Source organism: Glycine soja, chromosome 15 (assembly GCF_004193775.1).
Source record: "Glycine soja cultivar W05 chromosome 15, ASM419377v2, whole genome shotgun sequence".
Lineage (NCBI taxonomy): Eukaryota > Viridiplantae > Streptophyta > Magnoliopsida > Fabales > Fabaceae > Glycine > Glycine soja.
In genome coordinates, this window is record NC_041016.1 from 39,882,852 (window position 1) to 39,954,940 (window position 72,089).

Here is a 72,089-nt window from a genome sequence, read left to right on the forward strand (position 1 = left end):
ATTTTAATTGTTTTAAAAAAATTGACAATACTAAGATGATTCTTTCAAAAACCATCTTAAATTGTCAATTTTTTTAATCTTTTCATTAAAAAATACATTTTAAGACGGTTTTAGAATGTCTTATTAAAAAAATACATTCTATGATCACATTCTAAGACAATTATTTTTTTAAAAATCGTCTTAGAATTATAGATTTTCTAAGATGGTTTTGTCAAAACCATCATGGAAAATCTTGACATTCCACGATGTAAGCTTCAAAAATGGTTCAAAATCGTTTTTGTATGGTCCTAAAAAGCGTCATTGAATCCAATTTTTTTTAGTAGTGCATGGTTTTCCATTGCATACCCAAATCAAAATTTGATATGATCTCGTTGTTGTTCCTATAATTATAATTTTTTTCTTATAATTATTTGATATAATTATTTTCTATATATAAATATATATATATATATATATATATATATATATAATTATATACTTCAAAGTTTAAAGTAAAAGAAAAAAATAACAACCTCAATAATAGATTGGAAGAGTTGTTTAAGAATTATAGTTAAAAAATTTCTTCTAAATTAAAAAATTGTTTCCTTGTCGCATGTGGATTATTTTGAGATTTTGTAAAAGGAAATAAAATTTCTTCTAAATTATAACATGTTTAATGTAATTTGAGGACACTTTTCCTTTTCCCCTTTGTATCGTGATCACGACATTCATTGTTGGAGAATGTTAATGAGCACATCACAAGTATGAATGTCTTTTATACTTTTGTTAGACAACTTTTTCTTATAAATCATGTTTTACCTTGTTTTATGTGATTAATGACTATTGCTTTATATATAATTAATGTTCATTATGTGATTAATCATGTTTTACCTTGTTTTATGTGATTAATGAAAAATTTTATTTTCTTAAATTTAATGAAATTTTAGTATAGTGCATTTCACTTTGTTCTTCGATTGCATACTTGATTTTAGTGGAACTCACGTCACCACTTTCATGTCGTATACTTAGAGATCAATGTAAAATGCTATTGAAATTTTGTCAAATCAAAGAAAAGAAAGTTAACCTTTACGTATGAATCTACTATAAAAAAATGTCTTCCTAAATGGGATAGAGCCCCACCTTTAATGAAAAAAGTGAGGTTTTCATGCATTGAATCACTAGCTTTGTGAGTATCACAAAGTTATTAATTAGATGGATTGAAGCTAGATGAATGCAAGTCGCATTAGTCATGCATATAAGGAAGGTGTTGAATAGTTCTTACAATTTGCTTCCGAAAGAAGTCAACCGAATCAGGATGAAAAATATTTGTGTCCTTGTATAAACATTTGAATGGGAGATGATAAGTATTCGATGAAATATGGCAACATCTTTTGTATGATGGGATTAAGAAGAATTATAAAACATGGATATGGCATGGTGAATTGACATACATGCATATGTGAAAGCAATGCTTTCCAAGATTATTTTGATGAGGCCAAAGACTCAAGTCAAGAATCAAGAGTCAAGAAAGTTTCAAGAATGAAAAAGTCATTCAATCAAAGCAAGTGTCAAGAATCAAGAGTCAAGCAAGTTTCAAGAATCAAGATCAAGATTCAAGATTCAAGTAAAGAATCAAGACTCAAGATTCAAGAATCAAGAGAAGACTCAATCAAGATAAGTAGTAAAAGAGTTTTTCAAAAACTATTGAATAGCACAATTTTGTTCAAAAGAAAAATTTTACCAAGAGTTTTACTCTTTGGTAATTGCTTACCAGAAGGCAGTAATCGATTACCAGTAGCCAACATTCTTTTCAAACTGATTTACAAAGTTGTAATCGATTACCAATATTTTAAAACGTTAGATTTTAAATTTCAAGAGTCACAACTTGTCATAAAACATTTTCAAATCATTTCAAACTTGTGTAATCGATTACACAATACTTGTAATCGATTACCTGTGTTTCTAAACGTTTAGATTTTCAAATTTAAACATGAAGAGTCACATCTGTTGATGTGTAATCGATTACACTATGATGGTAATCGATTACCAGTGACTTATTTTGAAAAATAAATTACCAAAAGTCACAATTCTTAAAGTGACTTATTTTCTGAAGATTTTTTCAAAAGTCACAACTTTTAAAGTGACTAATTTTCAAAAAGAGTCACAACTTTTAAAGTGATTAGTTTTCAAAAGAGTCACAACTTTTAAAAGTGACTAGTTTTGAAAAAAATTGCCAAGAGTCATAAACTTTTAACTTGAGTCATCAAATGACTATAAATATGTGACCATGGCACGAATTAAAAAAAAAACAATTTTCATGTTTCTTTCATTCATTCAAAGCATTCTTCTAAGACTTTTTGCTCAAAAATTTTTTTATTCAAGAAAAATTCATTGTCCAAAAACTTGTGTTATTCTTCTTCTTCATTCCTTCTCTCTCTTGCCAGAAGAATTCAAAGGACTAACCGCCTGAGAATTCTTTTGATTCTTTTCTTCTCCCTCTTGACAAAAGATTTCAAAGGACTAACTGCCTGAGATATCTTTTTCCCTTTCCCTTTAAACAAAAGATTTCAAAGGACTAACCGCCTGAGATATCTTTTGTTTCCCCTTACAAAGATTCAAGGGACTAACCGCCTAAGAATTCTTTGTCTTAACACATTGGAGGGTACATCCTTTGTGGTATGAGTTCCTCTACTCCCATTGAAAATGTGTTACTTGTAGAAGGTTTAAAGCATAGCCTATTAAGTGTTAGTCAATTATGTGATAGAGGATATAAAGTATCTTTTGATTCTGAAAAATGTGTTATCAAGCATGAGCATGACAAAGATATTGAGCATATAGGTTTCAGAGAAAATAATGTTTACATGATTCATTTGAAACAAAAATCTGAAAATAATAAATGCTTTCTAAGTAAAGATAGTGATCCTTGGTTATGACATAAGAGAATTGCTCACATTAACATGGATAATCTAAATAGATTAATCTCAAAAGACCTAGTTGTTGGTTTACCAAAATTAAAGTTTGATAAAGATAAATTATGTGATGCATGCTAAAAAGGTAAACAAACAAGAGCATCTTTTAAATCTAAAAATATTGTCTCTACCACTCAACCATTACAATTACTACACATGGATTTGTTTGGACCCTCTAGAGTCATGAGTTTTGGTAGTAGTTACTATGCATTAGTAATTGTTGATGATTATTCTAGGTATACTTGGACTTTATTTCTTACTCACAAAAATGATGCATTTGATGCATTTATGAGACTTGCCAAAGTCATCCAAAACAAGAAAAGTCTCAAAATCATCTCCATTAGAAGTGATCATGGAGGTGAATTTGAAAACAAGAATTTTGAAATGTTTTGCGATGAACATGGCATAGAACACAACTTTTCTGCACCTAGGACACCCCAACAAAACGGTGTAGTAGAAAGGAAAAATAGATCTTTAGAAGAAATAGCTAGAACTCTCTTAAATGACACTCCATTTCCAAAATATTTTTGGGCTGAAGCTGTCAACATTGCATGTTATATTATGAATAGAGCCTTAATAAGACCCATTCTTAAGAAAACCCCATATGAACTGTTTAACAATAGAAAACCAAACATTGCTCATTTACATGTTTTTGGATGTAAATGTTTTGTCCTAAACAATGGTAAAGAAAGCCTAGGTAAATTTGATGCTAAGGCGGATGAGGGCTTCTTCCTTGGTTATTCCCTACATAGCAAAGCCTTTAGGATATACAACAAAAGAACCATGACAATTGGGGAATTAATACATGTTTCTTTTGATGAAACTAATATTACCTCTCTGAGAAAGGAGTTTCTTGATGATATTGCAGATTCTTTGGAAGATATGCACAATCAAGAAAGGAATCTAAAAAGGAAGAGAAATGAAGAGAACAAGGATGTTCAAGATGACATAGCCCAAGAAAATGATGATCTTCCCAAAGAATGGAAAACCTCAAGAAATCATTCTCTTGACAATATCATCGGAGATATCTCAAAAGGGGTAACAACTAGATACTCTCTCAAAGATTTATGCAATAACATGACATTTGTTTCTATGATAGAACCTAAAAACTTTAAAGAAGCCATAATAGATGATCAATGGATAGTTGCTATGCAAGAAGAGTTAAATCAATTTGAGAGAAATAATGTTTGGGAACTAGTTGAGAAACCACATAACTACCCCATTATAGGAACAAAATGGGTATTTAGAAATAAACTAGATGAAAATGGTATAGTAATTAGAAATAAAGCTAGACTAATTGCAAAAAGGTACAACCAAGAAGAATGGATAGACTATAAAGAAACCTTTGCACACGTAGCTAGATTAGAAGCCATTAGGATGCTTTTAGCTTATGCATCTATTATGAACTTTAAAATATATCAAATGGATGTCAAGAGTGCCTTCCTAAATGGTCTAATCCAAGAGGAGGTATATGTAGAACGACCTCCCGGGTTTGAAGACTCACAAAAATTGGATCATGTCTATACATTAAAGAAAGCACTCTATGGGTTAAAACAAGCACCTAGGGCTTGGTATGAAAGATTAAGTAAATTCCTATTAGAAAAGAATTTCATTCGAGGAAAGGTAGATACCACCTTATTCATAAAGAAGAAGAATAATGATATCTTATTGGTACAAATTTATGTTGATGATATAATCTTTGGATCTACTAATGAATCTTTGTGCAAGGAGTTTTCTATTGACATGCAAAGTGATTTTGAGATGTCCATGATGGGTGAGTTAAATTAATTTCTTGGACTACAAATCAAACAAACAAATGATGGGATCTTTGTCAACCAAGCAAAATATTGCAAGGAACTCATCAAGAGATTCGGAATGGAGAACACAAAACACTTGGCTACTTCTATGAGCACTGGTTGCTACCTTGACAAAGATGAGTCCGGTTAACCCGTTGATGAAAAACAATATAGAGGTATGATTGGATCTCTACTTTACTTATCTGCAAGTAGGCCAGATATTATGTTTAGTGTGTGCATGTGTGCAAGATTTCAATCAAATCCAAAGTTTTCACATCTAACTGCAGTAAAAAGAATCATAAGATATCTCTTAGGAACACTTAACTTAGGATTATGGTACCCTAAAAATTCTTTATGCAATTTAATAGGATACTCAAATTCAAATTTTGCCGGATCTAAAACAGATAGGAAGACCACTAGTGGCACATATCAGTTCATAGGGTCTGCTCTTGTCTCTTTGCACAACAAGAAGCAAAATAGTGTAGCATTATCCACAGCCAAAGCAGAATACATCTCTGCTGGTAGTTGTTGTGCACAAATCCTGTGGAAGAAACAACAACTATCTGATTATGGGATAGTATTAGACCATATTCCCATAAAATGTGACAACACAGGTGCCATAAATATATCTAAGAACCCAGTCCTGCACTCTAGAACCAAGCACATAGAAATTAGGCATCATTTTCTTAGAGATCATGTCCTAAAAGGTGACTGTGTTCTAAAATTTGTAGATACCAAAAACCAACTCGTAGACATCTTCTCAAAACCACTACCCAAAGATTCTTTCTACACCATTAGAAGAGAATTAGGACTTCTAGATGTTAGTGACTTAGACAAATGATTTGTTTTATGTTATGATGTCTTATGACTTATTTGATACATATGCTTTTATTATGATTTATGGATAATTTATTATCTTGTTTGATTTTTTATAAGTTTCTCCTTTTTCTTGTATGAATACATTTCTTGTATGTTTATCCATTTGTGTATGATTTTATGTTACAATGTACTTTGGCTTTTTGATGTTTCCAAAGGGGGAGAGAAAATGGGTATTTTAGAAATCAAGATATTATATTTTCAAAGCTTTAAAATTAAGCATAAATTCAAAAAGAAAGGGGGAGAAAGAGATGAGTGAATGATAGAACAAAACTTGCATGTATTCTCTTGATTTCAGGATTGTCATCATCAAAAAAGGGGAGATTGTGGAAGCAATGCTTTCCAAGATTATTTTGATGATGCCAAAGACTCAAGTCAAGAATCAAGAGTCAAGCAAGTTTCAAGAAACAAAGAGTCGTTCAATCAAAGCAAGTGTCAAGAATCAAGAGTCAAGCAAGTTTCAAGAATCAAGATCAAGATTAAGGATTTAAGTAAAGAATCAAGACTCAAGATTTAAAAATTAAGAGAAGACTCAATCAAGATAAGTATTAAAAGAGTTTTTCAAAAACTATTGAATAGCACAATTTTGTTCAAAAGAATTTTTCAAAAGAAAATTTTTACCAAGAGTTTTACTCTCTGGTAATTGATTACTAGAAGGCAACAATCGATTACTAGTAGCCAACATTCTTTTCAAACTGATTTACAAAGTTGTAATCGGTTACCAATATTTTAAAACGTTAGATTTCAAATTTCAAGAGTCACAACTTGTGATAAAACATTTTCAAATTATTTCAAACTTGTGTAATCGATTACACAATACTTGTAATCAATTACTAATGTTTCTAAACGTTTAGATTTTCAAATTTAAACATGAAGAGTCACATCTGTTGATGTGTAATCGATTACACTATGATGGTAATCGATTACCAGTGACTTATTTTGAAAAATAGATTACCAAAATTCACAATTCTTAAAGTGACTTTTTTTATGAAGATTTTTTCAAAAGTCACAACTTTTAAAGTGACTAGTTTTCAAAAAGAGTCACAACTTTTAAAGTGATTAGTTTTCAAAAAGAGTCACAACTTTTAAAGTGACTAGTTTTCAAAAGAGTCACAACTTTTAAAAGTGACTAGTTTTGAAAAAAATTGCCAAGAGTCATAAACTTTTAACTTAAGTCATCAAATGACTATAAATATGTGACCATGGCACAATTTTTTTTAAAAAAACAACTTTTGGATTTCATTCATTCAAAGCATTCTTCTAAGAGTCTTTGTTCAATACTTTTTTTATTCAAGAAAAGTTCATTGTCCAAAAAATTTGCTATTCTTCTTCTTCATTCCTTCTCTCTCTTGCCAGAAGAATTCAAAGGACTAACCGCCTGAGAATTCTTTTGATTCTTTCTTTCTCCCCCCTGACAAAAGATTTTAGAGGACTAACCGCCAGAGATATCTTCTGTTTCTTACAAAAGATTTCAAAGGACTAACCGCCTGAGATATCTTTTTCCCCTTCCCTTTAAACAAAAGATTTCAAAGGACTGATCGCCTGAGATATCTTTTGTTTCCCCTTACAAAGATTCAATGGACTAACCGCCTAAGAATTCTTTGTCTTAACACATTGGAGGGTACATCCTTTGTGGTACAAGTAGAGAGTACATCTACTTGGGTTGTAATACTGAGAACAAGAGAGGGTACATCTCTTGTGGATCAGTTCAAGTGGAGGGTACATCCACTTGGTTGTTCAAAGAGAACAAGGGAGGGTACATCCCTTGTGGATCTTTGCTTGTAAATGATTTTACAAGGTTATTGGAAATCTCAAGAACCGGTGGTTGCTTGGGGACTGGACGTAGGCACGAGTTGTGGCCGAACCAGTATAAATCTTGTGTTTGTCTTCTTCCCTACACTCTTTACTTTTCCGCTGTGTACTTTTATTTCTGCTTTACTTTTGTCTAAGTTATTGTTTTTTGTTCTTTACTTCCTCATAACTTAGTAGTAAAGCCTAATTGAATCTAGTAACATTAAGAAGGATAATTTTTTAATTAGTCAAGACACGTTCATAATTAATTCAACCCGCCCTTCTTAATTATTCCGAGGCCACTTGATCCAACAGCATAGGGGGTCCCAATTTGAATCGGTTGATTTAGAAATGGGATATCGCCTTGAGGAAATGATTAGTGATGTTGGACAAGAGTCTTTTCAGCAAGCACATGCCCCTGTGTATGATATAGTGGAAAGTGATTCCAAGAAGCCTTGGTGTCCAAGGTGCAAGAAGTCATTGACATTGTTGTCAATAGTGTTAAGTTTGGTTAATGCGAAAGCCAGATATGGGTGGAGTGACAAAAGCTTCACTTCACAACTTTAGGTAGTACAAGATATGCTTTTAGAGGAAAACATGATGCCAAAAAGTTACTATCAGGCGAAAAAGATATTGTGTTTGATGGGTACAAAGTATTAGAAAATACATGCATACCCTAATGATTGCATATTGTAAAAATAAAAAAGAGTATGGAGAAATGCAAAAATGCCCCATGTGTAGGGCATCATGGTACAAAGTGAAGGATGATGACGAGTGTAGCAATGATGAAAGCATAAAGAAAGGCCTCCCAATGAAGGTGTTATGGTATCTTTCGATCCTTCCAAAGTTCAAGTGAATGTTTTCTAACGCAGATGATGCAAAAGACCTTACTGGCATACAGATGAGAGAAATTGTGATGAGGACATGACCAAGAGCAAGGGCAAGGATCCACTTGGAGGACTTGGAGGACCCGTGACAAGGGCAAGAGCAAGGACAACAAAGGAAGCTCTTCAACAAGTGCTGTCCATACTATTTGAATACAAGCCCAAGTTTCAAGGAGAAAAGTCCAAGGTTGTGAGTTGTATCATGGCCCAAATGGAGGAGGACTAAATGGCGCCACTTCGTCTCAATTTTAGAGTGTTTAGTTTTTATAAATAATGGCCCAATCCATGTAAAGTTGTCTGACCAAAAATATGTTTTGGGTTAATCAACTAAAGGGGCTTTAGTTTGGTTTAGTTCAAGTTGTAATAAGGGCCCAATTGGCAGCTTAGGCATCAGTCTTTGGGAGACCAATTAGTGATTGGCTCGATGGCTTTTGGGGTGACTTTTGGTTGCCACAATTTCAGTTACACTCTGCCATTAAGTTCTTTTAATTGCCTAGGTTAGTGGATCGTTACTAAATTTAAGTGGATTGTAATTTCCTTTAATGAAGCATATGTAAAATCTAATGGTAAAGCTTCTTTATAAGCTGAATCATTTTATCAATAAACACAAGTTGAGTTTATTCAGAAAAATTAGAGTTTATCTCTTTTATCTTAGTGAGAGTGATTCTCCTAAGTTCTTGAGTGATTCAAGAACACCCTGGCTATATCAAAGGTCTTTCAGATCCTTTGTGTGTTGCCTTCGCCGGAAAGAGTGATTTTTTCCTTCCACCATTTCATCTTCAACCTTGTTCTTTCAAACCACAATTCCAGAAAATCCAATTCTGCCCATAATTATCTTGTGACCATAACTCTTGTTTTACTCGTTCAAATTAAGTGATTCTTGAGCCTAAATTGAAATTCAAAACGAGATCTTTCACCTCATTTTGGAATCACTTCATTTGGAGCCCTGTAGCGTGAGTTATAACCATTTCTTTCTGTTCAACCACCACTTAACCTATGTTTTTACCATCCGATTCATCCATTTTATACCAAGATCCACCTTAATAAGACCCAAAAAATTAGCCACTGCCCAACCCTTCAATCTTGCCAATTTCCCATCCTTTTCTTACTCAATTTTTGAATTTTCCATCAACGTTTAATCCTAGACGATCTTAGGTCAGCCCTTGTGCAATGAAGGTTCATATCAAATTGGGATGAAATGCTTTGTCATCCTATGATGGAAGCTTGCTTGTGAAGCTTCTATGGAGGCTTCTATGAAGCTTCAATGGTAATTTGCCACCAAGGAGATGCAGTGGAAGATAAAGGAGAAGAGGTGAGAAGAGGCGCCATCCACTAGGGAATAAGCCATGGAAGAAGGAGCTTCACCACCAAGAGAGTGCCTTGGATAAGAAACTTAGAAAGGAAACTTCAATGGAGAAAAATAAAGAGAGAGAGAAAGAGAAGGGGGGAGCATGAAATTGAAGGAGGAAAAGAGAGAGAAAAGTTGAACTTTGAAGTGTGTCTCACAAGACTCTCATTCATCAAAGTTATAACAAGTGTTACACATGTTTCTATTTATAGCCTAGGTAGTTTCCTTGAGAAACTTCCTTAAGAAGCTTCCTTGAGAAACTTCCTTGAAAAGCTTCTTTAAGAAACTTCCTTGAGAAGTTAGAGCTTAGCTACACACACCCCTCTAATAACTAAACTCACATTCTTGAGAAGTTTCCTTGAGAAGCTTCCTTGAGATGCTTCCTTTGGAAGATTCCTAGAGAAGCTGGAGCTTAGCTACACACCCCTCTAATAGCTAAGGTCACCTCTTTGAGATAAAAAGCTATAGTTTAACTACACACACCCCCTATAATAGCTAAGCTCACCCCCATGTCAAAATACATGAAAATACAAAAAAGTTCCTACTACAAAGACTACTCAAAATGCCTTGAAATACAAGGCTAAAACCTTATACTACTAGAATGGCCAAAATACAATGCCCAAAAGAAGGAAAAACCTATTCAAATATTTACAAAGAAGAGTGGACCCAACCTTGGCCCATGGGCTCAGAAATCTATCTTGAGGTTCATGAGAACCCTAGGGCCTTTTTTAGCAGCTCTAGCCCAATCCTCTTGGAGTCTTCTATCCAATGCCCTTGGGGGGTAGGCTTGCATCATCCCCTCTCCCTTGGAAATTATTTTGTGGAAGCAATGCCTTCCAAGGTTATTTTGATGATGCCAAAGAATCAAGAGTTAAGCAAATTCCAAAGATTCAAGAATCAAGTTTCAAGTTTCAAGATTCAAGAATCAAGTTTCAAGAATCAAGATTCAAGAATCAAGTTTCAAGAATCAAGATTCAAGAATAATCAAGATCAAGATTCAAGACTCAAGACTCAATATTCAAGAATCAAGAGAAGACTCAATCAAGATAAGTACTAAAAAAGTTTTTCAAAACATTGAGTAGCACAATAAGTTTTCACAAAATCATTACCAAAGAGTTTTACTCTCTGGTAATCGATTACTAGTAGCCATCATTGTTTTCAAAATTGATTTACAAAGTTGTAATCGATTACCAATGTTTTAAAACGTTAGATTTTAAATTTCAAGAGTCACAACTAGTGATAAAACATTTTCAAATCATTTTAAACTTGTGTAATTGATTACACAATACTTGTAATCGATTACCAGTGTTTCTAAACGTTTTAATTTTCAAATTTAAATATGAAGAGTCACATTTGTTGATGTGTAATCAATTACACCTTGATGGTAATTGATTACCAGTGATTGATTTCGAAAAATAAATTTCCAAAAGTCACAATTCTTCAAGTGACTTGATTCTGAAGATTTTTTCAAAAGTCACAACTTTTTAAGTGGCTAGTTTTCAAAAGAATTACAATTTTTAAAGGGTGACTAGTTTTAAAGAAATTACCAAGAGTCACAAACTTTAACTTGAGTCATCAAGAGATTATAAATATGTGACCATGGCATGAATTTCATATCATCCTTCAACAATCTTTCAACACTTTCTACAGAACTTTCTAATTCATTTCTCTTCATCTTTCTAAAAGTTTTTGTTCAACACCTTCTCTTCCAAGAAAAGTTCATTGTTCAAAAACTTGTGTTATTCATCTTTTTCATTATCTTCTCCCTTTGCCAAAAGAATAGAAGGACTAACCGCATGAATTCTTTTGTGTCTCTCTTCTCTCTTTCCAAGAGAATTCAAAGGACTAACCGCCTAAGAATTATTTTTGATTTTTCCCTTCCCCTTAAACAAAAGATCTCAAAGGACTAACCGCCTGAGATATCTTTTGTTTCCCCTTACAAAGATTCAAAGGACTAACCGCTTGAGAATTCTTTGTCCCAACACATTGGAGGGTACATCCTTTGTGGTACAAGTAGAGGGCACATCTACTTGGGGGTTGTTATTCTGAGAACAAGAGAGGGTACATCTCTTGTGGATCAGTTCAAGTGGAGGGTACATCTATTTGGTTATTCAAAGAGAACAAGGGAGGGTACATCTCTTGTGGATCTTTGGCTTATAAAGGATTTTACCAGGTTGAAAGAAATCTCAAGAACCACAGGTTGCTTGGGGACTGGATGTAGGCACAGTTTGTGGCCAAACCAGTATAAATCTTGTGTTTGTTTTCTTCTTCCCTTCGCTCTTTAATTTCCGCTGTGTTCTTTTAATTTCCGCTTTCATTTTTGACTAAGTTATTGTTGTTGTTCTTTATTTTCTAATAACTTAGTAGTAAAGCCTAATTGAATCTAGTAACATTAAGAAGGATAAGTTTTTTAATTAGTCAAGGCTCATTAATAATTAATTCAACCCCCCCTTCTTAATTATTCCGAGGCCACTTGATCCAACATATTTGACCTTAAATCCCGGGGTTCTTGATACTCTGGGATCCTTCTCTCGACACCTGTAAAAAGAATAAAAACATATATATTAATGGTGTTGGGTTTGCTAAAGTAGGGTAAGGTCTGAAAACCTTTTTCTTGGGCATCTTTCCATGAGGGAACATGGTTCCTCACCAACTCAATGAGTGTTCTACAAGTAGAGAAAAATATGGGACAAATTTTTGTAAAAGTTTGTTAAGTCATTGCAGCCCCAAATTTCCCTTATACTTGGCGGAGTGGGCCAATTAGGAATGACCTTTATTCTCTTAGGATCCATGAGAATCCGTTGATCACTATTTATAAAATTAAGGAAAGTAATGCAATAAAACGTACTTTTTTTTTTGTATTTTCATATTGATTATTCCTACAAAAAAGTACGACAAACCTAAGGTGTCTCATATGAGCACCTAGGTTTGTATTAAAACCAAAAATAAGAACAAACCTACCTAATGAGTCCCTATTGATGTAAGCTCCATTGGAGCTTGTAGGCCTAGGATCTTCTTCATCAATGGATTCCTTTGCTTCTTGGAAGATGAATGGCAGCGGAATGGAGAAGGAAGAGAGAAAGGAGATGCCACTTCAAGGAGAAGACGAGTCTAGAAGAAGCTCACCACCATAAGAGGCCATGGATAAGAGCTTGGAGGAAGAAGGAGATGAATGACGGGAGAGGAAGAGAAGAGCACGAAATTTTGTTCTCTAAAAGAGCTCTAAAATCTGAAGTTAAATTTTCAATAGATCAAAGTTGGAAAAATGCACACACATAGCCTCTATTTATAGCCTAAGTGTCACACAAAATTGGAGGAAAATTTGAATTTCTATTCAAATTTCACTTGAATTTGAAATTGAATTTGTGGAGCCAAATTTTCACTAATTATGATTAGTGAATTTCAGATATGGTTCAGCCCACTAATCCAAGATCAAGTCCAAGATTCTCCACTAAGTGTGCCTAGGTGTCATGAGGCACCTAAAGTATGAAGGACATGCGCAAAATGTGACTATATGATGTGGCAATGGGGTGTAGCAAGCAAATTCTCACCTCCCCCTCTAAAATTTTAATTGGATTGGACTTCTCCCAATTCAATTAAATTTATTTCTCAACACACACATCAAATATTCACTAAATGCACGTGAAATTACAAAGCTACCCCTAATACAAAAACTAGTCTAAGTGCCCTAAAATACAAGGGCTGGAAAATCCTACATTTCTAGGGTACCCTACCTACATTATGGAGCCCTAAATACAAGGCCCAAAATTAATGAAACCTTAATCTAATATGTACAAAGATAAGTGGGCTCATACTTAGCCCATGGGCCCGAAATCTACCCTAAGGCTCATGAGAACCCTAGGGCCTTTTCTTGCATCTTTGGCTCAATCTTCTTGGAGTCTTCTATCCAATTCGCTTGGTGGGTAGGATTGCATCATTCCCTCCCCCTTGAAAAGGATTTGACCACAAATCCATAAGTTCTTGAAACTCAAGGATTCTTTCCTCAACACTTGTAAAAGAATAAAAACATATGTATTAGTGATGTTGGGTATGTTAGAGTAGGGTAAGGAATGAAAACCCTTTTCCTGACCATCTTCCCATGAAAGAACATAGTTCCTCACCAACTCAATGAGTTGTGCTACAAGTATAGAAAAATATGGGACAAACCTTTTGTAAAAGTTTGTTAAGTCATCGAAGCCCCAAATTTCCTTTATACATGGTGGAGTAGGCCACTCAAGAATGATCTTTATTCTCTTAGGTTCCATGGGAAGCCCTTGATCACTATTTAAAAAGTTAAGGAAAGTAATGGAATAAAATATACCTTTTTCTTTATTTTCATGTTGATTATTCCTACAAAAAATTATGACAAACCTAAGGTGTCCCATATGAGCACATAAGTTTGTATTGAAACAAAAAGTAAGAACAAACCTACCTAATGAGTTCCTATGTACACAAATCATGAAGATGTTGGGTGTATGAGTGATTTTACAAAAGAGGGTTGCACCACGCAACACATTCATCATACCACCTATCATAGGGATTTGGTGCCTCATAATAGTTATTTAGGGCACCAACAAAGCACAAGGATTTATGCTCTTACGAACCAAACCTTCATCCAACAACTCCTTTACTTAAGGAATAACCTCAAGCTCAAGAGGTATGGTGGTGCTAAAGGATGTTTCCCTTGATAGTTGAAGGTAGAAAGATTGTTTAATAAGGAGTGCTCTTTTAATATCACCTTTTGTTGCAAAATGATTTTCCTTCTTAACAATCTTCTTGGAGGAATCCTTATCCTCATTTTCCTTCCCCTTGGCCTTTGAAGACAAGGCCTTACTATCCTTCTTTTTCTTTTGTTTTTCTAGTTTTTCTTCCTCATCCCTCTTATCTTTCATAGTTAGTTGATCTTTGCCCACCTGTGAAGGTGTTTGAGGATGCAACACAAATTTAGTGCCAAGATGGGTGATGGTAATTTCATTAGTTAGGTCATTGTAAATGATCTTCCTATCAAATTTCCATGGCCTTCCTAAAAGAATATGTCCTGCCTCTATGGGAACTATATCACAATTAACTTCATCCTTATATGTCCCAATGGAGAAAGGTACCTTCACTTGTTGGTTAGCTATCATTTCCCCTAGCTCATTGAGCCATTGAAGTTTATAAGGTTTTGGGTAGGGAATGATAGTGAGGTTCAACTTGGAAACTAATCTTGTGCTACAACAATTGCAACAAGATCCACTATCCATAATGAGAGAACAAGTTTTATCTAAAATTTTTCATCTTGTATGAAAGATGTTCTCTCTTTGGGATTGAGATAGATCACAAGATTGACCTCCAAGTAGCCTTCTAACCATTAAGAGGTCACTTTCTTCATCGGGGTAGACTTCCTCACTAGACTCTTCACCTCTTACTTCATCTTCACTTCCACTAGAGGAAGGGCAAGAAGTAGTCTCCTCTTGACTACTATAAATATCTTGACCCCTCATGATCATGGTTTTCTTTGTGGAGCATTGAGAGGCAATGTGACCTCTCCTAAGACATTTGAAGCACTTAATGTTGCTAGTCCTTTCTTAGGAACTAGTCTTAAGGGTGTATTTCTCTATGGTCTTACCCTTATCTTCCTTGGGTTTTGAAGGTCCAGCCCCCAAAATTCCATGGGCTTGGTCCTTCCATGGATAAGAGTGAGAGCCATAAGATTTTGAAGAAGGCTTTCTTTTAAGTTGTTGTTCCACTCTTATACAAAGTTGGACTAGCTCATCTAGGTCCCTATATGGAAGGAGTTCAACCTTGTCCCTCACTTCCATATTAAGCCCTCTAAGGAACCTAGCTATGCTTGTTCTTTCCTCCTCCCTAAGTCCAACTCTTAAAAGGAGTAGTTCCATTTGTTGTCTATATTCTTCAACACTCATACTCCTTTGTCTAAGCCTTTGGAGCTTGTCCATAAGCTCCATTTCATAGTAGGAGGGAATGTGCCTCTTCCTAAGGGCACTCTTAATATCATTCCAATACTCTACTAGAGGATTCCCATGGATCCTTCGTTCCCTAACAAGGGAATTCCACCAATAGAGGGCATACCCTTGAAAGCTAAGGGTAGCCAATGAAACTTTTCTCTCTTCGCTAATATGATGGAAAGCAAATAGTTGTTCAATCTTCATTTCCCAATCTAAGTAGGCCTCAACATTATCTTTTTCCATGGAAATATGGGAGGCTAATGTTAACCTCTTGAGGCCTTCTATCCTTTTCTCTTCTTTGGGAATGATGTTTAGTATGTGAACTATAGCGCCCTCTATAATAGTCGCTAAGTTCTTCACTTAAACTCTTGCAAGAGTCATGACTACTATAGGAGGCATGTTTTTCTCTTTTCATTTCTTTCATTATTTTTCTTCTTTCTTCCTCTCTTATTTTCTCTCTTTCATCTTGACTTATTTCTTCCACTCTTTTTTTAACTTTTTCTTTTCTCTCTTGTTTTTCTTTCCACAACTTAAGGGATCTCAACTCATCTAATATATTATACAAGGGGTCCTTAGGAGTAGAACCCTCACCATTAACACTAGATGAAGAATGAAGACTCATGTTGGTTCCTAAGTTATGGTTCTTTCTTGTTGGGGATTTGAAAAAAAAAAGGTAAAAGAAACTATGGTTGAAACTAGCCAAAATAAACACTAAAAGAGGTGTGAAAGATAAGGTAAAAAGTAATTGGTAAAAGGCAAGCTATCTAGGCGATTTGACAATAGAGGGTAAAGGAAATAAGCTATGAAAGTAAGCAAGAAATTAAAGTGCAAGAAATGCAAACTAGGCGGATCCTAAGAGTGTTTGGATGACCTCATTTAAGGTTCCCAACAAAACACTCACTATCCTAAGGGAAAATTAATTATTACACACAAATGGAAGTAGGGTGACCTATTAGAGGCTCCCAACTTACTTCCAATGAAAGGCCTTTTTGTTACAAAATTTGAAAGCAAAGCAAATTTCCAATTACAAAATGACAAAAACAAGTCCTCAATTGTGGTGGCTATTCTCTCTTTGGTGTTTCACTCAATTTGGAGTGCTTCTTAGTCCAATATCTCTTAAGGTGGTTGGCCCCTTGCTTCTTGACTCAAATTCTTCAAGGTATGGCACCAATCCTCCTTTCCAATTCCCTATATGACAACTCACAAGCAAGGAAACAAAGAGACAAGCAATAACCAAAGACAAAAAAAATGAAATGAAAGCTAAACCAATAGAGTTTTAACAAGACAAATTTGCAAGGATTATTCAACAATTAAAGCAATGAAAAACACACAAAAGCAAGTTAGGACTCAAAGAGAAACCTAGAATGGCTCTAGAGTAGAGTAGAAAAACTAAAAAAAAAAAAAAAGACTCAAGAAACCTCTAGTTTTGGCACTTGTTTTCAAAATAATTTTCAATTGAAATTTCATAACTAGGATTGGTATAAAATAGGCACTAATTATAGAAAAAATTTTGAGCCAAAACAACAAGCACACTTCCCTTTCACCTTTTTTCTTTTCCTAGACATTGATTTTTCTTCCAACTTGTGTGATTTTTCTTATTTTTTTACTTTAATACAAATTGTTTGGTTCTTTTTTAATAATTTTTTTCCAGATGTCTAGAAAATTCAGTAAAATTTCAGCTCAAAACACGTTATGACCAATTCCCAGTAATTTATATAAGTTCGTATGTTCAAGCTGCCAGCACCAGCGATTTCAACCTAGAAATCAATAGTGTTTATGTTGCTTAAGACTTGGATAGTTACAATTTGTGTTTGCTTATGCTCAATTATCTTGAATAACACAATTCAAGAGAGCTTAAGACTTATTTTGATTCACAAATCCAGCCATAACTCAGCACCACAACTCAACTTCATCATAGGCATCATGTAGGAAACTTAGAAAAAAAAAAGAGTTCAACAAGACTTCTTCTAGGAGTTGATTTAGAACATGTTATGAACTAAATAACATGCATCAATTAGACTCAAAATTCAAAAGATAGGCTAAGAATGATAAGAATACATGAACAAATGTATCTAGAATTCAATCAACAAAAATAAAAATTCAACATAAACTTAGAACAAAATGTGATAATTACTATGACTAAACATGACTCTAAGACAACATGGATTAAGTGATTTACACTTAGATTTGTGTGTTTTTTTTCTAATCAATATTTTGGAAGAAAATTTAGATCTAAGGTTCTACACAAGAATATTATGAAAAGATTTAATCGGTTTATTTTTTTGAATCTACTCTAAACAGAACCAAACCACAAGACAATGGAGGATATACATGGAGAATAAGATGAAGAACAAGGAATTAAAGAGAATTCACCGAACAAAAAGATAGAGGAAGCAAAAGAACATCACCTAGATGAAGATGCTCTTGATACCACATGATGTAAGCTCCATTGGAGCTTGTAGGCCTAGGATCTTCTTCATCAATGGATTCCTTTGCTTCTTGGAAGATGAATGGCAGTGGAATGGAGAAGGAAGAGAGAGAGGAGACGCCACTTCAAGGAGAAGATGAGCCTAGAAGAAGCTCACCACCATAGGAGGCAATGGATAAGAGCTTGGAGGAAGAAGGAGATGAATGAAGGGAGAGGAAGAGAAAAGCACGAAATTTTGTACTCTAAAAGAGCTCTAAAATCTGAATTTTAATTTTTAAATGATCAAAGTTGGAAAAATGCACACACATAGCCTCTATTTATAGCCTAAGTGTCACACAAAATTGGAGGGAAATTTGAATTTCAATTCAAATTTCACTTGAATTTGAAATTGAATTTGTGGAGCCAAAATTTCACTAATTATGATTAGTGAATTTCATATATGGTTCAGCCCACTAATCCAATATCAAGTTCAAGATTCTCCACTAAGTGTGCTTAGGTGTCATGAGGCATGTAAAGCTTGAAGGACATGCACAAAGTGTGACTATATGATGTGGCAATGGGGTGTAGCAAGCAAATTCTCACCTCCCCTTCTAAAATTTAATTGGATTGGACTTCTCCCAATTCAATTAAATTTATTTCTCAACACACACATCAAATATTCACTTAATGCACGTGAAATTACAAAACTACCCCTAATACAAAAACTAGTCTAGGTGCCCTAAAATACAAGGGCTGGAAAATCCTACATTTCTAGGGTACCCTACCTACATTATGGAGCCCTAAATACAAGGCCCAAAATTAATGAAACCTTAATCTAATGGCTGTTGCTAGGTGCACCCAGCAAAATTGCTGGTGCATCCAGTAATTCAATGAACCCAAAATACCCTTCGTTTAAAAAATAAAAGTAACATAATTAAAAAAAAAGCTTCTTCTTCCGCGATAGCTTTCTTCTTCCCCTTGCTTCCGCGCTTATTTCTTCCCCGTGCACCCAACAATCTCCATTCGTGCTTCTTCTTCCCCGATATTGGCCTTCTTCCTCCGCGCCCTCATTTCCTTCTCCATTTGAAATTTGGAGAAGAAGCTGTTGTTCATGTCCTCTATTGAAGTTGACATCCGCCATTGAAGTTGTTGTTCGTGTCCTCCGCCATCAAGGTTAGTCTTCTAACCTCCTCGTAACTGTTTGAATGGCGTAAATGGCTGTAGGAACCTTAGGATTGACGACATTAGTGACCTGTGGTGCTGGAGGTTGAAGACGAAGGTTCTTCCGCGAGAAGAACCTTCTCTGCGCGTATGAAAGGGGCTTCTGGGAACTATAGCGGAAGAAGGTGTTCTTCTGTGAGGTCCCGTGGAAGAAGTGTGGAAGGTTCTTCCGCGGATTCCTGCGGAAGAAGGTTCTGCAGGATCTTCCGCGTGATCCAACAGAAGAAGGTTTTGCAGGCTACATTTTGTTGTCGCAGAAGAACCTGCGGAAGCTTCTTCCGCAGGGTACATTTTCTTCTCGCGAAAGATCCTGCGGAAGTTCTTCCATGGATCATGTTTTGCTGTGTATTTTGTTTTTTTTTTGCTTTTTTTTAGATTATACCTGAATTTGTTCATATTATTAGGTAGTTTGTGTTATTTTGTAGCTATTAAAAATTGCGTTTGTATGTAAAATGTAATTATATTTGGTTTGATTTATATATGCATTAGGATGTCTAAATTGAATTGTTAGGATGTCTAAATTGAAATTATATTTGGTGTGATTTATATATGCATTAGGAAGTAACTATGTGATTTTAGCATAATAATAGCCATCATTTTAAATAAAATATAGTTGAATATTATTATTTTTATCATAAATATTTCACATAATAATAGTCTGAAAATTTTCTTATTTTTAATTTTAATTAATTCATAAATAAAGATAATTATAACTTAATAAATAAGTTATCGATAAAATGTAACAATCTAAGCATTTTGATGAGACTCATTTAAGCACCTAATTCATTTAAGCACCTAAGCAGAGTTACTTCATTGAAGAGATTAAGAGCTTATGAAATACTTATACGTGAAAGAATAAAAATAAATGATGTGTACAAAGGGAGCTCCATTTAAGCATCAAAAGAAAATTTACTTCATTCGAAATGGTCTTAACTAGTCATGGATAAAGTTAGTTGAATTGAGGATCAATGCGTCCACTCAGAATCCCTGATGGAGAACACACATTAAGGATATCACAAACGACCACAATGCATCATCCTCATGAGGAATTGAAGACCATCATGGATAGGGCCAATTGCAACATCATGGTTGGTGGATTAGTTGACGATGTTGGGATAGTTTATTCTCTTTGAGACGAAACAACGAGAGAACAATATTCGAGGAAATGACATTTTCTTCTGTTTTATTCATTTATTTATTTAGGATATGAGTAGAAATACGATAGATCCTTGCTTGGGGCTGTATAAATATTTTCATATTAAGTTTGTCAGATCTTAGACTATTCAAAACATCTTTTAAATCTAATAAGTTAACCTAGTTATAATAATAATAATAATAATAATGATAATAATAATAATAATAATAATAGTAATAATAATATTGTTATACTATTTTGTACTTTGAAACAACATAAACTAAATTGTATTAGTCGTGAAATGATACATTTGGACACAATGGCATTTCAACCTTACATGCAAATAGAGGTTTGAAAACTTAATTTGAACAAATTAGTAAGAAACATACAAAACATGTGTTTGAACAAATTTGTAATGACAAAGCTTTGTTACCAATTATTTGAATATTTAATTTGACCAAAAAAAAATAAATGTTCTTCATGATTTCTGATCATGGTTAGAACACGAGGTTTAGGTTGTGCGTTAGGAGCTGGTAGAGGTAGAGACATTAGTGAGGATGCGTATGAGGCTGATGTTCCTCGGTGTCGCAGGCCTACTGCTTCAGCACGTAGGCAACGGGTTCATCTGCGTGAGGACGTCACTGAGAGACCTAAGGATGTGCCTCAGTTGCATGAGGATGTTCCTCATGTGTCTGATGCCACCCCAGAGATGACAGGCACCGCCGATGCTGTTCAGACAGAGGGAGTGGCTACTGATGGGAGCTTGGGGTCACCTGCTGTAGATGAGGGATTCCCCGGTGGACCACGCGACCCATCGATTTTGACCGATTTTGCTGAGCATGTCGCACACAGCATCTGGAGTGGACAGGTACGTAGTTTTTAATGGTGACTAATTACATAAAAATTATTTGTAGTTGGATTGTTTTTTATATACACGTTATTATAAATTATTATTCAATTTAGGAACGACACGATCTGAAGTTGGTCTCCCACGGTAGAAAAGTAGATAAAATTGGGAGACCAGCGCCTGAGATTGAAGGGTTGATTGCTAGCACCGGATTGGGTCCACTAATCAGGTGTTCTGTTATCACCATTGATCCTGGACTCATATCCGCCTTCGTCGAGAGGTGGCATCGCGAGACTAGCACGTTCCACCTGCCAGTAAGCGAGTTGACGATCACGTTGGATGACGTGGTGTCACTCCTACACCTTCCCATCACTGGCGCGCTGCATACGTTCAAGCCACTTGTTACTTTAGACGCCATTGGTCTACTGACGGAGCTTCTTGAGGTCATTCATGAGGAGGCTACATTTGAGACCCGACAGGCTAGTGGGCCTCATGTCTGGTTGGGGTGGCTTCGGGACTTGTATCAGAGCCAATGCAGGGCCAGACGATGGGTTGTAGCAGCCTGCACGTATCTGCTCCACTTGGTGGGTTGTACTCTTTTCGCCAACAAGAGTTCAACCCATGTACATGTCGTGCACCTGGAGGCTTTCAGGGACCTGGCCTAGGCAGGGGGATTCGCCTGGGGAGCGGATGCATTAGTCCACATGTACGACCATCTGAACGACGCATCGCAGGCCTCTACATGGCAGCTGGACAGTTATATTACACTTCTCCAGGTACGTGTTATCACTGATAATTTAAATTGAAGTAGCATTGAATCTTTTTTTTTTGTATTGATGTTGACTATGTGTTTGTAGTGTTGGATATACGACCACTTTCCTACAGTGTATACATCCGTCGTTCATGATGCTTATGATGAGGGGAGCCCACGGGCCTGTAGGTGGCTTACGGGTAAGGCTCATATGACGGGGATCAAGGGAGCCCCGTATCGGAGACGTTTGGATGCCATGAGTGTGACTGACGTGTGTTGGATGCCCTATGGTGAGCACCGAGGAGTCAGGGCCTTTGACTTGATATCGTCGTACACTGGCCAGCTCAGATAGGGTCAGATTATGGTGTACGTTCGACCTGGGCGGGTTCTTCGACAGTTTGGCTTCCTTCAGACGGTCCCTCCGCCACCGGTTTGTGATTCTTTGATGGGTGATGATATAGATGACCGGTGGCTGCATTTTTCAAACCATTTGGTGCCTTCAGGGGAGCTCTGTGTAGTTTCTGGACAGGGGGCGCCAGACTACATGGAGTAGTTTTTTTGGATATTGCACCCATTTGTCACACGGACCGAGGAGACTGCTGCGCTGAGACATCCGCCCCCCCCTTATCATGAGGAGTTCGTCGAGCCACCCATCCCCGAGGTTTCAGTCGCGACCGATCTCCCTACACATTCAATGGTAAGCATAACTTCTTTAGTTTTTCATAATTTAAATTTTTTTTAAATGTGATACTGACTTTGTTATTTTGACTGTGACAGGTTCACTGCGAAGGATGTCAGGGGATGGCTCAGGATTTAGGAGCGATTGTTGAGGATTTGGAGCGGGTCATCAACCTCAGGATGGTCACTGAGGGCACTGACTTACATGACATCATGACTCGTTGTCTGAGGAGAGCCAGAGGTGACGCCGCAAATGGAAGTCTTAGGCCGCGCCAGAGACGCCGCATAGATTAGGATTTATATTTTTATTGTACTTAAATTATTAATTTTTGTATTTGTTTATGTATGTCATAAAACACATTTACTTACATCATTTACGATTTTTGTTTGTCTCTCTATAAATATATGGTTTGAAATTTAAATATAAACCACACACATGAGTCACATTTATAATGACATTTGAATATATAAAATAAAGAAGATAAAATAATTTGTAATTTAAATGTTAACATTTATAACTATTCTGAAATTATATATTTTAACCATATATATATGTACAGTAAAGAATAAAAAAAATTGGTTTTGTGCCTTTTAGAAACATGCCTAAGTACCCATGTTCGAGCTTTTTTTAAAATTATGTGGGAGCCGCTTGAGACTGTCCAAGGCCGCTATTTGGCATGTTTGCACGTCAAGGAACCCAAAAAAATAAAAGCAGCGCCCCGTTCCATCGAATCGCACCTCAAACGGAGGCACCAAAAATAAAAAAAGTTGGTTTTCGGCCTATTAGAAACATATAACTAGCATTCAGTTCAACACAAATATAACAATTTGACACACTAACAGTTGTTCAAGAAACAATTCATTAATTACATGAACATAAACATACATAAATATTACAAGTTCAGTGTCCGCTTAGGTCTACATGCGTTGTATTAATTGTCATTAGGCTTAAGTATTGCTGCATTCTACCTACATATGCAGTTGGCCATTGTTTTGCCTCCGGATACGCATTGCTTGACCACAACAACGCCATAGGCGGTAAGGGACAACGATCTTTCAGATAAACCTGTTGTAAGTGAAATTACAATAATAAGTTAAACAAACAAACCAACACATTCAATAATTGAAATTATTTGAGTAAACGAATTTTCAATGGACCTGAACAAAATGACTGCCATACACATGACCGACGCATATTATGCGGTGTGCAGCAAAATCGGCCGGTGGTCGACTTCTGAGAGGAAAAAATGTGAAGCTCTGTTGTCGTGACAACGATACAAGGATTACATTATATCTTGACGCAAATACATATCCCATATCCGTTATATCCATCCATTTGTCCATACTAACCTAAATCACATAACAAATACACGTGTCAGTCATGTAAACATTACTTATGTAAATAAAAATCATAAAACGCATACCTTGGATAACCCATCCACGTGTAGGGACAACCTCAGCTGTTCATATCTCTCCGTGCCACCAAAGATCTTTATGTAGTCTTGCGACCATTTGCCAAGTTCTTTAATCAATTCATTACGCATCATGGCCCCACACTATTCTCCCATACCTAACAAAGTGGAAACTGACCGATATCCACAATTACCATCCGCTTTCACATCAACAACATCCTCAATGAAACCATGCATAAATGGCGGAAATTGATCCAACATGGGGATCATCCTTGCTGGCTTCGGTGATGCAAAAGATGATGCACTGGGTCTGACTGAGGTGTTGCTGTTTTGAACCGAATGATAAGCATCAACATACTCCCAATAAGATGGATCACGCTTTGTTGATCTTTCACTTCTTTTCATTACCTTTTTCGGGGCACCTTTCGTCTTAACCTTTGTTGGAGGAGGGCACATAGAGGTCTCATCGGGAAACGCAAATTCTTGGAGTTTACTCTTGAAAGTAACTTTCCCGCAAACATCAAGTTCCTCAAATCTTTTATGTATTCTATCAATCTCTTCCTTGATGCTCACTTTGGCCTCACATAGCCCCTGGTCTGAAAAATCAAGTCTCCTCCAATACATATGGACTGCATCCAGTGGGATGCTGCCACCCTCATACCTTTGTAGCTCGCATGCACAAGGAAGACCTAGCGTGGTTCTCAAGACACACCCACAAGAAGACACATTGTCTTTCAAATGACATACGCTCTCAAACTTAACCAAAATTTCATTTAAAGCGTACCTTGACACCATTCCCAGAAGCCTCTTGTATAAGGTTTTCTTAAAAACATGACCAACGACATGCGTACTTGTTTCGAATGATGCTCTAATTTTAGTGTGCTATAGCGTCATCATGCTGTTCATTGCATCCCAAACACTACAGAGGTCTCCAACGCTATTTTGTAATATCTTCTTCAAAGACCAATGAGCAGATTCAACCCTACATTTAAAACACACAACAGAGAAGACAAATTAATAACAATAATGTTCCAAACAATCATTAAAAGAAACTTGACTAAAATAATAAAACATTTAAATACCTATTTGTTGTTGTGTTGCCTAGATGCATCACCTTATTCGTCCAGGCCAAGATAAATTTCTCCTTGTGTGGGACAATCCATGTCTCACATACGTAGTCAATGAACATTGGCCACGGAGAACACGCTACTTGAAACCTTTGAAGGTGCTTAGGGAACTCCTGTTCCGAAGGACAATCTACCAGGTTACCCCAGCTATCCATTACGTAGTCCCAAGCATTCTTCTGACCAACAAGCGATTTACACTTTTCCTTCACATTCTTGTCTATGTGAAACCTGCACAACAAATTCTTACACTCCGTAAACACAACTTTCACAACATTCATCAGGGCTAGGTCTCTGTCTGTGACAATAACAACAGGAAGGCGATCGTTTCTTAAAAAAAGGCCTCAAAACCGTTCCAATGCCCATACAAGATTGTTCATGCACTCACCCTCTAGATATGCAAACCCAGTAGAGAAAGTCATCCCGGTTGGTGTCACCCCCACAATGTCAAGCAATGGGAGTCTGTACCTATTTGTTTTGTAGGTACTATTTATAAAAATAAACAAGATGACATGCGTTACATAACTTAACTACATCTGGGTGACACCAAAACAAATCACGCACCACATCTTCATCCTTCAATCTATGCCAATGAATGTATTGGTCACATTATGTATTGGTCACATTCAAGGAGCCTCATTAGGTGTTGCATTTCACTGTCATTTCCTCTGATTGAAGAACGATATGCACTTCTTGCATTGTAGATTTGTTTGATTGTGGTGCAACTGCTGTTGTTGTGCTCCTTCAACGTTAGCAAGATGTTTCTTGGTTTCACATTCGACTTTGTCATATCAGCAATGATATTCTTCTCATCATCTGTCAATCTCCCAGCATATGGATGTCCAACTAAGGTCTTCACCAATTCATGGTTGTGAATCCCATATATCAGCTTCACCGCCCAACCTTCACCTCCATGCATTGGTTTTCCATGAATCTTAAATGGACAACCACATTTTCAAGTACCTGTGTCTCTTCTAACAAATTCTTTCTTCCTACCCTTGTACTTACCGCTCCTTTCACACCCAATTAACACAAATGAAGTTCTTCCACTGCTGCCAGTATATGTATCAGACCTCATAACTACTGCAACAAAACCATTTTCATGGGCAACCGTTCGAGCCTACTTCAAAACATCTTCTCGGGTTTCAAAGACCTAGGACACAACCACGACATATTAATTTTTACACAAATCATACATTAGACCAAACAATTAAAACTGATCGACATGATTACCTGAGAAGTATTAAAAGCATCTGAACAATCAACATGGGCTTCATTCACACCACAATCTTCTTCATTTTGAAAATCCATAACAACTTCTTCAGACATCGCACTGTAATATGCTCATTGATCTTCGTCCATCTTAATTCAAAGTATAACTATCACCTGATTCAACATTCAACTAAATAATTTGAACAATACACCAACCTAAAAAAATTTACAAACTATGAATATCAAACTAATTCAACATTTGACAACCTCACACAAATATTTAATCTACATATACATAACCAAATTCAATTTTTAATTACATAATTTCAAAATTATAACCTACAAAGCTCATTTAACCAAAAAATACCTCAACCTAGGCAAAAAAATCAACAATTCAACCAACAAATATATTTTTATGTTTCACATAAATTACAAATAGAATTAACCAAAATAACATTCAAAATAATCTTAAAACAAAAATATCATAAAACGAATTACTCCACGAAAGAAGCAGTCTTCCGCAGTTGTCATGTCCACTGCGGAAGAATGCTTCTTCCGTGGAGTCTAGCGGAAGACGTCTTCCGCGAGACTCCACGGAAGAAGTTTTTTTCTTCCGCAGTTGTAATGTCTTCGCCGGAAGAAAATTTTTTGCGTTGAATCTGAAACGCTTACACCATTCTACTACCAAAAATAAACAATCAACCACAGAAAAGAAGCTACGTACCTTAGTTGACAAATATCACACCAAAGCAGAGAACAAGCACAACCAGCACTGACAAAAATCGCACAGCACAAGCACCAGAATGGAGAAAACGCCGAAGAGAGAAAGCAAAAATGAAGAATGAAAAAAGAAACAGATTTTTATAAAAGAAAAACGTACAGGGGCATTTTTGGGTTTTTTAAAAATTGCTGGGTGCACCAGCAATGTTGCTGGGTGCCCCTAGCAATTGCCTAATCTAATATGTACAAAGATAAGTGGGCTCATACTTAGCCCATGGGCCCGAAATCTACCCTAAGGCTCATGAGAACCCTAGGGCCTTCTCTTGCATCTTTGGCCCAATCTTCTTGGAGTCTTCTATCCAATGCCCTTGGGGGGTAGGATTGCATCACCTATGTACAAGATTCATGAAGCTGTTGGGTGCATGAGTGATTTTACAAAAAAGGGTTACACCACTCAACACATTCATCATACCACTTTTCATAGGCATTTGGTGCCTCATAATACCTATTTTGGGCACCAATAAAGCACAAGGATTTAAGCTCTTACAAACCAAACCCTCATCCAACAACTCCTTTACTTGAGGAAGAACCTCAAGCCCAAGAGGTGTGGCAATGCTAACAAGTGTCTTTTTACAAAGGAGAAGATGTGGAGGTTGTCTAAGAGTGGAAGTTTCTTTAATTTGTGTCTTTATTGCAAAATGACTTTCCTTTTTAGCTAACCTCTTGGAGGAGACACTTTCCTCCTTACAATCCTCCTTAACCATTAAAGGTTGTCCTTTTCTTGAGGGTAGATTTCTTCACTAGATTATTCCCCTTTTGCTTCTTCACTTTCACTAGAAGAAGGTGAAGTAGTAGCCTCATCTTGGCTACTATAAATGTCTTGGCCCCTCATAATCATGGTTTTCTTGGTTGGGCATTGAGAAGTAATGTGTCCTCTTCCAAGACATTTAAGTCACCTTATAGAGCTAGCCTTTTCTTGCATACTAGCCTTAGGGGGTTGCTTTTCTATTGTCTCCCCCTTATCATTTTTGGACTTAGAAGGTGTTGCCCCTAAGATGCCTTGACCTTGGTCATTCTTTGAATATGAGTGAGAGCCATCAGATTTTGTAGTAGACTTCCTTTTAAGTTGTTGCTCAGCCCTTATTTCCCAATCTAAGTAAGCCTTTACATTGTCCTTCCCATGGAAGTATGGGAGGTTAATGTTAGCCTCTTGAGGCTTTCTTTGCTTTTCTCTCCTATGGGAGTGAGGTCTAAGATGTGTCCTATGCCTTCCTTCATAACAGTCACAAAGTTCTTCACTTAGGCTCCTTTAAGAGTCATGACTACTATAGGAGGAATGTTTTTCTTTTCTTAACTCTTTTAGTATTTTCGTTCTTTCTTCTTCCCTTATTTGTTCCCTCTCATCTTGATTTATTTCTACCCTCTCTTTTCCTTTTCTTTCTTGTTTTTCTTTCCATAACTTGAGGGAACTCAACTAATCTAAGATTCTAGATAGAGGATCCTTATGAGTAGTACCCTCACCATTAACACTAATGAATGATGGCTCATATTGGTTCCTAAGTTGTGGTTCTTTCTTGTTGGGGGTTTGCAAAAGGTAAAAGCTAGGGTTAAAAGAACTCAAGATAAGCGTGATAAGCAAGAAGAATGTATTATGCAATAACAAGATAAACTAGGTGAGACTAGTAAAGAAAATAAGCTATGTAAATAAGCAAGAAACTAAAGTGCAAGAGATGTAAACTAGGCGGATCCTAAGAGTATTTGGATGACCTCATTTAAGGTTCCCAACAAAGCACTCACTATCCTAAGGGAAAATTTCCTTAAATTATTACACACAAATGGAAGTAGGGTGACCTATTGGAGGCTCCCAACTTACTTCCTATGAAAGACCTTTTTGATACAAAATTTGAAAGCAATGAAGGTAAGTAAATTGTCAACTACAAAGTTACAAAAAAGTCCTCAATTTTTGTGGTTGTTCTCTCTTTGGTGTTTCACTCAATTTGGAGTGCTTCTTAGTCCAATAGCTCTTAAGGTGGTTGGCCCCTTGCTTCTTGACTCAAATTCTTCAAGGGATGGCACCAATCCTCATTTCCAATTCCCCTATATGGCAACTCACAAACAAGGAAACAAAGAGACAAGCAATAACCAAAGACCAAAAAATGAAATGAAAGCTAAGCGAATAGAGTTTTAACAAGACAAATTTTCAAGGATTATTCAACAATTAAAGCAATGAAAAACACATAGAAGCAAGTTGTGACTTAAAGAGAAACCTAGAATGGCTCTAGAGTAGAGTAAAACAACCTAAAAAAGACTTAAGAAAACTCTAGTATTGGCACTTTTTTTCACACAAATTTTCAATTGAAATTTCAGAACTAAGATTGGTATAAAATAGACACCAATTATAGAACAAATTTTGAGCCAAAACAACAAGCACACTTCCCTTTCACTTTTTTTTTTTCTGGAGACTGATTTTCCTGTCAACTTGTGTGATTTTTATTATTTTTTCCTTTTATCCAAATCACTTGGTTGTTTTTTTTATAATTTTTCTCTAGATGTCTAGAAAATTTAGTAAAATTTCAGCTCAAAATTCATAGTGACCAATTCCTAGTAATTTTTACAACTTCATATGTTCAAGCTACCAGCACTAGGGATTTCAAACTTCGAATTTTTTAAGCATGGTATATTGATTGCCTTGGGCTTACTTTCAACCTTCCTATGTATGTTGAACTCACTAGTATTGTTTACCACAGTTTTAGGATTTCAATATTCACTTAGGATCAAAATTTCAGCCAGCAATTTAATCACCAAAACTCAAATTCACAATAAACACAATCATAAGGAAACCTAAAAGTTCAAAAAAAGGTTCACAATCAAAGACTCTCTAAGAATTTTGCATGAACATGTTAAGGACTAATTAACATGCAAGAGTTGACTCAAATCAACTAAGAGGCTAAAAGAATTTCATACACTTATGAACAAATGAGTTAGACAAAGAAACAAAAAAATAAAATTCAGCACACTTATGTGACAAGTTTCATGTCTAGACATAACTTCTATGACAAAATTACAATAGGTGAACATGTCACTCTAGATTTTTGAGGTTTTCTTCTACTTTAATGTTTTTTTAATAATTTTATAGTTTAGGTTTCAGTCACAAAAAAATAGCAATACAAAACTCAAAGGAACCTAAACTTAACATAATTCATGGTTCAAGAATAAGAACAAGAAATTTGAACCATAGAAAATCAAATCTAGCTTATATAGCAAGTTTAATCGGTGTAAATTCTAAAGAATCATGTTAACAACATTTAGCACAATACATGTGAGGAAATACATGGAGAAAAATGAAGAAACAACAATGGAGCTTTAAGGAGCACCTACTTGAAGCTCTTGTGCTCTGATTACCACTTGATGGAAACTTGCTTGTGAAGCTTTTATGGAAGTTGGATCTTTGAGCTTCAATGGTGATTTTCCACCATGGAGATGCTGGGGAAGATAAAGGAGAAGAGGTGAGAGGAGGTGCCATCCACTAGGGAATAAGCCATGGAAGAAGGAGCTTCACCACCAAGAGAGTACCTTGGATAAGAAGCTTAAAGAGGAAGATTCAATGGAGGAAAAGAAAGAGAGAGAAAGGGGGGAGCATGAAATTGAAGGAGGAAAAGAGGGAGAGAAGTTGAACTTTGAAGTGTGTCTCACAAGACTCTCATTCACCAAAGTTACAACAAGTGTTACACGTGCTTCTATTTACAACATAAGTAGTTTCCTTGAGAAACTTCCTTGAGAAGCTAGAGCTTAGCTACACACACCCATCTAATAACTAAGCTTACCTCCTTGAGAAGCTTCCTTGAGAAGATTCCTAGAGAAGCTAAAGCTTAGGTACACACCCCTCTAATAACTAAGCTCACCTCCTTGAGATGAGAAGCTAGAGCTTAGCTACAGACACCCCCTATAATAGCTAAGCTCACCCCCATGTCAAAATACATGAAAATAGAAAAAAGTCCCTACTACAAAGACTACTCAAAATACCCTGAAATACAAGGCTAAAACCCTATACTACTAGAATGGCCAAAATACAAGGCCCAAAAGAAGGAAAAAACTATTCTAATATTTACAAAGAAGAGTGAACCCAACCTTGGCCTATGGGCATAGAAATCTACCATGAGGTTCATGAGAACCCTAGGGCCTTTTTAGCAGCTCTAGCCCAATCCTCTTAGAGTCTTCTATCCAATACCCTTGGGGGTAGGATTGCTTAATCTTGTTGATTCCTCCCAGTGGAAGAAGATTAATCATCTGTATCCAGATTTCGGGAAAGAGACAAGAAATCTTAGGCTTGGACTTGCCACTGATTGAGTGAGTCCCTATGGCAGTTTCAGCACTCAGCAAAATTCATGACCTATTTTTCTAGTAATTTATAACTTTCCTCCTTGGTTGTGCCTGAAGCAAAAATACATGATGTTAGCCAAAATACATGAAAATACAAAAAAAAGTCCCTACTACAAAGACTACTCAAAATACCTCGAAATACAAGGCTAAAACCCTATACTACTAGAATGGCCAAAATACAAGGCCTAAATGAAGGAAAAAACCTATTCTAATATTTACAAAGATAAGCGGGCTCATACTTAGCCCATGGGCTCAAAATCTACCCTAAGGCTCATGAGAATCCTAGGGCCTTCCCTTGGATCTCTGGCCCAATCTACTTGGAGTCTTCTATCCAATGCCCTTGTGGGGTAGGATTGCATCATTCCTTCCACCTTGGAAAGGATTTGACCTCAAATCCCGAGGTTCTTCATTCTCTGGGCTCCTTCCCTCAACACCTGTAAAAAGAACAAAAACATATGTATTAGTGGTGTTTGGTATGTTGAAGTAAGGTAAGGTCTGAAAACCCATTTCTTGGGCATCTTCCCGTGAAGGAACATAGTTTCTCACCAATTCAATGAGTGGTGCTACAAGTATAGAAAAATATGGGACAAACCTTTTGTAAAAGTTTGTTAAGTCATGGAAGCCCCAAATTTTTCTTATACTTGGTGGAGTGGGCCACTCAGGAATGACCTTTATTCTCTTAGGGTTCATGGGAACCCCTTGATCACTATTTGAAAAATTAAGAAAAGTAACGCAATAAAACATACTTTTTTCTATATTTTCATATTGATGATTCCTACCAAAAAGTATGACAAACCTAAGGTGTCCCATATGAGTACCTAAGTTTGTATTGAAACTAAAAATAAGAATAAACCTACCTAATGGGTCTCTATGTACACACACCATGAAGATGTTAGGTGTACGAGTGATTTTACAAAAGAGGGTTGCACCACTCAAAACATTCATCATAGCACCTATTTTAGGCTCTTGCAAGAGTTATGACTACTATAGGAGGCATGTTTTTCTCTTTTCATTTCTTTCATTATTTTTCTTCTTTCTTCCTCTCTTATTTTCTTTCTTTCATCTTGACTTATTTCTTCCACTCTTTTTTACCTTTTTCTTTTCTCTCTTGTTTTTCTTTCCATAACTTGAGGGAACTCAACTCATCTAAGATTCTAGATAAAAGGGTCTTTATGACTAGTACCCTCCCCATTAACACTAGATGAATGATGACTCATGTTGGTTCCTAAGTTGTGGTTCTTTCTTGTTGAAGGTTTGAAAACAAAAGGAAAAAGAAACTATGGTTGAAACTAGCCAAAATAAACACTAAAAGAAGTGTGACAGATAAGGTAAACAACTAATTGGTAAAAGGAAAGCTATTTAGGCGGTTTGACAATGGAAGGTAAAGGAAATAAGCTATGAAAGTAAGCAAGAAAAGTAAACTAAGTGAATCCTAAGAGTGTTTGGATGACCACATCAAGGTTCCCAACAAAACACTCACTATCCTAAGGAAATATTGCCTAAAATTATTACACACAAATGGAAGTTTGGTAACTTATTGGAGGCTCCCAACACACTTCCAATGAAAGGCCTTTTTGTTACAAAACTTGAAAGCAATAAAGGTAAGTAAATTGCAAATTAAAAAATTATAAAACGGTCCTCAATTTTGGTGGTTGTTCTCTCTTTGGTGATTCACTCAATTTGGAGTGCTTCTTAGTCCAATAGCTCTTAAGGTGGTTGGCCCCTTGCTTCTTGACTCAAATTCTTCAAGGGATGGCACCAATCCTCATTCCAATTCCCTATATGGCAACCCACAAACAAGGAAACAAAGAGACAAGCAATAACCAAAGACCAAAAAAAAAATGAAATGAAAGCTAAACCAATGGAGTTTTAACAAGACAATTTTTCAAAGATTACTCAACAATTAAAGCAATGAAAAAGGACATAGAAGCAAGCTAGGACTCAAAGAGAAACTTAGAAAGGTTCTAGAGTAGAGTAAAAAAACTATAAAAAAAAGACTCAACAAATCTCTAGCTTTGGCACTTGTTTTCACAGTAATTTTCAATTGAAATTTCGGAACTAAGATTGGTATAACATAGGCACCAATTATAGAATAAATTTTGAGCCAAAACTGCAAGCACACTTCCCTTTCACTTTTTTTTTCCTGGATGCTGATTTTTCTACCAACTTGTGTGATTTTTAGTATTTTTTCCGTTTATCCAAATCACTTGATTCTTTTTGTATAAATTTTTTCCAGATGTCTAGAAAGTTCAGCTCAAATTTCGTAATAACCAATTCTCAGTAATGTTTACAAGTTTGTATGTCCATGCTGCCAGCACCAATGATTTTTTTTTTAAAACATGGTATATTGATTGCCTTGGGCTTACTTTCAACCTTCCTATGTATGTTGAACTCACTAGTATTGTTTACCACAGTTTTAGGATTTCAATATTCACTTAGGATCAACATTTCAGCCAGTAATTCAATCACCAAAACTCAAATTCACAATAGACACAATCATAAGGAAACCTAAAAGTTCAAGAAAAGGTTCACAATCAAAGACTCTCTAAGAATTTTGCATGAACATGTTAAGGACTAATTAACATGAAATATTTGACTCAAATCAAATAATAGGCTAAAAGAATTTCATACACTCATGAACAAATGAGTTAGACAAAGAAACAAGAAAATAAAATTCAGCACAACATAAGAAATCTTATGTGATAAGTTTCATGACTAGACATGACTTCTATGACAAAACTACAATAGGTGAACAAGTCACTCTAGATTTTTGAGGTTTTCTTCTACTTTAATATTTTTGTAAGAATTTTATGGTTTAGGTTTCAGCCACAAAAAAAAAATAACAAGACAAAACTCAAAGGAACCTAAACTCAACACAATTCATGGTTCAAGAACAAGAACAAGAAATTTGAACCATAGAAAATCAAATCTAGCTTCTATAGCAAGTTTAATCGGTGGAAACTCTAAAGAATCATGTTAACAACATTTAGCACAAGACATGTGAGGAGATACATGGAGAAAAAATGAAGAAACAACAATGGAATAGAAGGTAAAGCAAAAAATTAATGGAGGTTTAAGGAGCACCTACTTGAAGCTCTTGTGCTCTGATTACCACTTGATAGAAGCTTGCTTGTGGGGCTTCCATGGAGGCTGGATCTTTGAGCTTCAATGAGGTCCTTTAATGGTGATTTTCCACCATTGAGATGCAGCGGAAGACAAAGGAGAAGAGGTGAGAGGAGGCGCCATCCACTAGGGAATAAGCCATGGAGAAAGAGCTTCACCACCAAGATGAGCCTTGGATAAGAAGCTTGGAAGGATGCTTCAATGGAGGAAAAGAAAGAGGGAGAGAAAGAGAGAGGGGGGAGCACGAAATTGAAGGAATAAAAGAGGGAGAGAAGTGGAACTTTGAAGTATGTCTCACAAGACTCTCATTCATCAAAGTTACAAGTGTTACACATGCTTCTATTTATAGACTAGGTAGCTTCCTTGAGAAGATTTCTTGAGAAAACTTCCTTGAGAAGCTTCTTTGAGAAAACTTCCTTGAGAAGCTAGAGCTTAGCTACACACACCCCTCTCATAACTAAGCTCACCTCCTTGAGAAGCTTCCTTAAGAAGATTCCTAAAGAAGCTAGAGCTTAGCTACACATACCTCTCTAATAGCTAAGCTCACCTCCTTGAGATGAGAAGCTAGAGCTTAGCTACACACCCCCTATAATAGCTAAGCTCACCCCCATGACAAAATACATGAAAATACAAAAAAAAGTCCCTACTACAAAGACTACTCAAAATGCCTCGAAAAACAAGGCTAAAACCCTATACTACTAGAATGGCCAAAATACAAGGCCTAAATGAAGGAAAAAACCTATTCTAATATTTACAAAGATAAGCGGGCTCATACTTAGCCCATGGGCTCAAAATCTACCCTAAGGCCCATGAGAACCCTAGGGCCTTCCCTTGGATCTCTGGCCCAATCTACTTGGAGTCTTCTATCCAATACCTTTTCGGGGTAGGATTGCATCATGATGGGTATAGAAATGAGACATTTAAGTTGCGTGCAATGCTATTTTGCACCATTAATGACTTTTCAGCATGCGGAAATTTGAGTGGATATAGTGTTAAGGGCCATCATGCATGTTCTATTTGTGAAGAAGACACAAGGTACGTACAACAGATACATGGAAGAAAAAAATATATACGCTGATACCATTAACTAGTCAGTAGGTTTTTGAATAGGTTGAGGACATCAATACTTTATTTGGAAAGACCCAAAAGAAGGGGAAAAAAAAAGTAAAACTTGCATATGGAAGAATAGGTCCATATTGTTTGATCTTCTATATTGGTCCAATCTAGATGTCAGACATTGTATTGATGTTATGCATGTGGAGAAAAATGTGTATGATAATGTCATCGACACGTTTCTTAAAATTAAAGGCAAGAGAAAGGATGGTTTGAATACTCGTGAAGCTATAGTTAAGATGGGTATACAAGCCCAGTAACATCCAAGGTCTAACGGTTAGAAAATATACTTGCCTCCAGCTTGTCATACTTTGTCCAGAAAGGAGAAGATAAGTTTTTGTCAGTGTCTACGCCTTGTCAAAGTGCCACATGAATACTTTTCAAATATTAAGAGCCTTGTACAATTCAAAGATCTAAAGTTAATTGGCTTAAAGTCTCATAATTTGCACGTCTTGATGCAACGGTTGTTAGTCATGGCAATACAAAAAATTTTGCCTAACAAAGTCACGCATGTCATAACTCATGTGCTTTTTCTTCAATGCCATATGTAGCAAAGTCATAGACCCCCTCAAGTTAGATGAGTTGGAAAATGAGGGTGTTATTATCTTGTGTCAGTTGGAGATGTATTTTCCTCCGTTGTTTTTTGACATCATGGTGCACTTAATTGTTCATCTGGTGAGGGAAATTAAATGTTTTGGTTCTGTTTATTTGCAGTGGATGTACCCGGTTAAGCAATACGTGAAGATCTTAAAAGGGTATACAAAGAATCTACATCGTCGTGAAGCATCTATTGTTGAAAGGTACATTGCATAAAAAGCTAATGAGTTTTGGTCAGAGTATATTGAAAAGGAAAAACCTGTTGGGCTTAGCGAGTCTTGGCATGACAATAGAGTGGGAGGTAAGGTTCAAGAGGGCTGCATGTTATCACTCCAAGTCTAGAAGAATTGCAGCAAGTTAATTTGTATATATTGAATAGCATCAAGAAGTTCTGCCATAGATAGTTCGTCATGAAACTTTAGTCAAGGAAAGTAACCCAAAAATGATGAATAATAGGGTGTTAAAAGAGCATAACAAGACTTTCCTAAATTGGTTTAAAGATGCAATCTTTGGTTACGATAATGCTTCTGAAATGCTAAGGAAGTTAGTAGATGGACCTAAAAGAAATGTTATAACTTGGCAAGGATACAATATCAATAAGTATTTGTTCAACACAAAATCACAAGACAAGAAGAGTACAACGCAGAACAGCGGGGTTAGAGTAAAGGTTGAATCTCAACACTTTGCTACTGTACATAATGACAATCATTGTCTGGTGTCCATGCCTTACTTTGGAGGAATTGAAGAAATATGAGAGCTTAATTATGTAAAATTTAGTGTTTGTGTTTTCAAGTGTAAGTGGGTTGATAGCAATATCAGTGTGCAAACTGATGATTTCGGATTTACTTTGGTAGATCAAAAGAAGCTTACTAATCAGAATGAGTCTTTCATCATGGCAAAAATAAACTAAACATGTGTTTATGTTTAAGATCCTTGTGATGAAAGGTGGTCAATGGTTCTACACGAAAAAGCCATTGGTGTTAATGTTGAAGATGATGATTCAGCCGTTGACACTTGTGTTAGTCCTTTCTCCACACAAATGCCGCCTAACATCAATGGTGGTGAAGAAGTTAACAATGTTCATGCAAATCGTAATAATTGTGATGAAGGAAAATTAATTAACATCGTATAATGTAATTTGCTTTATATTTACTTGCTTTCGTAATTTCAATTACATGACCTAATATAGTTTTGAGTTGCTTTAATTAATGTTGTTTTTTTAACAGGCACATGGCTACACTACCCAGCTCCCCTCCTCTTCCTTATCTCGAGTCATCAACACCTTCATGGCTTCACCGTCTACGTTGAAGAAGTCAAGAAAAGCAACACGACTCAGATCATTAGCTACCAAACTTGTTGGGGTAGAGAGACCAGTGGTTTTTGTGGATCCTGCCATTGGGAAAGTCGATGGTCCCTATAGAAAGAAATTAATGACGTATTTGGTTATCTTCGTTGGAGATAAGGAAGATGTTACAATTGTTAAGTGGAAAGAAGTCCCTATAACTTAAAAGGATTTGATCTGGGAGGACATTTAGGTATTTATATTAAGTGTAGAATGTTGTTGTAATTGGTTGAACTAAGAATAATAAATTGTAATTTACTAACTATTAAATGTTTATTGTATCTCGGGCTAAATTTGATATTCCTAAAGCATCCGATCAAAGGATGAGAAAAAAAATCGCTTCAGATTGAAGGAGAGCGATGAAGCAGTTTTAGTCAAATTTGACCTCCAAATGGGCCTTGAAAGATGACAAGGAGGGCAGGGATGATAAAGTATGTGATAAGTATGACATAGGCAAAGAGAAATGAAACTAGTTTTGTTAGAGCCATAGAGACCCTCCATGAGAGGTTAGTTGATTTTCATTGTTTTTGGAACTTCATAGTTATGCATTGTTTTCAATCGTATTAACTTAGCCTAATGTGTAACTATTATAGGATGTTCGAAAGAAGGCGTAAGCCATCCAAAAACAAAACACTACCCCTCATATGTTGTCTCATGGGGTTATGATTTTCTAGAAGAAAAGTTGATAGAGGACATGAAAAAGAAACAATTGGAGGAAGCATCCCAATCCAAGAGCACTGACAAAATTGTTGATCCTCTATCTTCCATTAGACGACACTTGAAGTGGAAGATGACTCACACGAAAAAATCTGATCAAACGACATTTGAGGCAACAAAGGAAGTTGTATATAGGATTGTAAGTTACTTTTTATGTTAGTGGTCATTTGTTATAGAAATAATAGGTCGTAAACCAAATTTGTTTCATCTGTTGAATATTGAATTCCCTATAGGAGCAGGCCTCACAGGGAAGCTTTGTCGCCCATGGATGTCAGGATGTACTAACTATTGCCATTGGGCGACCAGAGCACCCTGGTCGTGTCCGTGTTGTTGCAGCCGATGTCACGATCAAACAATACTTTGGACTAGCTTCAAAAAGCTCCCACATGTCTACGTCCATGACTCCCAAAGGCCTGAAGCAAAGAAGACACAAAAAATCAAAGACTAGCTGGAGGAGTCGATCATTGAAAAAGAGACTCGACGACTAATGTTGTCCTTTAGCCAGATGAAGTCGTAGATGTAATCACAGGGACTCACACTACCTCCTGAGCCTAAGGTTGGTGCTTCTACTGCTCATGTTAGCACAAAGGGAAGTTGTGTCAATCCCTCAGAGTAGGACCCTGACATGGGTGACTCAGAGAAATATGAGTTGTGTGTCAATGAGAATCCTCCTTGTCTGGTTGCCCTTGAAAGAGTTTATAAGGGTAGACAATCGTCCACAATGTCTCTTTGGAAAATGATCAAGTGAAGGTCAATATTGAGGAAGTTCGTGATGCTAATGTTGGACAAGTGGCCTCAAAAATTTTACGAAGGGGGGGTTGAATTAAGATTTCGTTGACTACTCCTATTTGAAAATTTCCCTTACTTAGATATTCCCTAGATTCAATTATTTCTTTAATTATAAGTTACTCGAATAATAAATAAGGAGAAGTAACCTTAAAGAAATATAAACACAACAGAAAGTAAAAGAGATTAAGCAAAGAGAGAATGCAAAATCGAACTTATACTGATTCGGCCACAACCCGTGCCTACGTCCAGTCCTCAAGAAAATTCCACTTGAGCATTTCCACTAACCTTGTAAAAACCTTTTACAAGCAATGAATCACAAAGGACTTCCCTCCTTTGTGTTTAGTGTTTACACCAAGAAGCAAATTCCACTTCTTGCAATGAACCCCAAAGGACATTACTCCTTTCTGTCCAGGGATTCAACCAAGTAGACCGTCTCTTGAAAAATTTTACAACCAAGAGTCAGTCTCTTGAAAAGCTTTTTGTAAGAATGGAGGAGAGAAAGAAAATAGAATAGCACAAGTTTTTGCCCAATGAACTTTTCTTGACAAAGCAAATGTTGAACAAAAACTCTTAGAAAGATGTTGAGAATAATCATTTTGAAATTTGTGCCATGGTCACATATTTATAGTCATTTGATGGCTCTTGAAGAAACCATGTTAAAAGTTGTGACTTTTGGCAATTTCTTCAAAACCAGTCACTTTAAAAAAGTTGTGACTCTTGGCAATTTCTTCAAAAAAACTAGTCACTTTAAAAGTTGTGACTCTTGGCAATTTTTTCAAAACCAGTCACTTTAAAAGTTGTGACTCTTGGCAATTTTTCAAAACCAGTCACTGGTAATCAATTACCGTAATGGTGTAATCAATTACACTATTTATTTTATCAAAAGTTGTGACTCTTCATGTTGAGGTTTGAAATCCAACGTTCAAAAACCACTGGTAATCGATTACAAATATTGTGTAATCGATTACACTATTTTGAAAATATTTTTGAATGTTACAAGACAATGGTAATTGATTACTACTTTGTAAATCAATTATAAAATGTTTTGGGCTTTTGGTAATCGATTACTACCTTATGGTAATCGATTACCAGAGAGTAAAAACTCTGGTAAAAGATATTTCTTGAAAAATTCTCTTGGACAATTTTGTGTTGTTCAATCTTTTCTTTGAAAAATTCTTTTCAACTTACCTTGATGCTTTTCTTGAGGCTCTTGCATATCTTGAGTCTTCTCTTGAATCTTCTTGATTCTTTAATCTTGTTTGAATGGATCTTTAATAATCTTTGGCATCATCAAAATAATCTTGGAAACTTTGCTTCTACAGCTAATGTTTGCATTCCTGTACCCACTCAAGAGGTTTAGTTAGTGGGGCAGACACTTAACACCTTCCTTGCTTGGCTGACACATCTTGTACAACCTTTTTCATAACAGGTATATTGTTTTTTGGTATTTGTTATTAATAAAAAAGGATTGGATACAAATAAAGTGTTGATTGTCATTCACTTATGTTTATTAACTGTGTAGAATAAATAAGGAATTGAGGGATCGTCGAAACTTATAGATAGGCTGGATTGTGATGTTGATCCCCTATACCTGATAGCAAAGACCATCCCATGGCTTTTTCTCAAGCCTTTGCAAGTGTCGTGGGATGTTACCATGTTTGGAGTGTATACTGATAACTTCCCCTTGTACATAAGTGATGAAGATCTTTCTGAAATAGCAAATAGTAGTCAACGTCTCAACATCTCTATTATACAAATTTGGATTATGTAAGTCATTTTACAGTATTGTATATTAGCTAATTGATTATTTTAAATTCATGCATAATTTACTTTTTTAACAACAATAGGCATATGACTAAGACAAGTATGCGAGCGGGGAATGTCTGTGTGTATGGATTCCTTGAGTCACAGTCCATACAAAGATTTGGGCAATTGCAATTTGAATCAAAAGATTATATTAAGAAATGGATGTAGAATTCATAGAGAGATGCCTACTTAGGTGCCTACTTGAAAGGAATTATTAACATGTCAGTTGTATTTTGTGACACATTTGTTTTATCATTAGTATTTGACATCAATATTTTAATTGTACAATATGCATGCATGTTTCTCTTAATAAGTGGTTTGAAGGGATTTTACGATAGTTAAGGAAGCAAATCCAAGGTTGTTGCTAGATGGATTGTAGTTAAAGTAAGTCATTTAAACAATGATTGATCCCTTAAAAATTATATTTAATTACTCTGTAAACTAATTTTTGGTTAACTTTGAATATCTTATTGAATTAAATGTCCCTATGCTTTGCCATAAAGTAAATAAAACCTTTCCTTCTAAACACAAATATACACTACTAGAAAAAAGTTCTTTTACAACAATGCTTTTACGATGGTTATAAAAGGACCGATGTAGATTGTGTAGCGGTGACATTTTTGTAAATAATGATAAATTTTTAAAGGCGGTTTCCTAAACAATGACGTTAAAACTAAAATATGTAATTTTAACAACCACATCCTAAGACGGTCTTGTTCACCCGTCTTGGAATGTAGGAATGTGGCATTTTTGTAATTAATATTAAATTAGACGACGATGTTTTCGTGTAAAGGACCATCGTTGACTTCTTGCTCTAAATTTCCAAAAATATATTAGGGCTATCGCGTGCACCTTAGCTGCTCCCTTAGTGAACCTCGATATGGCCTTTCGTCTAACTCACCATTGCTCGCCATTGTTGAACCTCTCACTCATCATTGCACAACCAGCCATTCTTGCCTCGGTTTGCTCAATCCTTTTCCTTCTTTCAATTTTTTCTCCTCTCTCCTTACTTTTCTCTATTCAATTTTTGTGCCTCTCCACACTGAAAAAACTGTACGCATAATACAATAGAGAGAGCTCCCTCGTCGATTCTAAATTCGCATTGTGGTGCGCGGTTCACACTCGACGCGTTCTGTGGAATTTCGACTGGCCCAGGGCACCGTTACTCTTTTTTCGAATTTCACTCCTCAAAGAGGTAAAGGAACCAAACATAACCCTATTTCTTTATCCTTATTATGCATACTCAATCTCATTGATGAAACTCGTTTTAATTTGAATTGTTTATTTTTTTTACAATTTGGAATGTTTTTGCTTTTTGCTTTTTCAGGGATTGGTGGTGGTGTTGTTTTTTGCGCATGTGTGTGTTGGATTTTGTTTGATTGGTTTTCTCTATGCACGTTTGTACTGTGTGTTGTGGTTCTTTTGTGTGGTGGTGAAGCTTTGAGGTATTGAATTTAGGGTTTTTTTCTCCAATGGCACAGAGGAATGTGTGATGGATTCTGTGGAGAGTCAGGGTTTCTTATGTGTGGATGAGAGTTTTGGAGAGTGCTTCTCTTGTTGAATCTGTCACTCATTTGTAAGTTTTTTGTTTTTTGAATTTTAATTACTCTGTTCTTTGGATTTTCAGTTTGGTGTATGGAATTTGAGTTTGTTCATTGAAGAATTGTTTTGAAAATCGAGTGTCAGTTGAATGTTTGTTTTTTCATTTTTATTAGTGCATCTTATGCGTAATGCTACTGATGTTTCGTTATCCTTTGCTTTTGTTTGAGCAATTGTCATTTGTGAAAGCAGGGAGGATGGACATTCTGGTGCTTAATTGTTCTATAATGATGGGGGATGACATGGAGACCAGTACTTTGGGGCCTTACCAGGAGGACAAGCTAAGAACCTTCCCCAACATGCGCACTAAACCTTACACCCCACTAGTTCATTTTTCATTCTCAAACCCCACCTCATTCATAACTCACTTATTCATTATATATATATATATATATATATATATATATATATATATATATATATATATCTCATGCTTGCCTTCTTCCATATTTCTGCAGATACAACTCCTCAACAAGAATCTTCTGGCCTGGGAAGGTGACAAATGGGCTTATAGCAGAACTAGAGTATTTCTAGGAAATGACAAGCTAATTATGTAGCAACAAATCAGTTTTACTTGAATATTAGTGGCCCTGATTACTTCAAAACAACCCGCATGGCCCCTCTGTATCTTAATTACTATGGTCTTTGTATGCTGAACGACAATTATGAAGTGAAACTTCATTTTGCTAAGATAGCATTCTCTAATGACCAATCATATAGCAGCCTTGGGAAGCATGCATTCGATGTTTCAATTGAAGTGAGTAATGAAGCAAACAATTTGTTACATTTTTTTTTGTTTTTCCTAAAATCTTACTCATATTTTGTATCTGGTTCTCCAATAACATAAAAGTTCTGAAGGTAGATATTTTCATTACTGTATACTGATAGGGTTTTAAATATTTGAAAGATTTTAACATTTCTGAGTAGCTACATCTACCTTGTTGCAAAACTTTTTCTAGGTCTAAAAACAGGTTATTTCAGTTTAAGACAACAATGAACAATTCACTATTTGTGTATTAACTGGAAGGAATTTGTGCAGATAGTTACTCGGGCAGGTGGTTTATTTGCTATCATTGTTGTTGGTAGGCTGTAATTGGTATAGCAGTCCTTTATGCCACATTTTATGTTTGGTTGGAAGTGGACTCGCCTGGTTCAATGAAGGTTACTGATTGTATGTGTTGACTTCTCCTCCTAACTTATTATCACAATTGATTTTTTTAATGTTTAAAATTTGAATATTGTTATTATTGAACCTGCATGGGTGGGTGGTCTTTACGTTTCATCATTATCTTTTGAAAATCTTTTCCGTTTGATAAGTGTTTATAATTTGGTGAATTTTATTTGTCCATTTGTAAGCTGAAAAAATAGGTAGTCAAAACTACAATAAGTTGAATTTTATTTGTCCATTTGTTATATTCGATTTCCAAAGTTTGAAGTACAATAAGTTGAAAAATAGGTAGTCAAAACTGATATCTCTTTTGCTAATGATTAGTACTTACAATTTGTCCTCCTATTATGTTTGGACTTGGACTGCAATTCAACATGGTATTTGTATTGCTATTTTTGCCTCAGATATTATTTGATTTATTTCTTTTCCATACTAGAGATTTTGTGAAATTGCAATTTGTTGGTAGCTAAGAGTTTATAGAACTATTTTTGAGAGTTCCCCTTTTAATTGTTTTTGTTGGAGGTTGCTTATAAAGGATATCGGTGTATTGCTGGTGAGGAGGATAAAAGTGTTAAAACCTCAAGGCAGCTGAGAAAACAGGCAGCTCGTAGACCTTCAAACAGTTCATTCAATGAGGATGTTGAAGATAATAATGACCTTGACCCTTCTTATAATTCTAATGGAGCTGAACTTCAAGAAAACGATGACGCGTATGAAGTTGATTATCCATCCAGGAAGAGAAAAGTATCAAATAGTTCACAGAAGAAACATGTGGCTAAAAATGGAAAAACATCTCAAAAGCCTAAGAAGGCTAATGATGATTTAGAAAAAAGTGAGGAACCTCCCAAAAAGTTCTCTCATTCAACCTGACGAAAAAAAAGATGTGGTAGAACTTGCTAGACTGTTTGTGTTTAATTTTCATCTTTGGTGGTATACTTATGTCGAAGTTTTTCTTTTTCTCAGTGGACATTCCTGGCAGTGTGTATACTCTATTCTCATCCTTGTGTTGCGATATCTAACAATTGTTACTCATAGTATGGCATTAAGGCTTAAATTTTAATCAATTGTTCCATTTGTTTTCCTATGTAGAAAAAAGAGGCGATGACTTCAAATACTTCTTCCACCAATCAAAGGTACTCAGCTTTAGTAAGAATCTACATTTACATCTTATTTACTTTTCTGGTAATATTTATCTTTTTCTAATTAAAATTATATAATTATATTGCAAAATCAACTTATTTTGAAAAATATACTGATGTCAACAACATCCTATTTACTTCAATGTCTATGTAATTCTTACACAAAATTATCCTTTTGAATTAAGGGATATCTGAAAAATGGAGAAACCTATTCAATAAAGGGAAAAGTGAAACATTATATAGAAAATGCAGTGCATATTATCCACTGGCTGTTGTTACTTGTTATTGTCTCTGTAAAGTGCCATGTGGAATAGTAAATAAATTTCTTCAGTTTGCATAATAGTCATATGCATTTTGGTCACTGCATATTATCCATTGGCTGTTGTTACTATCTCCATTGAGTCACATGTGGAAATAGTAAATAAATTTTAGTTTGCATAATTTTTATCTGCAGTGGTGGAGATTCTCTTTATGAGGCTAGCTAGTTCTTATAATGAAGGGGCTTATAATGATGGGGAATTCTTAGGTTCAAAAGATGGTAGAGACCCTTATGATGATGGACTGTTTTATGAGGTATTTGTGTAATTCTCACAAGATGTCTACCATTTCTTTTCTCTCTTAAACACAACTATTTGAATGGCAACTTGGTTTTTCTTTGGGGTTGGGAGGTAGGGGTGGAACAAAGGGCCGTACATTACAGTAAATTACCTAATTCCTTTATATATTTATTTTTATCATTAATTATTAATGTATTTAAGTTACTTTTTAAATAATTATACATAATCATTATTTATCCTTATTATGCTTAATTATATAATATTAAATTAACTAAAACCATAATATATAGTAAAAAAATTATATGTACGTATCATAATTATGAATTAGTTTTGAATTATATGTACTTATCATATTTTGAATTAATTTTTAAAAATATTATATGTACATTTAAAATGCTTATTAATAATTATCTTTATTGATAATCATTATTTATCATTATGTTGGTTAATTATATAATATTAAATTAAATAAAACCATAATATATAGTAAAAAATTACATAGTAAAATAATTTTTAAATTTTCAGCTTATATTATGGTTTTATTATTAATTATTAATATAATTAAATACTTATTGATAATTATTTACAAATAATTATTTTAAAATATTAATTTATATATAAATAAATTGATAATATTAAATTAATATTAAACTTTCTACATCAGTGCTGACGTAGGCACCGACGTAGGAATATGCTCTTTCTAAGTCGTTAGAAAATAAAGCTTTCTACATCGATCGTAAAAGGACCATTGTAGAACATGTGATAAACGAAGTTGTTCCTATGACGGCAAGGATGTAGAAATCATAACTTTCTACATCGGTCGTAAAAGGACCGTCGTAGAACATGTGATAAATGAAGTCGTGTCTACGACACCACCGATGTAGAAAATCATGTGTTTCTAAGATGGTCCTTTTACGACCGTCGTAGAAACATCCGCCCTCTACAATGTCGCTAGTTTCAAAGACGCGCATCCACTGTCTTTGAAATACGTTTTCCACTGATGTAAAATGGGATTTTTCTACTAGTGGTATTTTGTACGTGTATCAAAGGATAAAATGTACTTTATACCTTTGTTTATGATTTTTCAGGACATTTATGTTGGATCTAGTTCAAATTTTGAGATAGGAATTGCTAAATTAGATACTCATCTGTGATATTAATTTGATCAATTTAGTTGTTAAATTGTTGACCTGAACAACAACTAGATTCATTATATAATGTCTTGGATTTTGCATGATCTGGATTAGCTATTGACATTTGTTTTATCATAATGATTTTTCAGATCTTAGGCTTTGAAATTATTTTGAAGTTTGGAATATCTAACTTTAAGTTGACACATTATCTATGCTAACTATGGACTATATATGATTTTATTGCTCAATTTTGCATCAACCTCCCTACCCTGCCTCTTATGTTTTTAACCAATCTTTGTATATGTGTTTTTTTCTTTAAATGTAGGATGAGAACAAATTTGATTTCAAAAAAATTGTGAGTGAAAATTGGGTCGAGCCACCAAGAAGAGAATACAAGCGCAAGTAAACATTGGCCTTCGTTCTGTATCTTGAGTTATTGACTTTTTCCTTCTCTGATGTATATTTTTACTTATTATTTTGTTTTTTTTTGGGGGGGGGGGAGGGGGGGAGGGGGGGGGGTCTGACTCTAGTTACTCAGAGTCTAAATACTTCAAGCAAACAATGCGCCAAGGTGGTCTTACTAAACCAAAAGAGCCTTGTATTCCTAGCATGCCTCAATTGTATGCTTCTCATACAAACCTTTTTTTTTTCTTCCTTTTTTTAATAGAGTTCTATTTTGACTGAGTTTGTAATTCTGTTTCCTTCAGGCATGACTTCCAGTTTTTCAACACACACAGGCTGAGTGAGCTGTATGAAAAGGAAGTTCGCTACCTCATGGTGGGTAACCTAAACTTACCGATTAAACAATTTCAGTTTTAGCTTATTCAATGTGATAAACGTTACTGCTAATATATTGTTTAAAAAAAAATCAGCAAACACATCAGAAGAATCAGGTGAAAGATTCCATAGATGTTGATGAACCAGAAGGTATGGAAGTACTCTTAACAAATTGTAGTCTTTTCCCTTATTTGTATGTAATTAATTGGGTAAATTACTCTCCTCTAAAAGATGCTTTGATTACACTACTCCCTCCCCCATGTTACACTTTAGTGTATATTAGGTTGAATGAGCCTCCTTGGAATGTTCTCTCTCTTTAAGATAGAAGGGTAAAAAAGGGTATTTTCTCGGAAGAAGATGATAGTGAAAATAGCTAAGAATTGTTATAGTAATTAGTTAATTAGTAAGATGGTTAAGTTCGATACATAAACATGATGATGTGAGGGGAAAGACAACATTCAAGTTAGTATTTGTGAAATGGAAATAATCTCTGTAGAATAGGAAAATATAGGGAGACAAATTCCTTAATCATAGGGAATTATAATCAAAGGAAGGTAAATCCCATGACTTAAGATTTGACAAATCCTATCCTTAATCCTAGATTTTATATTCCTAATTTATTCAAAATAACAAAGTATAAACTTTTCTAATTTATCAACACCTTTGTTGTCATTCAATATTAACAAAAGCATTATGTTCTCATGTTGTTCTAGGGTTTCCAACTCTGACTCTAGCATCAACCATGACTAATTTTGAACTTCTATATTCAACTTTGGAATTTCAATAGATGAAATAAAGGTTTAGGGGTAAAGCTTCAAAGCTGATTGTTAGGATGTTTGGAAAATCTTTTTGTAGTCTTAAAATTAGGATGTTTGGAAATCTTAATTTTAATGATGCACTTACATGAGACATGGAAATTTAATGATGTACTACAAATTTAATGTTATTTTAATGATGTAATTATAAGTTATTAACATAGTTGATTGTTGAAATTTCACTAGGATTTATAAATTAAGTCTCACATGAGACATGTTTTGGTATTTGCATATATCGTTACTGCCTGAATTCCACAAAAAAAAAAAACACACTCTACATCGATTGTTTGACGACCGATGTAGATCCCTCAACATACTAAGACGGTCAACCAATGTAGAATTAAGTCATTATGGACAACATTCTACATTGGTTGGCTGAAAACCGATGTACATACGGTCGTCCCCAACAACCGATGTAGAAAGTGCCCATAATGGCTTAATTCTACATCGGTTGACAGAAAACCGATGTAGACTTCTCACCATTCTACATCGGTTATCTTTAGAACCGACTTAGAATGTGCATCATTCTAAGGCGGCTCTGACTTGAGGCTCGCCTTCGTATCCATGTCTTTCTACATCGGTCCACCAATCATCGTTGTATGGTGTGGGTTTTCAACGACTCCCGCTACAACAACGGCTCATAACCAATGTAGAAAGGGTCAAATAACCGATGTAGAAAGCCTAATTTCTAGTAGTGATAGTGAAAGATATATATATATATATATATATATATATATATAGAGAGAGAGAGAGAGAGAGAGAGAAAGAGAGAGGTGACAGTGAAGCATGGTTTTAGTTTAGTTGTTGTTGTTTAACAATAATCTCAAACAAACAAAACAGATAAATTCAAGATTAGAAGAACTTTGCCTGGAGGGTGAAGATTGACTAATAATACTTACGTGGAGTGTGTGTTTGTTTGTGTATATATATAGACAACACATATATTTTAAGCAATGAGTAAATCAATCTTATAATTAAGTTATGACTCACCTTATGTAATTGGTAATTACAAAACTAATATATTTCAAAAAGAAAAAAAAAACAGATCCCTTCAGCATTTTGCTACTATAATGAAAAGGGGATCTCAAGAGATTCCTTCAAGAATCCCCATGCTTGTGCCAACAAACTAACATGGCCACACACCTCCTCATGATGTAAAATCTGGCTCTGTGTTCCTTTGCTATGCTGGTGCATTTCTTACCAATGGAGGGGTTCTTCTGTGAGAAGCTCCACTATTAGAAAATACACTTTCAACATCAGTTATTTAGGGCATTCTACATCCGTTGTAAAATCGATGTTGAAAGCACCGATGTTGAATGTATTGTTGTTAACATCGGTTTTCAAAAACCGATGTTAACATAAAAATGATAATATTGGTTTTATAAATAACCGATGTTATAAACAAAGAAGTACAACAAAATAAGTGTATGCGTGAGGGACGTTGACATCGGTTTTCTGTAAAAACCGATGTTAATTTGTTACATTAACATCGATTTTATAAATAACCGATGTTATAAACAAAGAAGTACAACAAAATAAGTGTATGCGTGAGGGATGTTGACATCTTTAATTGCTTCTAGTGAATAATTAGTAAGTTTGGAAGTGACTCCCACAATATTTTAAATTTCATGAAATAAAAATAATCAGTTGGATAAACTTGAGATTTAACCATATAGGCATACTACAAGTATGCTCCCTTCGGAACTGAATAAAAAACATCTCCAAAATCAAAAGGCCAGTAAACTTTTTAGCCTTCTCCCCAGTCATATATTTTAGCTTCATAGTAAAAACTTCAAAGGTATTTTTGGGAGTGAGGTTTTGGACAAAAAGGAAAGGGAGACCAAACTTTTTTACTTCCGAATTAAGAGTTATATACTGTTTATAAAAACAAAGGATTAATATATTACATTTATTTTATACTAATATCTATTCAGATTCAATTTGTGAAACAAAAGACCTAGTTTTTGAATCATGAATTGGATCTTGTAATGACCCGCCTCGTCGCTACGGTATCCACACTCTAATATTCGATAATTTCAATTTTTATAAAAAGAACTCCCTTAATTTTTGCTTATGAAAATAGAAGTGATTTTGTCACAACATAAATTCATCCAACAACACGTCATTACTTAAGTGAATATGCATAATTACATAGAAACAATAATTTGGTACATGTCATACACATAACGAAAATTAAATCTGTTTATATATATAATTAAAATCCTAGTTTTACATCTTTAACTCAACAAAATAAAACTTAAAAACCAATTACGGAGGAGTTGATTACAAAACACAACTCTCTCCCAAAATAACACCAACGTCATCACGTCATCTCGGCGGCTCCTCACCAGAATCTTACTCCCTGCACCCTACCCGATACAAAATTGCAAGGGTGAGTTCATTATAAAAAAAACCAATACCAATTCCAAATAACCTCAATTAGCAAGGAACATAGGCAACATGATGAGTATACACAACAATCATTATTCAACACTCATATCCAACAAATATTCATAATCCACATCCAACAATTTCTCATCATCCATCCATGGACCCAATCAAGACTGCACAGAATGATGCATGTACCTGACTCAACACTCAAATGCAATGTGGTACGTACCAACAACAACCAAATCTCAGGAAATAGCCAAAGCGTGTCCACACGACACTCTCACTTAGAGAACTGAGCTGAGTTTGTCGAGATCACCCGGTTGTGCACGTAACAGCCCCCCTCCCATAGGTGATCAGCCTGGGAGCCCAAAGGTGTTCCCTACCAGGTGACAGCCCCCTAGTACAAAGTACACTTGGCCACGGTTACTCTATTTCCTGGGTCGTATGAGCTATGATCACGGCCAAAAGTAAGTGCCAAAGACCATGGACCAATTAAAGTGCCTAAGCATCCCCTTAGAAATGCTTAGATTCTCTAACCACGCTAGTTACCCACGTCTGGGCCATCCGACAAGATCAGTGCACTCTACCCCCCATGACATACACTCCATACAACGTATGACCGTGGCCAAAAGCTAGTGCCAAAGACCCTGGAAGGTCAGTGCATAGTGCCCCCCACGATCATACGCAACATCCAACGTATGAACGTGACCAAAAGCTAGTGACAAAGACCCTGGAAGGTCAGTGCATAGTGCCCCCCACGAACATACACAACATGCACATGCCAATGCATTTCCAACATCAATCAACATTCCATTTCCATGTCATTCACAACATAAATATCATCTCATCTCAATGACGTTATCAACAACAACAACAACCTCATTTCATATTAACATATTCATCAATAATAATAATTCATGTTGACATGGTCTTTATTAACAACGTCATCTCAAATCAATATCATCATAATTATCATTATCATCACATATCAATTAAAATCCTAATAGCGACATCAACAACAAATCACATTTGGCACACACACACACACACACACACACACACACACACACACACACACACACACACACACACACACACACACACACACATATATATATATATATATATATATATATATATATATATATATATATATCGCATCCCATTAGTTAAAACGTAATTTTCTTTGAAGAAAAATCAGCATGCAGCAGGAACAGGCAAATATCCTCATAGCTAGGTTCCCTGGCCCTAACTATGGTGTTAAAACGGTAAATTTTATAATAAACTCCCCTTACCTATCGTGAGCTACCCCGTGGATTCCTCGTCGCGTCACTTCAAGATTCCTTTTTGTCCTTGCTCGTCTATTCCATGCAAGCCTCTACCATGCCAAAATGAAGGAGACTTAGTAAGGATTTCAGAAAACAAAGCTAGTAACAGTGCTCTGGGTCAAACACCCACATCACTACATGAAAGAGTTGAGAGCATTTCGGGTTTTGCAAAGGAACATCATTTGGAAATTCCGACCACGCCAATGTGACCGGGGTTTAGTGTAGGTTATGAAAATAACATGCATTTCATGAAAGGATGATAACGTTCACAAAGTCTCTTTCTCTAAGGTTTTTCAAAGGAAGCATAAGACATGCAATGGCGGTTCCAAAGTCAGAAAAGATGCAAAGACAAGATGAAACTAACAAGAAACAAGCATAGAACCATGGTTACCTCGAAAGAAAATGAAAGGTCAGATTAGGGTTTCATTCTCTACCGAAACCGCAAGCCAAGTTGGAAGATTCCGCTTCGGTTGAAGGGTTCATCTCGGTGTGGGGTTTCAATGGAGAACAATGATGGTTTGTGGTGGCTAATGGTGGTTGTGGGTGATGGAGAAAGTGCTTGGAACTTTATAAATGGCTTTGGAAGAAAGAAAGAAGAAGAAATGACGTTTTTCCTAAGCTACACGAAAGTAAAGGCTGAAGTGCATAAATAAGAAATGCTCTCGGGAATGGAAGCTTCGAGAACACTCCAAACATCTTCTCAAAGATCCCAACGGTCAGATCGTGGAAAAGTGTCTTTTGAAGCTACAGACCTAATTTTGAGAAGATCCAACGGTTAACGAAGGGTGGGCACCATTTTTACCGAGGCAGCTTCATGTAGCTTCCTCAAGAAGCTTCATTAAGAGGCTTCTTCAAGAAGCTTCCCCGTGGCTTCTTTGAGAAGCTTTCTCAAGAGGCTTCTTTGAGAAGCTAGATCCTTATCTACCCACACCCTTTTATTGTAGAAGCAAAGCTTCATGGTGAATCAAAGGTGATTCAAAGGTGTTTTGATGATAACAATGATGATAACAAAAGATGATGACAAAGGTGATGACAAAAAGCTCAAAGATCAATCAAAGAACAACTCAAGTGAATCAAGAACAATTCAAGAGTTCAAGATAAGAATCAAGAAGAATTCAAGACTCAAGAAGAAAGTTTAGAGTGAAGAATCAAGATTCAAGGTTCAAGATCTCAAGAATCAAGATCAAGATTCAAGACTCAAGATTCAAGAATCAAGAGAAGGCTTAATCAAGATAAGTATGAAAAGGTTTTCTCAAAAATTGAGTAGCACATGATTTTTCTCAAAACATGTTTACCAAAGAGTGTTTACTCTCTGTTAATCGATTACCAGATTGCTGTAATCGATTACCAGTAACAAAATTGTTTTGAAAAAGTTTTCAAACTAAATTTACAACGTTCCAATTAATTTCAAAAAATTGTAATCGATTACACTGTTTTTGGTAATCGATTACCAGTGCCTTTGAACGTTGAAATTCAAATTCAAATGTGAAGAGTCACATCCTTTCACATAAAAGCTTTGTGTAATCGATTACACTGATTTGGTAATCGATTACCAGTGTTTGTTTCTGAATAAATCAAAAGATGTAACTCTTCAAATGGTTTTTGACTTTTTCAAATTGGTTTTAAGTTTTTCTAAAAGTTATAACTCTTCTAAATGGTTGTCTTGACCAGACATGAAGAGTCTATAAAAGCAAGGCTTTGTTTTGCATTTCCACAATCTTGAATACTTTTTCAATCAATCTCTTACAATCCTTTACAAGCCTTGAATCTCTTTGAACTTCTTCTTCTTCTTTGTACCAAAAGCTTTCTGAAGTTTTCTGGTTTTCTAAACCTTGAAAACTTGTGCTATTCATCTTTTCATTCTCTTCTCCCTCTGCCAAAAAGAATTCGTCAAGGACTAACCGCCTAAATTCTTTTTGTGTCTCTCTTCTTCCTTTTCCAAAAGAACAAAGGACTAACCGCTTGAATTCTTTTGTGTCTCCCTTCTCCCTTGTCAAAGAATTCAAAACAACATAGTCTGAGAATTCTTTTGATTCTTCCCTTTCCCTAATACAAAAGTGTTCAAAGGACTAACCAACTGAGAATTATTTTGTATCCCCATTCACAAAGTATCAAAGGTTTAACAGCCTAAGATCTTTGTCTTAACACATTGGAGGATACACCCTTTGTGGTACAAGTAGAGGGTACATCTCTTGTGGATCAGTTCTAGTGGAGGGTACATCCACTAGGATTTCAAAGAGAACAAGGAAGGGTATATCCCTTGTGGATCTTTGCTTGTAAAAGGATTTTTACAAGGTTGAAAGAAATCTCAAGGACCGCAGGTCGCTTGGGGACTGGATGTAGGCACGGGTTGTTGCCGAACCAGTATAAAAACTCTTGTGTGTTTGTTTCCTTCTTCCCTACTCTTTTACTTTCCGTTGTGCATTTAATTTCCGCTTTTACTTTTGGTTAAGTTTCTCTTCTACTCCTTATTCTCCTAACAACATAAGTAAAAGCCTTAAAAGAGTAAATTTTTAATTAGTAAAGGTTTAGGAATAATTAATTCAACCCCCCCTTCTTAATTATTCTGAGGCCACTTGATCCAACATTTATTAACTAAATTAACCTCCTTCAAAATAATTACGGATAAAAATAACATAACAAATAATCAAACATCAAACATAATTACTAATAATATATATATATATATATATATATATATATATATATATATATATATATATATATATATATATATATATATATATATATATATATATATCAGGGCGTTACAGATCTTATTATGAATCATAACATACATGATCAATAAATAAGAATAACAATATATTTTTACATAAAGATATTAGCATTATTAAGTCAAACAAGAGAATAAATCATTACATAAACTGAAACATAAGCTGATATATATCACAAATGAACTTCAAAATAATCCTAGATTCAAGTCGTCAATCAAAATGACACAAAACAGTGACTAGCTGCACAAAGTTCAAGTCTTCAACCCCTCAAAAGGACACCAATAAAGGGGCAAAATGCAAATTCCTATTCCTATGCACCAATTCCTATGCTTAGATCCTAATACATAATTTAACTATTTCTCTCATTCATCATTCCCAAGATCAACATCACTTAGTTCATTCTCATCCTCTGATACCAAATGCTCTTCCTCTACCTCTGCATCTCCTACAATCTACTTAATTTAATCCTCATCCTCTGATATCAAATGTTCTTCCCCTATTATGATGTTATATACTGTGTTTCATATGATGTTCTGTGGTGTCTTTGGCTGAAGTGGAATTTAGATTTTTCAGGAAAAATCTTTACCCCTACACTTCATTTGTTATAGACTTGTTTTCATGGTTTCATCATAGTGCTCTTCAAATGGTTGCCTTCAGCTTTTTCCTTGTTAGACAAACACAGGAGTGGGAAAGCACTTTGTATTAAGAATGCTAACAACATATTCTTTGACACACTACAAGAGTAAAATACTAAAAGTTCTTAAATTATAGTTGGCATTAACAGATCCACTTAAAGTGTTACAAGAACACAGTAAGGGTAAGGGAAACTTCACTGAGGAGAAGAAGCACAGAGTTGTCACGATGCTCGAGTTAAATATGAGATACCCTAGCCATGTTTACTTCACTAAGTGTGTGATGCATGAATGCAATCAAATATTTATACAGGATTAGACAAAACATACCTAGGTAAGGTGGCGAAGGAGAAAAAGCACAGAGTTTTCACGATGCTCGAGTTAAATATGAGATACCCTAGCCATGTTTACTTCACTAAGTGTGCGATACATGAATGCAATCAAATATTTATACAGGATTAGACGAAACATACCTAGGTAAGGTGGCGAAGGAGAAGAAGCACAGAGTTGTCACAATGCTCGAGCTTAGACAAAACGATTCTTAGATGGAGAACAGACAGCTTCAAGGTAAATGGACAACAAAGAGAGCAAGAAAGCTTAGAAGGAGAAGAAGACAACGAGAAGGAGAAGACAACGCGAAGGAGACGAAACATACCTAGGTATGGTGGCGAAGGAGAAGAAGCACAGAGTTGTCACGATGCTCGAGTGCGACGAACACGATGCTCGAGCTTAGACAAAATGATTCTCAGATGGAGAACAAACAACTTCAAGGTAAATGGACAACAAAGAGAGCAAGAAAGCTTAGATGGAGAAGAAGACAGCGAGAAGGAGACGAAACATACCTAGGTATGGTGGCGAAGGAGAAGAAGCAGAGACTTGTGACGATGCTCGAGTGCGACGAACACGATGCTCAGATGTAGAACAGAGACCTTCAAGGTAGATGGAGATTAGAAGAAGAAGAAGAGAGCGTGAAAGCTTAGATGAAGAAGAAGACAACGCGAGCTTCATAGGGTTCACGATATTTTTTAAAATATAAGTTCAACATCGGTTTTTTTAAAAAAACCGATGTTAACTTATCAAACGTTAACATCGGTTTTCTCAAAACCCGATGTTAATAAACTTATGTTAACATTGGTTATTTGGAAACCGATGTTAACTAATCAATGTTAACATCGGTTTTTCCAATAACTGATGTTAATGTACTTCGTTAACATCGGTTTTTCATAAAACCGATGTTAACGGATACACGATATTTACAATTATGTCACCGCGCTTACGTAAACATCGATTTTTCTAACAATCGATGTTAAGCCACCAAAGTTAAATCCGCTTTTTGTAGTAGTGCTCCTAGGAATATTCTAGAATTAGCTATGGGACAGTATGTGTTTGTGTGTGAAAGAGAGAGAGAATGTTCTTTATTTGACTCACCCATATCCACCCTTTCCTAGTTGCATGCTCTGCAATAGTTTCATGTTCACTTGGTGTTTTGGGTGGGTTTTTTGCATACAGCTGTTTCTACATGTTTAGTCTTTTCTCAATTAATTTGTACCGTTAAATAATGTTGGGATGGAGAAGTTAGACTTTCAGCTAATACAATCTGCTGCCAAATAGTTAAAGAGTAATGGATTCCATGCAGTCAGGAAATTCCTGTATTCATGCATTCAGATCACCCATAATTTATGTTGGTAAATTTAATTCAAAACATGAATATTCATTCAAAGGTTCAAATTCACGAATGCACATGAATGCAGAAAATCTATTTCCGAAAATAAAGTACAGTTCTATACCCATCTCATCTGCCACTAACTAGAGCATGCCCTCTATGGACCAATGAGCTGCTGGAAAGGCTGCAACAAGTTGTTTTGGCTCATCATTTGGTGGTTAGTTCAAACTTTAAATTGATTTCTCTTTTGAACCCATGAAAAGGAAATTGAAAAGGTGTTTTTATACTTTTATGAGATGGCATGAGGGAGGGGAACCCTTGTAGTGCCATGTACTATATGCTGGGCTTGTCTTTGTTGCTTCTTCTTGTTTTGTTTTCAATTTCTCGGTCCACAAATAGTTCCCTACAGGAAAAAGTTTGCACTTTCGTTGCCAAAATGAGAGAGGTGGTTGCCTGTTTTGTTTTCTACAACCTACACAATTTAACTTCTCTATTGACTTTATGTCTCTATCTTCTTCAATTGCCGTGAATAACCTTATTTATGGTGAGCTTAAGCAACAATAAGCATTGTGAAACACTAGTGGAGTATGCAGTAAGCTGGAATGAAGAAAACACAATCCTTTTCATATGCTTGTCATTTGTACTATACTACTACTGTAAAAATGTTTTTTTAAGCAAAAGAGAAGGTTACATTGTATACCCATGATTGATGTGATGTTTCAACATATTCTCTTAAGCTAAGAAGGTTATAAATCTAATTTGATTTGTTTGTTATAAATTTATCCTAAGCATGTTGATCCTGATTATCAAGCTTGGACCTCTAGAGATACCTCAAGGCATCCTCTTGGGACAGGTGAAAACTAAAATAATGCTTGATGGCAATTGCCAATGCTGCTAACCCTAAATAAATAATGAATAAATTACACTAGTTAATTTTAAGGTTTTGTGAAATTACTTTTTTTTTACTTGTTTAACATTAACATTAACCTTCTCAAGGTAAATCTATTTAAAAGTTTTTTTTTTCATTACACTAACTTTATCAATAATTTATTTACGTGGGAAAATGGAATTTTGTAGAACTTTAAAATCTGTCTATATATTGAGAAAGAAATGAACTTAAGTGATGGGCAGAGTACATAACTCAAAGTTTAACTTTTCCTTTTACATCCCAGAAGTGCAAACAAGATATTGTGACTTTATTTTTCTTTATCATCTTCTTGTTCTTTTGAGTCATATATCAGTTGCTACATTTATACTTTTTTCCTTTACGGATCCTCTGACTGTAGATTATATCATCTTTGTTGCAATCCAAAACTAACCAACCGCGAAGCAAAATCGGCGTGACTCGTGACCAATATGAACCCTAATTGTTCAACCTCTAATGCAAATCTGAACTCAGAAGATTGCATGATTGGTCCCATTTATGAAAAGCTTGGAAAGCTTCCCACGGACTAGCCAGATCGTGATGAATTCAAAGTCCGCGTTTGCCACGTGCCAAATTCCTTGGGTTTGGTGAAGAAAGAGGCGTTCGTCCCTCGGTTTGTGGGCCTGGGCCCGTACCATCACCGTGCTGGATCATGACAGATGAATTGAAGTTGCACTACTAGAAAAAGCTGATTTAACATCGGCGGATTAACATCGGTTTTGTCAAAAACCGATGTTAACGTAAACGCGGTGGCATAATTGTAAATAATGTGTATTTCTTAACATCGGTTTTATGAAAACCGATGTTAATGAAGTGACTCTAACATCAGTTTTCAAGAAAACCGATGTTAACGAAGCGACGTTAACATCGGTTTTCATAAAACCGATGTTAGAGTCAATTTGTTAACATCGGTTTTGAAAAAAACCGATGTTATAAGCGATTCGTTAACATCGGTTTTCAGAAAACCGATGTTAACATATAATCAGTTAACATCGGTTTTTTGAAGAAAACCGATGTTAACATTGACATCAATTTGTTAACATCGGTGTTTTATTGAAAACCGATGTTAAACTTACATTTTAAATTGTATTTGAAACGACCTATTTCGCTCGCGCTCCTTTCTTCTCCGTTTACCCTAGCCTCTCTCGCTTTCTTCTTTTCTGTGAACCCTTTCGCGCTCTCTTCTCCATTGCACTGTAAACATCGAAGGCTGTTGTTCTCCATTGCACTGAAGACCATGACAAGTATGCTTCATCTACCTGTGTTGTTCTATCGAAGGCTATTGTTCTCCCTTTCGGGCTAGGTCTGTTTCTGGAACCCTTGGTTAAGCTAAGGAGCTTTTTTGGTTTCTGGTGCAAGGATTGGCGAATTGGTGGTCACCTGAGATACATTTGACTGGTAGTACGTGGTGTTTGTGGTCTGCTGAGGTACATTTCACCTGAGGTACAATCTCACCGGCATTGTTGGTGTTGTGTTCGAGGTAAGCTTCATGTCTTCATTGTAAGTTTGTGCTTTCGCGTACGTGGTGTTTGTGGTCTTTCTTCTTATAGATTGTTAGTTAGTTTCTTAAATAGTTACTACTACTAGCTAGGGTTTCGAATGCAGGTAGTGTTGCTTGGAAAGCTGTGTATCCATTAGGTTCTGGTCACTATTTTCCTCAGTTGCTTCTCCTTGCATCAAAAGGTATGCACTCCTTGTTGTGTATCCATTAGGTTCTGCTCTCCGTTTCCAGCAATGTACTGAATGTGGATGAATATGAATCTTTGTTGTATGTTCTAAAAATCTGGTAGCTGCCTCAATTTCTTGAATAGCATTTTTTGTTCTTGTATGGTTTATTTTTCACAGCAGAAATCAGTAGTATTATATATGATGTGCTCAGATGACTTTTCCCTTTGTCCTATTAGGTATTTCCTTTTTTTTTTGGAAGGCATAAAATATATTATATTATTAAGATAATCAAAGCAGTACAAGTGGTACTGAATTAAAAGAAATACAAGCACCTCTGGTGTTGCCCTCCAAAAGAAATCCCAAGCTAACCCAGTAGAAAAGGCAATCCATTCGTTGAAATCATTGATAATACTAGCTTCTGCTCCCCTAGGTGATATACCCTCTCTTTCAGAATGATGCCTTATATTGTTGAAGTCACCCATAAAGCACCATATACAGTCTGGGTCTTGTTGTTTTATCTTCTTAAGTGCATCCCATTGAATCAATATATTTTTTCCACTTTGTCTTTTTCCCATCTCTGCAACCTCCTGCTTATCTCTGATTTCCATCTCCGTTATCTTGATGATGACTGCTGGCTGTTGTAACTCAGTATGAACTCTTATGCTTTTTGCTAATTCCCATTGAGACTCTGCCTCTTGGATGTCTATTTCATCTGGTTTCTTCGAATTTCCATTAGCTTCTGGACTTTCATTAGCTGCTGGAGGTACGGTGTCACCCGATAAAGCAATTGATTACTTAAACCACCCGTATATAGCTTCTGGACTTTCCTCTACAACCTCATTTGCAATCAAAACCCCATGAAGCAATTGTCTGCCCTTAACAAAGGCTAGGTTCCTTTCATCTATTAAGTGATTCACGACCTTGCTTAGCCTATTTGATAGGACTTTCGCAATAATTTTGTAAACACAACCAATAAGGGATATAGGTCTGAAATCACTAATAAGTTGGGGATCCTTAATCTTAGGGATAAGGGCAATGAATGATGAGTTGAAACCCTTAGGGAAAACTGCATTCACATAAAATTCTGAGAAAAACCTTAGGAATTCAGGCTTCAATTCATTCCAGAAATGCTTTAAGAACCTGAAATTGAAGCCATCAGGCCCTGGGCTTTTGTCACTCCCACAAGCCCACACAGCACTAGAAATCTCCTCCTCTTTAAAAGGTTCCACCATCATTTCTCTCTTATTATTGGACAGAACATTAAAGGAAACCCCATCTAGGTTGGGTCTGTTCAAGGAAGGTTCAGCAAATCTGGCTTGGAAGTGTTGGAGAATTGCAGCCTTGACCACAGCAGGTTTATCTACCCAATTGCCATCAATATGCAGCCCCCTCAAGGCATTCCTTCTTCTGCTAAAGTTAATAATTCTGTGGAAGTAAGAGGTGTTGCCATCACCCTGTTTGATCCACTTACTTCTAGATTTCTGTCTCACTATTGATTCATGAAGAAAAGACTGCTCCCAAAGGTCAGACTGTGTTTTTTTAAGCTGTTGAATTTGCTGTTCGTAGGGGTGAGCTGTGAGAGAATCCTCCAGATCATTCAGCTTTTTCTGAGTTTGCTTCACCTTGTTGCCTAGGTCTCCACAATTATCTCTGCTCCAGGTTTTTAGCCTATGTTTGAGGTTCTGAAGTTTGCATTTTTAGCCTATGATTTGCAGACCAGCAATCCCTAACCACCTTAGTGTAGTCCTTGTTAGACAGCCAAGCATCAAAGACCCTAAAAGGCTTAGGGCCCCAATCAGTGCATTTAGAATTCATTAGGATGGGGCAGTGATCTGAATAGTTCCTTTCAAGATTGAATTGGGAGCTATCAGGCCACTTAGATAGCCAGTCATCAGAAACTAACACTCTATCTAACTTACTCTTGCAAGAGCCATTAGGCCTAACCCAAGTGAAAGGCTTCCACACACAGGGGATATCATCTATCTCCATTTCAGCCAACCAATCATTAAATTTAGCTATAAGGTTAGCTTCTGAATTGGAGTGTCTACTTCCCAATCTTTCTGCTGGGTGTCTAATGCAATTAAAGTCTCCCACCATGCACCAAGACTGAATCTGGGACTGGCTCTTCCTTGAGTACAGCTTCTCCCACAATTGTCTTTTGCTTTCTATCTCACAAGGAGCATAAATGTTGGCCACCACGACTCTCTGCATTTCTGCCATCCAAACCCCCTCCAACATAATGAATCCCCTTTCAGCAGTTTTGACCTCAACCTGGAAATTATTATTGTTCCAGATACACAATAAACCCCCAGCAGTATTCACAGCAGGGACCCATTCCCATTCAAAGTCTGATTGACCCCACAAAGTCTGGCACAGTGCCTTTATCCAAAGAGTCCCTCTTTGTTTCTTGCAAACAGAGGAGGTCTATCTTGTGTTTCCCAACCAATCTCCTAATAGAGGCCCACTTTATACCTCTACCAAGCCCTCTAATGTTATAAGACAGAATATTCATTTTAAAAATTTCCTGCTACCCAGCTCCATAGTTTTCTTTCAGCTTGTATAATATCAAGGCTTGTTAGAGAATCAGCTATGATTCGTACTTATACAAATATGTATCAATTTAGTACCTCTGGTACTTATTAATGAATATATTATATTTTTGGCTGATAAAAAAAACACACAACAATCTTATGCTTGTGTTGATAATGATGCAGGTATATTTACAACGATAGGACCCCCTTTGAGAAATTGGCTGATAAATTCTTCTGTCCTGGTAATTGATTACTTTTTTTTACTTCACCTCCAGTGTTACTAATATAGAAATTAAAGGAAATTCAATCCAAAAGAAAACTTGCTGTCATGCTTTGCAAGTGATATAAATTATCAAAATCTAATGACAATGAGTGCACAGAGCTGCAACTTGGCAGTAGTTTCTGACTAATACATCAGCATTAGGATTCCCAAGCATACAATGAGCTAATCAAGATTTTCACGTATCATTTTTGCTGTTTCTGCTGCTATATGGAGAACAATGTTATCATCATCATCCTGAGACAAAATAAACAGCTTAGAACTTTAAATTAGAAACATAACACACAGAGACACACACACTCATGACACACACACACACACACTCATCATACAAACACACACACACACACACACACACAGAAGTTTGATAACAAATTTGTTCAATTATACATGCAGAAATTTCTTCAATTGTAACTTATTAGGTGTGACAAGGTAGCTGGCCTCTTCATAAGGTACTTATCTAAATTTAACTTAAATTCTACTGCAGTGGTGATGACCTACTAATATTAGTGAAAACAAATTTGCCAAGTCTACATAAGTTAATTTGTTCAGAGTTGTTTATTCCTATTTTAAGTTTTGAAATATGCTTGCATGATTGTATTTGTATGAGGATTATATTGTTTTTTATATAAATTATGGCAAGCTGAACAGTAGTGAGTATAATGTTGGTATTTTAAGGGCAGTGTACTTATTTTTGTTTTTTTTTATCAGCAAAGATAATTTTTTTTTGCTCAGCAAAAATAGATATGTATTAGATAGATGAAAGAGTACCAGAGGTACTGTGAGTACAAATATATTTTGAACATAGCTGGTACACAAGATGAATTAAGTACCAGCTACAACCCCTGACTTAAGTACATATGTGCTGCACCTTTTGGAAGAGGTCTCAGCCAGTACATTCCCTTTCTAATTACATAAAGGCATCTGCCAGATTAGAGGACCACTCTATAGAAACCTAAGAAAAGTACAAAAACTAGTAGCCAAAATTGTATCCTCTACTAGTACATAAAAGCTTGTCTAATACTACTGCACCAGTGATTAAAATGTTCTGTGAAGCCTTTCTCAAAGTTCCTAAGCCAGTTCCTAAGCCAAGCTAGACAAGTATTTTACGTGCAAGACCCTTGTGATGAAAGGTGGTGCGTGGTTCTGCAGGGCAAAACAGTTGGTGTTAATGTAGAAGATGATGATTCATACATGGACACCTATGTTAGTCCTTTGACCGCTCAAATCACTGGTAACGTTGTCGGAGAAGAAGAAGCTGACGACGTTCATGCAAATCGAAATGATCATGATGAAGGAGAATTGATTAACATCGGCTAATGTAATTTTCTACAGAGACAAAGGTCACCAAACCTAGTAAGTGACAACTACATTTTTCTCTTATTGAGGCATCGGTTTTTTGTTTCAATTTGCCTCCTTAGGACTTCATCCAGCTCATGTTTGTCGCCAGTTTCATCATCCACCACCCTTTTCTTCTCTGGCTTCTCATGTTCATTGTTGTTAAACCCATATTTATGCTCTCTTCCCTTCATGTCTTGTTTTATCACAACTTTAGCTGAATCTCCCATCTTCAGCATAGTTGAAACTCCTGTCTCATTGTCCAATGCCACACTTTGATGGCCTGTATCTCTTTTCTTCGTATGTTCTAGTGCTTCAGCTTCAGAATGCATAAAGCAATCAGAATTTCTGAGTGATCACCAAAGGCTTCTGCATCAGCATTGACACTCTCCACCCTCTTTGGTTTATGCTTATGTGTTTTCTTCCGTGCCTCCTCGTTATAAATCTCAGCTTTATTCGAGGTTGCACTAGAACGATCACCACCAATCTGTGCTTCTTCCTCGTCTATCAGGTCAATATCTTTCCTTTCAACTTTTGTTTTGTAAATTACAGTGTAGTTTTCAAAAGCAAAGGTGAAACGAAAGATATTGAGCTGGTAGAGGAGGAATAGGCACGGATTGGTGCTGATCCTTCTAGTGGGACCTCCAATAAATCTGAGAATTATAAGGAGGAAGCATGGAAGAAAACACAGAAGCATAAACCAAAGAGGGTGGAGAGTGTCAACGCTGATGCAGAAGCCTTTGGTGATGACTGGAAAATTCTGATTGCTCTATGCATTGTGAAGCTGAAGCAGTAGAACATACGAACAAAAGAGATACAGGCCATCAAAATGTGGCATTGGACAATAAGACAGGAGATTCAACTATGCTGAAGATGGGAGATTCAGCTAAAGTTGTGATCAAACAAGACATGAAGGGAAGGAGGCATAAATTGGGTTTAACAACAATGAACGTGAGAAGGCACAGAAGAAAAGGGTGGTGGATGATGAAACTGCCGACAAACATCAGCTGGATGAAGTCCTATGAAGATCCTCCTCATTCTCAAAGAGGGGAACGAGCAACAATTTGAAGGTTGTATATTCAGGAACTAAAGAATTCAAAATAGCTAGTAATAAGAGGGATTTGTTTTTGGGATTTTCTGAGCACCAAGAGCGGCTACGCAAGAAGTTTGCACTTGAGGAGGGAAGGATATTTGCAGCTAATGAACAAGTTTCTTAACTATTTGTCCTTAAGATTTTACTATTTCTTTTTGCTAATATGTAAATATAAATGGTATAAGGGTATGGCGTAAAAATATGGTCTATATTTACTTCTAAGATTGTTAGGGGTAAAAATGACCATGTCCCTATGGCATAACCTTATATTATTTATATTTACATATAAGAAAAAAAAATAGTAAAATCTGAAGGACAAATAGTTAAGAAAGTTGTTCATTAGCTGCAAATATCCTTCCCTCCTCAAGTGCAAGCTTCTTGCGTAGCCGCTCTTGGTGCTCAGAAAATCCCAAAAACAAATCCCTCTTATTACTAGCTATTTTGAATTCTTTAGTTCCTGAATGTACAACCTTCAAATTGTTGCTCGTTCCCCTCTTTCTTTTCTGCAAAAAAGAAAATCAAATGCTGTCAAAACATGGATGAAGTCTTAAGAAAATCAATATCAAAGAAAACATGGATGAAATCACAATTAAAAAGCACAACTACCTATCTTTCAAAGTCCTTTGGTTAATTTGTCTTGTCTCCTTATATGGTGGGGTTTTGTTTAATAATCTTATACTTTTGCCTTCCAAAAAAAACTTATCACTAATCCTCTTTTCATTAATCCAATTTTGTATGTTATTGTATAAAAGATTATGGGTTCTTCACCTGCCTCCACTCCTCCTCCTCCTCCTCCTCCTCCTACTTCGGATGCATCGGCTTCGACGTCTGCCGTGAAGCGGACACGCAAAGCCTCACGCCTACGATCGTTGTCCACTAGACCACCTGGTGTTGAGAGACCAGTGGTGCATGTTGATCCTGCTACAGGGAAGGCCGACGGTCCCCACAAGAAGAAATTAAGAACATATTTGGGGATTGTGGCACGTGATAAGGTGGACATCACCTACGAGAACTGGAAGGAGGTCCCTACTGCTCAGAAGGACCTGATTTGGGAGGATATTCAGGTATTTCTCTTTTCTTATTTGATTTTGTGTAATTAATAGCCAAAAAATTTCATTATTGTAACAAATAAACTTTGTTTCATGTTGTCAGGCGGAATTTGATATCCCAGAGGCTTCTGACAGTAGGACGAAAAGGAAGTTACTACAGACCGTGGGGGAGACATGGAGGCAGTTTAAATCAGACCTCACGAGGAAATAGGCCCTTGCAGCCGATCAGGATGGTGTCGAGGACACTGTCTATGACAAATACGGCATCAGCAAGGAAAAGTGGGCCCAGTTTTGCCAGACTCGCAGAGACCCTTCTTGGGAAGTATGTTCCTTTGCCATTTAAGTTGTTTTTCATATTAAACATGATGTTGTTATACTTCATTCTACCCATTTCAAACATTATTGTTTAATTTTTTCAGGATTTGCGCATGAAGGCACAGGCCATCCAGAAGAAGAATACTGCCCCCCACGTTTTGTCTCGTGGGGGTTATGATTATTTGGAGCAGAAGCTCCTGGCTGAGAAGACCAAGAAGAAGATGCAGGAAGCTGCACAGTCAGGAAGCGATGATGGCGTCATCGACCCTCCATCCCCGGTCAGACGCCATGTGAAGTGGAAGATGGCCCGCACGAAGAAGACAGGGGAGATGACGACTGAGGCCGCAAAGGAAATCGCTGAGAAGATTGTAAGTCATGTTCAACTAACCATTACAATTATGTTTGAATATTTTGAGAATGCCATGTACCACTGTGTGTTTTCTGTGCAGGATTCGTTTGAGGAGCAGGCCACACAGGGATCATTCATCCCCCATGGACGTCAGGATGTTCTGGCCGCTGCTATTGGACGTCCAGAGCACCCTGGACGTGTCCGTGGTATTGGAGCCGATGTCACCATCAAGCAATACTTTGGATTGGCTCCACGGACGTCTCGCAACGCTTCCTCCCTGCCTCCTGGCGAATTACACCAGCTGACTCAGCAGATCAGGGACCAGCTAGAGGAGTCCATCACAGAGAAAGTGACGAGGCAGGTCATGGCATCCTTCAGCCACCTTCAGTCGCAGATGCAATCTCAGGGACTTGCAGTGCCTCCTGAGCCTCTGGTTGGTCCTGGTCCCTCCGGTCCTCGAGTGAGCACAAAGGGGAGTTGTGTTGATCCCTCAGGAAACGATCCTGAGACCGGTGACTTTGACAGGTGCGGCTTGTACATAGAAGCAGATCCTGCCCGCCTGGTTGCCATCGGGAGAGTTTATGAGGGATCCACTGTTGTTCATAACACTCCTTTGTTGCTTGGCCAAGTAAAGGTGAATGTGGAGGAGGCTAGAGATGCAGATGCTCCAGTTCCTGTACCTACTGATGAGGTTTCCTTAGCGGGGCAGGCACTTCACACCTTCCTTGCTTGGCCGACACATCTAGTCAAGTCTTTATCACAACAGGTACTTATTGTCCTTACTATATGTTTCTTCTTTTCAAATTAGGCTATTTAACTTTGTTTCATGAACAGGTAGCTGTGTCTCCGCCAAAACCACCTCCGAAGCCCGATCCGGAGGTCGATGATCCGCTTTATCTTATGACATTGACCATCCCAGAGCTTTTCTTGAGGCCTTATCAGGTTAGATGGGATGTCACCGTGTTCGGGGTCGTTAATCCAGATTTCCCCCTGTACATAAAGCACGAAGACCTCTCCGAAATCGCACACGGTGGTCAATGTCTCAACATATCAATGTTACAGTTGTGGATTCTGTAAGTCTTTATATAAAAGGCTTTTATTTACCTAAGTTATGGCTTTCAATTCATAAATATTTAACTTTGACTTAACATAAACAGGCATCTCACTAAAACTTGTATGCGAGCGGGGAATTCTGATATCTATGGATTCCTCGAGCCTCAGTCCATTCAGAGGTCTGGGCAATCACAGTTTGAATCTGAAAGTTATATAAAGAGTTGGATGCAGAGTTCACAACGCGATGTGTATCTTGGAGCCTACCTAAATGGGTAAGTCACAAAATAACAAAATTTAATTAATGTTTACTAATGTACTAATCCATTTTAGGTTCCACTGCAGCGGACATTGGCAGATGGTGGTCATCCTGCCCAAGGAACACTTAGTTGTCTGGTTTTGTTCATTGCATAACAGGCTAGACAACTACCTTAAGGGGATTATTAATAGGTTAGTGTTCTTTTCAATACATTTGCATTGTAATACCTCAACGTACAACACCAGTTTTTAATTGTTACTCATATGGAACAGTGCTATCAAGGGTCTTGATGATGCTCCACAGCCTAAATCAAAGGCTCCTGCTAGGTGAATTGTCGTCAAGGTACGTCATTTACATAAAACATCCACTTATATATATTTCTTTATGTGTCTGTACACTAGTTGTTTAATTAATATCCAAATTTCATTATGTATTTAGTGTAATAGACAAAAAGGAACTACTGAGTGCGGCTACTATGTCATGCACTGGATGTCCACCATCATTTTAGGAAGTTTTAGAAATAATTGGGAAGCGGTAAGTTTATTTCAAAGAAAATCGATTTATTTATAATTTGTATTACATTATTAACTTAATATGATTTATTTAATCATGCAGTATTTTAACGACCCTAGACCATTGGAGCCCGAGAGATTAAAAGCATTGCGGATTCAGTGGGCACAGTTTTATCTTCGAGTTAGAGATCAGGCCTAGGATTTAGGGACATTTTTTAACATTTTTTACATTTTTTATGTAACACGAACATTGAATTCATTTGTTGATTGTTCTTTATAATATATAAATCAATTATTTGATGTTTATTATCATTAAAACTGCTTGAAAGCAGAATAAAATGTTTATTTGCTGTGAATTGGGCCTCCTGAAATTGCATTTGACAGGTACAATTTTGGGTTTACTGTAAAAACAGAAAGTATATATAAAAAAAATATTTGAAAACAACATCGGTTATTAACAAAAACCGATGTTAATATCATAACCAACATTGGTTATAATAGAAAACCGATGTTAACGTTTGTATATTAACATCGGTTTTTTGTGTATAATCGATGCCAGCGTTTGTATTTTAACATCGGTTATCTGTGGATAACCGATGTCAACTATTGTACATTAACATCGGTTAATTATAAATAACCGATGTGAATATTTGAATAATAACATCGGTTATTTATAATTAACCGATATTATACACAAAGAACTACACCAAATAAGTGTAAGCATCATCAACGTTGACATCGGTTTTCTAGAAAAACGGATGTTAAGGGCATACATTAACATCGGTTATTCTAGAAAACCGATGTTAAACTAACATATTAACATCGGTTTTACTAGAAAATCGATGTCAAGGTTCATCATGCCTACACTTTTTTTGTTGTTGTTCATTGTGTTTAACATCGGGTATTTGGAGAACCGATGTTGTCATATGTATGTTAACATCAGTTCTCCAAAACCGATGTTAAGATTCATACATTCAACATCGTCACTTTCAACATCGGTTTTAGAACCGATGTAGAATGTTCTAAATAACCGATGTTGAAAATGTATTTTCTAATAGTGTTGGGTGTGGCCAATAGGGTTTCCAAAGTCAAAGACCTACTAGGTAATAACCAGTGGCTCCAAAACTCCAATGCCCTTGACAAAAATAAAATTGAAGCTTTTTACCACTTCGATGCCCTCACCACCTTTGATCCCCCCACCCTACACTACGTGCTGGGAGTAGATGGCTTATTCTTGCTGGCCTTGCTTCACAGAGACGCTGCTGGTTCCAACCATTCCTACTTCTTAACTGGAAAACGATGGATGCTCCTGGTCGACGCAGTTGGTGTAGAAGTGACGTTGGATGATATTGTGAGGGACGTTTTCGTGCTTGAAAACCAAATACCCATTCACGTGCTTATGGAGATAAGCAAAGTGAATATCAACAGCAGGGAAAGTGGGGGAATTATAGAGGAGCATAACCTGGGTGAAAGCATGCTAAATTTCTGTAGGCCGCTCTGTCCACTTGTTCATTCAGAGCAAGTCTCCTCAAGGAAAGCAGAAGACCGTGCTCATTTATTGGATCTTGTGTACCATTTGACTGCACCTCAGCTTGTGCCGGCGTCGGAGTCTGAACAGAATCCCCAGCCTCTGCTTATTCATTTCATTATAATTTTTGCATACATGATTTTATGGGCGTGCTTGTTATTATGTATCATACCATTCTATTGCATTACGTTCTTCCTGTACCTACTGATTTTCCAGGTGATAGTTCCTTTAATTCAACGGGTGGTACGCCATGTATTTGATGACATAACAAAGTTTCCTGGTTTAGGCTACTTTAAGAGCCTTGTTATAGTACTTGGATTTCCATTCCTCAAAAGAACACTTCAGTTGGAGGACTCAACAGACTCTTCTGAGGAAGTTGTAACAATTCCATCTGCCTTGAAACTTGAAGATATTGGCGTCAAATTCATACCTGCTGAAGGTAGCATCACATCATATAGATATGAAACAACACCGCTCCCGATGGGATACGAAATGCTACCGCTCCCATGAATACTTTACTTGCCTCCAATCAGGTTGGATGCAATGTCTGAAGTGATCATCAGAAACCTGCTGGCCTATGAGTCCTTAACCAAATCCCATCATGACTTGATGTGCAGCTGAGATAATGAGTGGTCTTATAGTCACTTCTGAGGATGTGCAGCTGCTGGTACGTGACAAAATTATTGAGACCCAGCTACGTGATGATGTTGTCTTACAACTTTTCAATGGCATGATGAGAAAATCGATTAAGCCAATTTTGCCAAGTTAGAGGAAGCGATTAAGATAGTCAACGGTAAATTTAGTTACACGCAGACGCTACATTGGTTAAACCGCTACTTCCTACTTTATTTGGCTGCAGCCGTCGCTTTATTTATATTTTCTCCACTTTTGAGGGACGTAACGATGTAATTCATGTGCTTGACCATTTATAGTTACATTGACAGAATACATTGTTAGTCTCACCGAGTTGGAGATTATGGCCGAAACATGTCTTTCATAAGTTCTATGTAATTGTAAAGTGTACGCAGTCTCTGATGACTATTTTATGATTTACAGTTGAATGTGATTAGATAGATACCATTGAATTTGTTGTAATCTGGTTACTAGTTATAGTACAAATTAAATCAGCAAGAGAAAAATAACCCTTTATATTATTGTTGTTCAATACATACAATACAACATGACTAAATGCATACTTGGTAACAAGTTCGCTAACAATGCATCCATGTCTACCAGAAGCTATAAAAATTAGCTTCTGCATTCTATTTTATTTTTTAAATTTGATTTGAAAAGAATATTGAAACTTGAGTCAGGTGTTTTTCCAAACACACAATGATCAGGTACGCAAGTTTTGAGCTCAGCCTCCTCAAAACCAAGTTTGCAACGAAAGATATGTAGTAGTCTTTATTTACTAGCACCTAAACAACAGGGACATCAGTGTATTTAGCTACGTATGATAAGAAATTTAGCTACGTATCATAAGAAAAAACATGTGCCAAATTGAAAGATGTATTTAGCTACGTATTGTTCTCTTACACTAATGCTTTGTTTGGTTGGGAGAAATAAAGGAGATAAAGAGGGAAATAAATAAAAAATGGTGTGGATGATATGTGAGTTCTACAACTTTTACACTCTACTCTAATTTAAATTTTTTTTTAAAATTTTTATTCTATCTATTTTTATCATGAAAAAAGATAAGGAAACACCCAAGTAGTGCAATACCCCCATTAGACACCCCCTTAGTTAGCCTTAAATATATTATTTTATTATTTCAACTATTAATTGATAATAAAAATAAAAACAAAAGATAAATTTGAAAATTATGAAAGGAATGAAAAGTGGGAAAGGAAAATTACTACTGCGCAACAATTGAAGATGAGGGAGTTGGTTCTTCTATGCAATGCTTCACTCTCGCACCCATCATACCAAGCAAGGGAGGAGACCTAGTCACACGACTTTTCCTACGTACTCGACAAACGTGGCCTAGACATCAACACAAGAGGGAGTTTGTGTAGTTGTCCTATTTCTCCTTCTCACCTGTCAAAGGTGGTTTAGTGGCTAACATTGGAGGTGTTTCTCTCATTTCATTCCCAGACACAACCCACTAGAGATGCTTTCAACATGTTAATTGGATTTTATTTCTCATTAGATTTAACTTATAGGTCAAGTGTAACACAATCATGATATAGTAACTGAACTATCATTCAGGCCATCTCCCAAAGGAATAAATAACAGATTTCATGTAATTATTTAACCAAGAACTAGATTTTTGTATTTTTGTTTTGTGATT

At 36.2% G+C, this 72,089-nt stretch overlaps 2 protein-coding genes across 2 annotated transcripts; both read left to right on the forward strand.

The window, feature by feature from the left end:
* Window positions 1-20,847: 20,847 nt before the first annotated feature.
* Window positions 20,848-21,866, forward strand: LOC114386133 (protein MAIN-LIKE 2-like). Its single transcript, XM_028346133.1, has 2 exons — window positions 20,848-21,222; window positions 21,318-21,866. Exons 1-2 carry the CDS (start codon window positions 20,848-20,850, stop codon window positions 21,864-21,866), a joined length of 924 nt encoding a protein of 307 aa, XP_028201934.1.
* Window positions 21,867-47,094: 25,228 nt separating this feature from the next.
* On the forward strand, window positions 47,095-47,658 carry LOC114386134 (ISWI chromatin-remodeling complex ATPase CHR11-like). The gene is made up of 3 exons (XM_028346134.1): window positions 47,095-47,181; window positions 47,269-47,338; window positions 47,434-47,658. Exons 1-3 carry the CDS (start codon window positions 47,123-47,125, stop codon window positions 47,656-47,658), a joined length of 354 nt encoding a protein of 117 aa, XP_028201935.1. The 5' UTR covers window positions 47,095-47,122.
* The last annotated feature ends 24,431 nt before the right edge of the window (window positions 47,659-72,089 follow it).

Coding starts and splice junctions, on each gene's coding strand:
- LOC114386133 (XM_028346133.1), top strand. CDS start 20,848: ATGGTTAGAACACGAGGTTTAGGTTGTGCGTTAGGAGCTGGTAGAGGT. Junction 21,223..21,317: donor ACAGCATCTGGAGTGGACAG/GTACGTAGTTTT, acceptor TATTCAATTTAG/GAACGACACGATCTGAAGTT.
- LOC114386134 (XM_028346134.1), top strand. CDS start 47,123: ATGCGCCAAGGTGGTCTTACTAAACCAAAAGAGCCTTGTATTCCTAGC. Junction 47,182..47,268: donor ATTCCTAGCATGCCTCAATT/GTATGCTTCTCA, acceptor TGTTTCCTTCAG/GCATGACTTCCAGTTTTTCA. Junction 47,339..47,433: donor AGGAAGTTCGCTACCTCATG/GTGGGTAACCTA, acceptor AAAAAAAATCAG/CAAACACATCAGAAGAATCA.